General features: G+C 42.4%; 2 protein-coding genes across 5 annotated transcripts in view; both read right to left on the bottom strand.

Moving 5' to 3' along the window:
* Positions 1–19,984: 19,984 nt before the first annotated feature.
* On the bottom strand, positions 19,985–46,875 carry LOC110507675 (T-box transcription factor TBX4-like). Its single transcript, XM_021587817.3, has 9 exons — positions 46,295–46,875; positions 41,688–41,833; positions 41,232–41,326; positions 30,905–31,024; positions 26,683–26,830; positions 23,588–23,740; positions 23,246–23,334; positions 22,227–22,465; positions 19,985–21,976 (listed from the first exon to the last, which is right to left on the bottom strand). The coding sequence occupies exons 2-9, from the start codon at positions 41,829–41,831 to the stop codon at positions 21,297–21,299; spliced, it is 1,668 nt and encodes a 555-aa protein (XP_021443492.1). The 5' UTR covers positions 41,832–41,833; positions 46,295–46,875; the 3' UTR covers positions 19,985–21,296.
* A 20,429-nt stretch (positions 46,876–67,304) lies between these two features.
* LOC110507676 (T-box transcription factor TBX2b) overlaps positions 67,305–72,089 on the bottom strand; it is a 10,331-nt gene continuing 5,546 nt past the window's right edge. For 2 of the 4 annotated variants that reach the window (XM_021587821.3, XM_021587820.3), the window contains exons 4-7: positions 72,030–72,089; positions 71,540–71,709; positions 69,924–70,531; positions 67,305–69,009 (exon numbers count right to left, since the gene is read on the bottom strand). The exon at positions 72,030–72,089 is cut by the window's right edge and continues 17 nt beyond it. In XM_021587821.3, the coding sequence (XP_021443496.3) occupies positions 68,575–69,009; positions 69,924–70,531; positions 71,540–71,709; positions 72,030–72,089 (1,273 nt within the window). In that variant the 3' untranslated portion in view covers positions 67,305–68,574. Of the gene's footprint in view, positions 69,010–69,923; positions 70,532–71,539; positions 71,728–72,029 lie in introns of all 4 variants that reach the window. The other 2 variants (XM_021587819.3, XM_021587818.3) reach the window with 1 other exon arrangement.

The following is a 72,089-nucleotide window of genomic DNA, read 5'->3' on the forward strand; positions in this document are numbered from 1 at the left end:
TGCCGTACCAGGCGGTGATACAGCCCGCCAGGATGCTCTCGATTGTGCATCTGTAGAAGTTTGTGAGTGCTTTTGGTGACAAGCCAAATTTCTTCAGCCTCCTGAGGTTGAAGAGACGCTGCTGCGCCTTCTTCACAACGCTGCCTGTGTGGGTGGACCAATTCAGTTTGTCCGTGATGTGTACGCCGAGGAACTTAAAACTTACTACCCTCTCCACAACTGTCCCGTCGATGTGGATAGGGGGGTGCTCCCTCTGCTGTTTCCTAAAGTCCACAATCATCTCCTTTGTTTTGTTGACGTTGAGTGTGAGGTTATTTTCCTGACACCACACTCTGAGGGCCCTCACCTCCTCCCTGTAGGCCGTCTCGTCGTTGTTGGTAATCAAGCCTACCACTGTAGTGTCGTCTGCAAACTTGATGATTGAGTTTGAGGCGTGCATGCCCACGCAGTCGTGGGTGAACAGGGAGTACAGGAGAGGGCTCAGAACGCACCCTTATGGGGCCCCAGTGTTGAGGATCAGCGGGGTGGAGATGTTGTTACCTACCCTCACCACCTGGGGGCGGCCCTTCAGGAAGTCCAGTACCCAGTTGCACAGGATGGGGTCGAGACCCAGGGTCTCGAGCTTGATGACGAGTTTGGAGGGTACTATGGTGTTAAATGCTGAGCTGTAGTCGATGAACAGCATTCTCACGTAGGTATTCCTCTTGTCCAGATGGGTTAGGGCAGTGTGCAGTGTGGTTGCGATTGCGTTGTCTGTGGACCTATTGGGGCGGTAAGCAAATTGGAGTGGGTCTAGGGTGTCAGGTAGGGTGGAGGTGATATGGTCCTTGACTAGTCTCTCAAAGCACTTCATGATGACGGAAGTGAGTGCTAAGGGGCGGTAGTCGTTTAGCTCAGTTACCTTAGCTTTCTTGGGAACAGGAACAATGGTGGCCCTCTTGAAGCATGTGGGAACCGCAGACTGGGATAAGGATTGATTGAATATGTCCGTAAACACACCAGCCAGCTGGTCTGCGCATGCTACCATGTGCACTGCATCCAGCCCGCCAAAGGAGTCGCTAGTGCGTGATGAGACTAGGACATCCCTGCCCAAACCCTCCCCTAATGACGCTGGGCCAATTGTGCACCACCCCATGGGTCTCCCGGTCGCTGCCGGCTGCGACAGAGACCCAGAATCTCTAGCGGCACAGCTAGCACTACGACGCAGTGCCTTAGACCACTGCTCCACTTGGGAGGCCCATGCCTTTCTTGTGAATGTTTTTGTCTTCAATCCTAGAAGAGTCCTCTTGTTTTTTGGCACCAGGTTAGTTGTTCCTACCTGGAAATGTACATTTGTTGATTCTGCTGAACTTGAATAACAGCAGCTGTAATTCCATGAGTTGTAAACCTAGGTTGCACATGTGACTTGAGCTACCTGGTAACGCTCACAAGTGGACGTGACAGATGAACCGCTTAGCCCATCTGCTCACGTCTTATTTTTATTTGTCTTAATTGACATTACGGCTTTGTCCAACTTAATCATGCAAAATGACAAACAAGGTTGGTGTGTGTTTCTCTCAGGGTTTTTTCTCTAGGCAAGAGTCTTGCTTTTCCTTTAGCTAACCTACCAATCACCGGCAGGCCTGGCGATCCCTGATAAGCCGTATTTGTCAAACTAAACACATGATCTGGAGCGGCGCTTCGGGATGAAGTTGAAGCATTAAGGAGCCAGCCTAGAGGCTTTAGGCAGAGACTTTAAAGACGACAAATGTTTTAGCTGGAGACACTTTTCTGGAGCTAATCCCCAGATCTCCCCCTGCCTCCGGAGATGCTCCGTGAGGCCTGGACCACTTGGCCTGGTCTGGGATTAGTGAAGTGAAGTGGCTCCAGGGGGCAACTGTCTGCCTGCCTCCCAAATGACACCTTGTTCTCTATATAGTGCACACATTTTTACCAAGTGTACTACATATCAGAGGGTGCCATTAGGGTGCCATTTGGAATGCAGACAGAGTTATGCAGACGAACTGTAGCCCACGGGTGCTGAGCTGAGTGAGGGGAATTAGTTAAGATCCTTTCTTGGCAATGTTTTTGTGTTGGTTTGCACTTAACACATTCAATGATTTCCCTGTGATTAATATACACTGAGTATACGAAACATAAAGAACACCTGCTCGATCCATGACATTGACTGACCAGGTCAACACTATGATCCCTTATTGATGTCACTTGTTAAATACTCTTCAACCAGTGTAGATGAAAGGGAGGAGACAGATTAAAGAAGGATTTTTACGCCTTGAGACCATTGAGACATGGATTGTGTATATGTGCCATTCAGAGGGAGAATGGGCAAGACAAAATATTTAAGTGTCTTTGAACAGGCAGCATTGCTGGGTTTTTCACACTCAACAGTTTCCTGTGTGTATCAAGAATGGTCCACCACCCACAGGACATTCAGCCAACTTGACACAACTGTGGGAAGCTTTGTAGTCAACATGGGTCAGCATCCCTGTGGAACACTTTTAACACCTTGTAGAGTCTATTCCACAACGAATTGAAGCTGTTCTGAGGGACAAGGTGGGGGGGGGGGGGGGGGTGCAACTCAATATCAGGAAGGTTTTCCTGATGTTTGTTATACTCAGTGTATATTTCTTACACTATGAGTTTGGAATAATACTGTTGATGATGATGATGATGATGATGATGATGATGATGATGATGATGATGATAATGCCCTTTTAGTGTAAGAGCTGTTTGAAAAGACTGCCTGACATTTTAGCCTGTTTTGGTCAGGTGGAGTTTTGGCCTGCCTGGTGACATCACCAGGCGGTACATTAGTTAATAGACCTATAAGAAAGAGAGTTCCAAACCTCTCTGCCAATAACAGCTAGTTTTCAGTTTCCCCTTCCCCACTCAGACCACTCCTAGCAAAATTATTGCTTGAGAAATTGCTCTTTGCTAAGAAGCTATTTTTGTTTATTTTTGACCATTTCATTTGAAAAAAGTCACAGTAAGGTACTTAATTGTTACCCAGAAATTATTTGATATTGAGAAGGAAAAAATGACTGCATTGGACCTTTAAACAAGTGGACAATCAGATATTTACTGTATCTGATGCCATGTTAACTTGTACCAGCAGTCTGCTTACTTTATGACCAGTTCAAGCTAGTGCATACAGCCTACTTGTGCATCCCCTTTCACCATACTCATCTTGGGGATATTTAAGCCAAGATGACCACGTTAAGACCTTGATGGTGTTTGACAATGAAACACTAAAGGCCAGCTAAGTTTTCACTATCTGTGCATGCGATTGCTGAGCACTCCATTGCCCTCTTCCTTAGCCCTTAGTAAGCACACACACTAATCCTTGATATGTCTGCACAGCAAATCAAAATTGGTTCTGTGAGAATTCCCAGAACATTTGTTTAGATTGTGTCAAATGTTCTCATAACACAAAAAGGTGGTGATGATTATAGAATGTTTGTATATAAAACATTCTCCTGATGTTGCAAGAATGTACAGTCGTGGCCAACAGTTTTGAGAATGACACAAATATGAATTTTCACAAAGTTTGCTGCTTCAGTGTCTTTAGATATTTTTGTCAGATGTTACTATGGGATACTGAAGTATAATTACAAGCATTTCATAAGTGTCAAATGCTTTTATTGACTATTACATGAAGTCAAAATTTGCAGTGTTGACCCTTCTTTTTCAAGACCTCTGCAATCTGCCCTGGCATGCTGTCAATTAAATTCTGGGCCACATCCTGACTGATGGCAGCCCATTCTTGCATAATCAATGCTTGGAGTTTGTCAGAATTTGTGGGGTTTTGTTTGTCCACCCGCCTCTTGAGGATTTCCCACAAGTTCTCAATGGGATTAAGCTCTGGGGAGTTTCCTGGCCATGGACCCAAAATATTGATGTTTTGTTCCCCGAGCCACTTAGTTATCACTTTTGCCTTTTTCTGGAGAGAAGTGTCTTCTTTGCTGCCCTTCTTGACACCAGGCATTCCTCCAAAAGTCTTCGCCTCACTGTGGGTGCAGATGCACTCACACCTGCCTGCTGCCATTCCTGAGTGAGCTCTGTACTGGTGGTGCCCCGATCCTGAAGCTGAATCAACATTAGGAGACGGTCCAGGTGCTTGCTGGACTTTCTTGGGCGCCCTGAAGCCTTCTTCACAACAATTGAACCGCTCTCCTTGATGTTCTTGATGATCCAATAAATGGTTGATTTAGGTGCAATCTTACTGGCATCAATATCCTTGCCTGTGAAGCCCTTTTTGTGCAAAGCAATGATGACGGCACATGTTTCCTTGCAGGTAACCATGGTTGACAGAGGAAGAACAATGATTCCAAGCACCACCCTCCTTTTGAAGCTTCCAGTCTGTTATTCAAACTCAATCAGCATGACAGAGTGATCTCCAGCCTTGTCCTCGTCAACACTCACACCCGTGTTAACGAAAGAATCACTGACATGACACAGCAGGGCTGAAATGCAGTGGAAATGTTTTTTGTGGATTCAGTCCATTTGCATGGCAAAGAGGGACTTTGCAATTCATCTGATCACTCTTCATAACATTCTGGAGTATATGCAAATTGCCATCATACAACCTGAGGCAGCAGACTTTGTGAAAATGTATATTTGTGTCAATCTCAAAACTTTTGGCCACGACTGTACCTCAAACTCATTTAATCTTTAAAGGTTCCCAGTGGTTGTTACAGATGTTGTGCACAACATTTTAGTGAATGTTAGGGCAACATTCCAAGTATATATATATATATTTTTTTTAAATATATACACTATCAGTCGAAAGTTTGGGTTTATCATTCAAGGGTTTATCTTTACTTTTACTATTTTCTACGTTGTAGAATAGTGAAGACATCAAAACTATGAAATAACATATGTGACTCACCACCTGGATTTGGTCTTATGTAGCAAAATTTGAAATTGTGTTTTTTACATTAGATAAAAGTAGAGACTCAGAGATACAAAATGGTATATCATACACTGCATTTGAAGAACAATGGGAAAGTAATTCTGCTTTGAAAGTCGATCAACTTGTAAACTCACTTTTGAGAAAATCGCCTTTGAATTTTTTGCTATCTAGTGAAGAGCTCTTCTTTGTCTACACCCGTTCAGCATCGTTCACACCCTCACCCATCTCGTTTCGCTCTCGAAGCGCACACTTGACGCTCTGGCCGATGATTTGTTGACCTCTGGATAGCATGAAAGCAGCCTAACCAGCTCTGCTGGCAACAGTTTTATTACAACCATATTCAATGTTAGCTAGCTAACATTAGGCTCTAACTAGAACAGCACACGGCTCTGGGAAATGACTAATAACGTCAGCTAGGGAGCCAACCAGCTTACTAGCTATCTAACAGTACACTTTAGCTTAAGACATATAGCTAGCTAGTTAAACAATGTACCTAGCTAGGTAAACAAATTGTATGTTCACACACGTCACATAACGTTAGCTAACGAGCCAGCCAGCTAACTTTAGCTAGTTAAACAACCATGAACAATGCCACAGTGCTGGATCTAACCAACCATGTTCAATGTTAGCTAACTAGAACAGAAAACGGCTCTGGGAAATGAATGATAACATCGGATAGGGAGCCAGCCAGCTAACGTTAGCTAGCTAACAGTACACTTTAGCTTGAAATTAAACCACTTTCGGTCAAAATTAGAAAACGTGTAATATGTGAAAATGTAGCTAGCTATCGCTAGACTATCTTACTGTATACATCATTGTGCATGGACGCATCTCCCTGTCAGGAATGCCATACCACAGTTTCCCTTAGTTTGAAGACGCAATCTGGAGAAAGGGGTTTCCTCCATCTCTTTAGCTATCATATTCTAATTCCACTGATTTCAAAACTTGATCCTCCAGAAAGTGGAGAGCCACACTTATGCAGCTCCACTACACAATCATTTTTTTTAAAGCCGAGTACGACAGGATTACCATCACAGACTGACAAAATTCTATGGCAGACCAATCCGAACTCCTCTCTCAGCATGTCCAGCCCGATCATTATCTCAGGCAATCATGGCTGGTGGGAAGGTTGCTACATTTTTCTGTGGCTTAATCAACAAAGGCTCATAATTTAACAATTGTATTCATATTTACAGATGGCATACAAGTTTGTTATTAAGGCACATGAAAGTTCACATGTTCAAGAAAGCATTTTGTCAAAAAACAGGGCTCAGGTCCTCCGAGAGAGAGAAAGAAAGAGAGAAGGAGAGAATTAGAAAACGCACACTTAGATTCACACAGCACACCGAATAGGACAGGAGAAGTACTCCAGATATAACAAACTGACCCTAGCCCCCCAACACATAAACTACTGCAGCATAACTCAGCCTTGTCTCAGGATGGTAAGTTGGTGGTTGAAGATATCCCTCTAGTGGTGTGGGGGCTGTGCTTTGGCAAAGTGGGTGGGGTTATATCCTTCCTGTTTGGCCCTGTCCGGGGGTGTCCTCGGAGTGGGCCACAGTGTCTCCTGACCCCTCCTGTCTCAGCCTCCAGTATTTATGCTGCAGTAGTTTATGTGTCGGGGGGCTAGGGTCAGTTTGTTATATCTGGAGTACTTCTCCTGTCCTATTCGGTGTCCTGTGTGAATCTAAGTGTGCGTTCTCTAATTCTCTCCTTCTCTCTTTCTCTCTCTCTGAGGACCTGAGCCCTAGGACCATGCCCCAGGACTACCTGACATGATGACTCCTTGCTGTCCCCAGTCCACCTGGCTGTGCTGCTGCTCCAGTTTCAACTGTTCTGCCTTATTATTATTCAACCATGCTGATCATTTATGAACATTTGAACATCTTGGCCATGTTCTGTTATAATCTCCACCCGGCACAGCCAGAAGAGGACTGGCCATCCCACATATGCTCTCTCTAATTCTCTCTTTCTTTCTCTCTCTCGGAGGACCTGAGCCCTAGGACCATGCCCCAGGAATACCTGACATGATGACTCCTTGCTGTCCCCAGTCCACCTGACTGTGCTGCTGCTCCAGTTTCAACTATTCTGCCTTATTATTATTCGACCATGCTGGTCATTTATGAACATTTGAACATCTTGACCATGTTTTGTTATAATCTCCACCCGGCACAGCCAGAAGAGGACTGGCCACCCCACATAGCCTGGTTCCTCTCTAGGTTTCTTCCTAGGTTTTGGCCTTTCTAGGGAGTTTTTCCTAGCCACCGTGCTTCTTCACCTGCATTGCTTGCTGTTTGGGGTTTTAGGCTGGGTTTCTGTACAGCACTTTGAGATATCAGCTGATGTACGAAGGGCTATATAAAATAAATTTGATTGATTGATTGTTGCCTTCTCACCAAGCTGCTTGTCTATTGTCCTGTAGCCCATCCCAGCCCTGTGCAGGTCTACAATTTTATCCCTGATGTCCTTACACAGCTCTCTGGTCTTGGCCATTGTGGAGAGGTTGGAGTCTGTTTGATTGAGTGTGTGGACAGGTGTCTTTTATACAGGTAACGAGTTCAAACAGGTGCAGTTAATATAGGTAATGAGTGGAGAACAGGAGGGATTCTTAAAGAAAAACCAACAGGTCTGTGAGAGCCGGAATTCTTACTGGTTGGTAGGTGATCAAATACTTATGTCATGCAATAAAATGCAAATGAATTACTTAAAAATCATACAATGTCATTTTCTGGATTTTTGTTTTAGATTCCGTCTCTCACAGTTGAAGTGTACCTATGATAAAAAATTACAGACCTCTACATGCTTTGTAAGTAGGAAAACCTGCAAAATCGGCAGGTATTCAAATACTTGTTCTCCCCACTGTATATCCTCAGTTAAACGAGTCCTATATCGACATAGGCCGCTCAGCAAGGATGAAGCCACTGCTCCAAAACCGCCTTAAAAGAGCCAGACTACTGTTTGCAGCTGCACATGGGGACAAAGATCGTACTTTTTGGAGAAATGTCCTCTGGTCTGATGAAACAAAAATAGAACTGTTTGGCCATAATGACCATCATTATGTTTGGAGGAAAGGGGGATGCTTGCAAGCCGAAGAACACCATCCCAACCGTGAAGCACGGGGAGACTGGTGGGACTGGTGCACTTCACAAAATAGATGGCATCATGAAGGAGGACAATTATGTGTATATATTGAAGGAACATCTCAAGACATCAGTCAGGAAGTTAAAGCTTGGTCGCAAATGGGTCTTCCAAATGGACAATGACCCCAAGCATACTTCCAAAGATGTGGCAAAATGGCTTAAGGACAACAAAGTCAAGTTATTGGAGTGGCCATCACAAAGCCCTGACCTCAATCCTAAAGAAATGTGTGTGCAGAACTGAAGTGTGTGCGAGCAAAGAGGCCTTACAAACCTGACTCAGTTCCACCAGCGCTGTCAGGGGGAATGGGCCAAAATTTGCCCAATTTATTGTGGGAAGCTTGTGGAAGGCTACCCGAAACGTTTGACCCAAGTTAAATAATTTCAGGGCAATGCTACCAAATACTTTATTGAGTGTATGTAAACTTCTGACCCACTGGGAATGTGATGAAAGAAATAAAAGCTGAAATAGATTATTCTCTCTACTATTATTCTGACATTTCACATTCTTAAAATAAAGTGGTGATCCTAACTGACCTAAGATATGGATTTTTTACGAGGATTAAATGTCAGGAATGGTGAAAAACTGAGTTTAAATGTATTTGGCTAAGGTGTATGTAAACTTCCGACTTCAACTGTATATGGAATCATGTAAAAACCCCAAAAGTGTTAAACAAATCAAAATACATTTTATATTCTTCAAATTGGCCACCCTTTGCCTTGATGACAGTCTTGCAAATTCTTGGCATTCTCTCAAACAGCTACACCTGGACTGCTTTTCTAACAGTCTTGAAGGAGTTCCCCCATATGCTGAGCACTTGTTGGCTGATTTTTCTTCACTCTGCGGTCCAACTCATCCCAAACCATTTCAAATGGGTTGAGGTCAGGTGATTGTGCAAGCCAGGTCATCTGATGCAGCACTCCATCACTCTCTTTCTTGGTCAAATAGCCCTTGAGGTGTGTTGGGTCATTGTCCTGTTGAAAAACAAAGGATAGTCCCATCAAGTGCAAACCTGATGGGATCGTTCAAGAATGCTGTGGTTGCCATGCTGGTTAAGCGTGCTTTGAATTCAAAATAAATCACAGACAGTGTCACCAGCAAAGCACCATCACACCTCCTCATTCATGCTTCACGTTAAGAACCACACATGCGGAGATCATCCATTCACCTACTCTGCGTCTCACAAAGACACGGCGGTTGGAAACAAAAATCTCAAGTTTGGACTCATCAGACCAAAGGACAGATTTCCACCGGTCTGATGTCCATTGCTTGTGTTTCTTGGCCCAAGCAAGTCTCTTCTTATTATTGGTGTCCTTTAGTAATGGTTTCTTTGCAGCAATTCGACCATGAAAGCCTGATTCATGCAGTCTCCTCTGAACAGTTAAGGTCGATATGTGTCTTTTACTTGAACTCTGTGAAGCATTTATTTGGCCTGCAATTTCTGAGGCTGGTAACTCTAATGAACTTATCCTCTGCAGCAGAGGTAACTCTGGGTCTTCCTTTCCTGTGGCGGTCCTCATGAGAGCCAGTTTCATCATATCACTTGATGGTTATTGCGACTGCACTTGAAGAAACGTTCAAAGTTCTTGACATTTTTCCTGGCAAAAAGTGCTCTTCACTGACTAGTTGCAGTTTTGTCTCCCCAGGGGTGATGGATTTGCGTTTATCATCGAAGGAATGAGCGTTACACAGAGGCCTGTACTCTGAAGTGGGATTGATTTGGAGGTGGAGGGTCCATCATGGTCTGGGGCGGTGTGTCACTGTCACGACTTCCGCCGAAGTCGGTCCCTCTCCTTCTTCGGGCGGCGTTCGGTGGTCGAAGTCGCAGTTCTTCTAGCTATTGCCGATCCACCTTTCATTTTCCATTTGTTTTGTCTTGTCTTCCCACACACCTGGTTTCAATTCCATAATTACATGTTGTGTATTTAACCCTCTGTTTCCCCCATGTCCGTGTCCAGAATAGTTTTTTGTAAGTGTTTGTGCATGTTATGTCTGGTGTGCTATGGGGTTTTGTCCCATTGTATATATTGTTTTTGTTCACAGTGATTTAATTATTAAACTGCGTCGTTGTAACCCAGTCTTTGCTCTCCTGAGCCTGACTTCTCTGCCGCCAGTACGCACTCATTACAGTCACAGCATCATCGGACTGAGCTTGTTGTCATTGCAGGCAATCTCAACGCTGTGCGTTCCCGGGAAGACATCCTCCTCCCTCATGTGGTACCCTTCCTGCATGCTCATCCTGACATAACCCTCCAGCATGACAATGCCACCAGCCACACTGCTCGTTCTGTGCATGATTTCCTGCAAAACAGGAATGTCAGTTTTCTACCATGCAACGAAGAGGCCGAATCTCAATCCCATTGAACATGTCTGGGACCTGTTGGATCGGAGGGTGAGGGCTAGGGCCATTCCCCCCCAGAAATGTCCGGGAACTTGCAGGTGCCTTAGTGGAAGATTGGGGTAACATCTCACAGCAATACCTGTCAAATCTGGTGCAGTCCATGAGGAGGAGATGCACTGCAGTACTTAATGCAGCTGGTGGCCACACCAGATACTGACTGTTACTTTTAACCCCCCCCCCCCCCCCCTTTGTACAGGGACACATTATTCCATTTCAGTTAGTCACATGTCTGTGAAACTGTTAAGGCTGTGTAAGGGAGGTGAAGTCAGGTGCAGGAGAGCAGAATAGAGTAAACAGGCACACTTTTATTCCGTTCAACAATAGGCACAAAAACATGACATAAGTGCCCAAAAACACAGAACATAAACTATAAAAGCATTGCGCGTGAACATACACCGTTAACAATGAACAATTACACACAATGACATGATGGGGAACAGAGGACTAAATACGTGTAGATTGATTGGGGAATGAAAACCAGATGTGTATGGAACAAGACAAAACAAATGGACATATGAAAAATGGAGCGGCGATGGCTAGAAAGCCGGTGACGTCGATCGCCAAACGCCGCCTGAACAAGGAGAGGAGCCTACTTCGGAAGAAGTCGTGACAGGAACTTGTTCAGTTTATGTCTCAGTTGTTGAATCTTATGTTCATACTTATATTTACACATGTTAAGTTTGCTGAAAATAAATGCAGTTGACAGTGAGGGTACGTTTCTTTTTTTGCTGAGTTTATATATGTATATTTAAACATTCATACATATACACATATACTACCGTTCAAAATGTTGGGGTCACTTAGACATGTCCTTGTTTTTTAAAGAAAATAACATTTTTTGTCCATTTAAAATAACATCAAATTGTATATAGCATTAAAAATACAGTGTAGACATTGTTAATGTTGTAAATGACTGTTGTAGCTGGAAACGGCTGATTTTTTAATGGAATATCTACATAGGCGTACATAGGCCCATTATCAGTTCCAATGGCACGTTGTGTTAGCTAATCCAAGTTTATAATTTTAAATGGCTAATTGATCATTAGAAAACCCTTTTGCAATTATGTTAGCACAGCTGTAAACTGTGGTGCCTTCTTTAGACTAGTTGAGTATCTGGAGCATCAGCATTTGTGGGTTCGATTACAGGCTCAAAAACAAGACCTTTCTTCTGAAACTCATTCTTGTCCTGAGAAATTGAGGCCATTCCATGCGAGAAATTGACAAGAAACTGAAGATCTCGTACAATGCTGTTTACACCACCCTTCACAGAACAGCGCAAACTGGCTCTAACCAGAATAGAAAGAGGAGTGGGAGGCCCTGGTGCACAAAAGAGCAAGAGGACAAGTACATTATAGTGTCTAGTTTGAGAAACAGACAAGTCCTCAACTGGCAGCTTCGTTAAATAGTACCCGCAAAACACCAGTCTCAACGTCAACAGTGAAGAGGTGACTCCGGGATGCTGGCCTTCTAGGCAGAGTTGCAAAGAAAAATCCATATCTCAGACTGGCCAATAAAAAGAAAAGATTAAGATGGACAAAATACCACAGACACTGGACAGAGGAAGATTGGAAAAAAGTTTTGGACAGACTAATCTAAGTTTGAGGTGTTCAGATCACAAAGAAGAACATTTGTGAGATGCAGACAAAATGAAAAGATGCTGGAGGAGTGGTTGACACCATCTGTCAAGCATGGTGGAGGCAATGTGGTCTGGGGGTGCTTTGGTCGTGGTAAAGTGAGAGATTTGTACAGGGTAAAAGGTATCTTGAAAAAGGAAGGCTATCATTCCATTTTGCAACGCCATGCCATACCCTGTGGACAGCACTTAATTGGAGCCAATTTCATCCTACAACAGGACAATGACCCAAAGCACAGCTCCAAACTTTGCAATAACTGTTTATGGAAGAAGCAGTCAGCTGGTATTCTGTCTATAATGGAGTGGCCAGCAGAGTTACCGGATCTCAACCCTATTGAGCTGTTGTGGGAGCAGCTTGACCGTATGGTATGTAAGAAGTGCCCATCAAGCCAATCCAATTTATGGGAGGTGCTTCAGGAAGCATGGGGTAAAATCTCTTCAGATTACCTCAACAAATTGACAACCAGAATGCCAAAAGGTCTGCAGGGCTGTTATTGCTGCAATGTAGGATTCTTTGACGAAAGCAAAGTTGGAAGGACACAATTATTATTTAAATAAAAAAATATTGTTTATAACCTTGTTAACATCTAGACTATATTTCCTATTCATTTTGCAACTAATTTCATGTATGTTTTCATGGAAAACAAGGACATTCTAAGAGACCCCAAACTTTTGAACGGTAGTGTATGTATACATACATACATTCATGTCTTAAAATAATGATGGACTGTCGTTTCTCTTTGCTTATTTGAGCTGTTCTTGCCATAATATGGACTTGGTCTTTTACCAAATAGGGCTATCTTCTGTATACCACCCCTACCTTGTCACAACACAATTGATTGGCTAAAATCCATTAAGAAGGGGAAAAAATCCACCAAATGAACTTTTAACAAGGCATTCCTGTTCATTGAAATGCGTTCCAGGTGACTACCTCATGAAGCTGGTTGAGAGAATGCCAAGAGTGTGCAAAGCTGTCCTCAAGCCAAAGGGTGGCTACTATGAAGAATCTCAAATATAAAACACTTTTTTTGGTTACTACATGATTCCATATGTGTTATTTCATAGTTTTGATGTCTATTACTGCCTACACATGGCATGTTTTTCTCAAAGATGTCCTGAACTCCAGTCTCTATCAACAGTTTTAGAGTCATTTTAAAGAGCAAAGCATGTTTCCCACCTTGGAGAATGTCAGAGGATGGAAACTACTGTGATCGTTCAGTTACGCCCCCTGACCAGTAGAGGGGATAGGCACTCTGTGGCTGTCCAGGCTGCTCGGCTCATTGTCTCACTGTGCAAGGTTGTCATGGTTTTCTTCCTCCCCATATCTAACAGCCCATCTGTATGGGATCTGATGTCACACCTCATCACAACACAGCAGCAGGACAGGAGAGGAGTTGGCCATTTTGAACCGAACCAGCCTTCTTCTCCCTCCAGTGTCTCTCTGTCAGCTGGTGCAGTTCATTTGTCTCTGAATTAGATAAACAGAAACCTGGCAGTATTTGAGATGGATCTGTCTCCCTGCTCGCGGGTCAGCATCAACAGAGACCCACAGTGAAACCAGAGAAGTATAATCCCTTTAAAGGGGTGGTGTTGGTGGCTGTATTGTTCCACAGGCTTTGTCCCAAAGGGCACCCTATTCCCTATATAGTGCACTACTTTTGACCAGAGCCCTATCAGCCCTTTCTGCCATTTGGGACTCAGCCGCAGACTACTAGGGAGTCTGTCGGGAGGAATTTCTTCATTGGCTCCCAGTGGCTTACACACATAGCGGAGCACATAATGGAAATCCTGTCACCAAACTACATTGGACCTGAAGAGGGGAAAGGTGGATGCGAAGGAGGGGGAAAGGAGGCGGGAGGATGGTTGGAGCCCTGGTGCTTGCCTTGGCCAGCCAGACATCACATAGGCTCTGGCTAGAGGTGGCAATGGGCCAGCTGGTGGGAGCTGGTCGACAGTAGGAGGTATGGGGGGTGATGCGGGTGGCTAGTTGTAGGTTGTGGATAGTGGAGAGGCAGGGCGGGGTAAGGTGGCTGGCCCTGGCCTTACCAGACCTCTGTCATCAGTGACGAGAGTGGCCTCCGTGTTTATATGCTTGTCTAGCGTGGCTTAGAACACAAATGGGCTTTGTGTGTCACTGTGAAATTAAAGCAAAAGTTATTGGCATACATTGAATATATATCACCTAGTTTGCTTATCAATCATGTTACCAATAATTGCTTCTGATACACCAGATGTATGTCCTACAACCGATTTATTTAAAATCGCACACAGAAGAAATTATAAGGATCATTTAGTTGCTAATGGCAGCCTGCAGTACTCAGGTCGGCCTTCAATTTGAGATACTCAGAGGGGGCAGCCCTGAGCTAGCCTGCAACATCACTTCCTGGAGTAGCACAAACTGCTACTTCTCCATGAGCAGGACCGGATTAGGAAATCATGTTTCGATTGGTTCTACAAACAGATTAGTCTTCTCTTTTCAGCAGTAGGCATATGCTTTCCAAACTGTACGTTTTTCCAAAAGACAAACTGGGCTGCAACCAACCATAGAATATAATCCATAGATGGCAGTTCCCATTAATGCCAGGAATGGCATCCATTGCTAGAGGACCCATGAGTTTAACAGTCAAATTGCCAGGAAAAAGGTTTCAAAACCCTTATGTGAATTATATGTCTATGGCCACAATGCAACAAGCTGTATCCTATATTTGGCATGCTGGCCAAACTGCGGCCTACCTGACTGTAGGCATACCGGTGACTGCCAAAATAAAGGAAACACTTCAGTAAACAAGGGATACAAAGTATATGTTATGGTGTAGGGTGCATTTTCCTGGCATGGTTTAGGTCTATTTGTAGAATCTATGCCAAAGCACATTGAAGCTGTCCCTTTTAAGACACTTTATATTTCATTCATTTTGGCAGATTTTTTTATAAACTTGATTTTTTGTGGCTAAATGATGCTCTCGGGCGTATTTGAACATTGAGAGTGGGCTCCTGTGGTTGGATAAAAAAAGTACAATAATAAAGTTATTATAATACATTTGGGCCCCCTATGGGCTTGGGCCCCTGACTCACACAATTGACCAGTCACATTTATTTATTATGCAGTTAATTTACTAAATATATGAATCAGTTACCCAATCAAGACAGGGCCCCCCCAGTTGCCCACGAGGGCCCCCTACCTCCTCTCCTCCCCCCCATCTGATGTTTAGCAGTGGCAGCACAGGAGGTTAATGGCACCTTAATTATGGAGGACGGGCTCGTGGTAATGGCTGTGCTTGATGCCATTCCGTTTGCTCTGTTCCAACCATTTTTTTAAATAATTTTTTTCTTTACATTTTTTGCTCTCTGTTGGGCCCCCCACAGGCATGGGCCCAGGGGCTTCAGCCCCGGTAACCCCTGCATTAATCCAGCCCTGTCCATGAGACACCATCTGAACTGACAAAATTTGGCTTCAGTGAGCTATTGAGTCTTCACATAGGAGTGGTGTCACGTGATCGATGGCTTTGTCCATTCATATATACAGTCATTGGATTATCAGCATAAAACATTCTATTTTTCATCTCTATTCTAGTCATCATTGTTTTGTTACTTTTAACCTCTTCTGCACCAATTAGGAACAACCTATGTGACAGTCCTGAGGGCCTCAAGTTGGGCCTACTTGTGTATGTTTTGTTATGGGAATTATTATTGTTTTGTGTGGTGATGGGGACAAAAATCGATACAGTTGCATATCACAATATTATTTTGGGACGATATTATATTGATATTTGATATATTGCTATGTAAAATATTTTTTAAATAGTGAGCCAACAGGATATCTGCACTTTTATTTCCTTGACTGTCCAAAACCTCATTCTCATGTTCTCTCTTCTCTCTGCAGCAGACATATAGTGAGCACTATGTTTGGAACATCAAATCGTAATTAATTTGCAGTATCGAATCACAACACATATAGAATCGTGAAAATCGCAATACATATCGTATCGGCACCTAAGTATAGGGATCATTTCATATCGTGAGGTCCCTGGTAATTCCCTCCCCTAGTTGTGTGTGTGTGTGTGTGTGTGTGTGTGTGTATGTGCGTGTGTGTGAGAGACAGAACTATAGACATGGACACTGTCATTGGACATGTTTGTTGTGTTCCTTGTGCCCACTGCTCAGGCTAAGGGACACTGTTTTCTTGGCTGGAGCAAAGATGGAGCAGGGAGAGAGGAGGAGGAGGGAGGAGAGGGTCGGGAGACAATAAGAGAGGTGCTGATTGGCTAAGGAGAATCAGCCTTGGCAGCAATTGGAGGAGAAGAATGCTGGACACGCAAACCTCTGAAAATGAATGTCTCACCCACACAGTGTATACTCGAGCATCATCACACACATATTCCAACACACACACAATACATTCACTTCGATAAACACTGGCTTTAATCAGAGCTATGCAGAGAAAGATGAGGTAATTTTCAGACCATGCATCTGCATCATCAAAGCAGTTTAGAGCCTCCCTCCACCACAACAGTCCATAATGAGATCCTGTTCTGTTCTGTTTGCTCCCTCCAATAACATGTGCATATTTCACTGAGCTGAGGTAACTATGGATTTGGATGGCAACCCGCTTCTGCCACGTTATAAGTGCTATGCATTGATTGGTTTCAGGGCCAATTAGGCTGAGACGTAATGCTAAAGCAGAGGGTTTCGATCTTAAGAGTTCTTCAAAGTTCTAGAGCTTGTTTGTTCTGTGTTCCACTGCCATCACCATCATTCTACTCATGTTGCACAGCGACGACTCCGCGATCTCAACAAGGCTCGTAGAACTCTAACTTAATCTGCTGGATAAAACACTTAATCCATCCCCCCCATTTCCTCCCTAACGGCTTAATCCAGGAAGCTCTCACAATATAATTATTAATTTTTTTACTGATGCTTTTATCCAAAGCCACTTATTAAAGTGGGAGCCCAGTTTTATACAGAGGGCTTTAGTGGAGCCCACCAGATGTCGGCCCTACCTTTGATCAAGGGACACCGCCACAGTTGTGTCCCACCAGAGAGTTGAACCCGCCGCAGCCCCCCCCATAAGCACACACACACATACATTCACTCCTAACACACTTACACATAGCCTTCAGAAGGAAGAATTCAGAGTTCCCAGGGTTCCCAGGGTTCTCTCTGCTCCCTCTGCTGCACTTCCTGTGGCAGCTGGTGGGGAAACATCTCCCAGAAACCTTTTCAGTCCATGCAGCAGCCTGGCATTGCGTATTAGGTTGACCTCAAGATGGGTAGCTAGATTCTCTCCTCCCTCCCTCCCTCCCTCCCCTCCTCCCCCACAGCGGATCTCTCCGCATGTGGATCAAATCAGAATCGTCCACTAATTGACTATTTACAGGGCTCCAGAAAGGCCGTAATGGACTTGATATTAAATCCCCCCTCCACTATTTAAAGCGTGTTTTCAGAGTGCCTCGGCTGGACTGAAGGAGAGAAGGAGTCAAAGAGGGCCTGGGTTTTTTTACAAGGCAGCCCAGTTAAGCCCATCGGAGTGGGTCAGAGTCATCAGAGTGGGTACCGCCCAGCCCGGGTCCGTGTTCCAAATAGCACCCTAGTCCCTATGAGGTACCCTACCCCTGATCAGGGCCCATTGGCTCTGGTCAAAATTAGGGCACTATATAGGGAATTTGTGCCATTTGGGACGCAACCCCAAGCGGCTCTCAGACGGGATTATGGGATGACAGCGGTAAGGGAAAGAAAGGGCAGTGTGGACTGGAGAGAGGCAGGGGAGAGAGGCACCGGCACAGCCAGATCTCATCACCAATGAGTTCCAGATGGAACCCTAGGCCCCCAGTCAGGTTCTCACAGATAAGCTGCATCCCAAATGGCTTTTGACTTTTGAAAGGTAGTGCACTATAAAGGGAATAGGGTTCCATTTTGGACACATATGTTGATACACTGCCATACCTCCGCAGCTCTAGAGTGGGGATACTGTGCTCTGCATGGGGCTTAAACTTGGCTTTTTTATAACAGAGATAGACTGCATTTTATGTGGAAAGTTCGCATAAATTAACGACTACTGCTACATCTGTCTTTTTATGCTCTATTCAAGCTAGCTAAAGTCAGAAAAAGGTCATCATAAATTGAACGATGAGAATTAACTTGAGTTTTTTTCCCAGTAGGTTCTTAATAGTATCTTTTGGGTGTCTCCTGTTTTACAGGCAGATTGTTCAAACCACATGATGCTTTTATTTATCTGTCCTCACCTCTCACGCCATAGCATTGTTTCTGTTAGCCATCCTTGGCCTCTCATCCATCATAGGACAATCAAATCAATAGAGATTATTTTGTAGTCAAATGACTCTTGACTGAATGGTCCAATTTTCCCTCTTTTTCTCTGTTGTGTTTCCTTCCTGCTCTTAGATCTGGTTGGCCCCAGCTGCGGTCCGATTCTGCTCGCTCCTCCAGACACATACAGACACATACACATCCTAACCATACTTCCTCCTGGTGTGCACATGTGAGAACAACACATTTCTGTATATTACAATATACATGGTTTATTACTAATATCCTGTATCTTATTATTGTCATACTTGTGATTTGTATGAAGCTCTATGTAATAAATATGTCTCTTAATGAATGTGACCAGATATTTTATTTTGTATATAACTGTAAAGATGTATTATGGTAAAATGATGATTTGTACCCACAATAGTTAGGTTCTCTTGTATAGACACACTGCAAGGCCCCACATCCAATCATTTCTACATCCATTTCAGAGAGGAAATTATCTCTATTTCTCCTATCTTTGGTGTATGTATTGTGGGGTATTTGTCACACCAGTAAAGGTGTATACATAACCTAAGTTGCTCATACAGTATATGGGAAAATACATGCATTGTACAAATGTTATTCATGTTCAAGATACTAACAGGATCTCTGTTGAAAATATCAGTACCCCTCTTATCAGGCAAAGAAAGTGGTAGACATTTCATCCTGTCTGAGGACCCTAGATCTCTTGCCATTGATTAGTTGGAGTGGGAAGTTCTCCTCCGACATAGAGAGAAAGAGAACGAGGGAGAGAGATAATGAGAGAGAGAGAGAGAGAAGAACAAGGAAGAGAAATAGAAAGCAATATGAGGTACAGAGAGAGAAAGGAGGTGCTGACATGAGCCAGGGCAGAACCATCACTATAACTCAGGACCCTAATGATTGCTGTGTGTGAGAGAAAGCAGAGGGCTACAGGACCCGTATGTATGTATGCCCTGGGAGATCTGACCTCCTTTACCTCTACCATTCACCTGCATTTGTTACTGTACAGCCACGATGCCCTGACACACACACTGACATATGACAGACACAAATGATTTAATTTGATGGATAACTAACCCAGTCAATGTTCATGGTATGATGTCATTTAGGTGGGTGTAGTTGTTGTTTATGTTTAATGTCTTTGATAGCTTGATTGGTTTTAAATAATGATGATTTGGTGGGTGCTTATATTTGTCCTATTTCACACAAGTGTGTATTAATACGCAGGTGTGAATTGGAAATGTGATTTTTGCATATCCAACCTCTTCCTGAGACACCCTCTGAGAGTGGGGTCATGGCCGGGGTCTGCCATTATAATCGGCGACCTTTGAGCCTTGCTCAAGGGAAATAGAAATGTAATTTATATTTCTGTGGTCCCAACGCTCTAACCTGCTAGACTACCTGCCGCCCGTAATGATTGATGTGAGCTTATGTGTCTTAGATCACCAATGACAGGTAAGTGCTAGTGGAGGATAGACATAAATTAATTTCAGACTGAATCCATTACCATTATTATTACCAAAATAATACATCCGCAAAGCTACTCTGTTGACCTTTTCAACTCTATCTGACCTCTTCAACTTTTTGGAGTAAACATAACGCTAAGCAACAATGGGAGGCATACAAATATTTATTTAATCAGGTGTGCAAAAAAAAGAAGTTATATGGAATATGAAAAGAAATGAAGGGATAACGTGAGTGTGCCAGGTAATAGACCACCATATTGTTCTATTATTACCCATCCCTACTTGTCAAGGTCAGACAGGCCAGGCCGAATGTTACACGGTCGTCCCTGCTTCAGTTCAGCTCAGCTTGACTTCACAATGTGGCTCCTCGCCCGCCCCGCTCGGGCTGTTTTACATTTGCAGTCTTGTAAGGATTTTTCCAACTCAGTCATTTGGGGCTGGGATTTGTACGGAGCTCTGTGTTCTGCACTAGCGTTGACTTAACAGCGATTCCTTAAGCTCCCATCTGGTTGGCCAGGGACCTTATCCGAAGTCCCACTTCAACAGGCGGGAACGCTGCTTTGGAACGGACCTCGGGTTTGTAACTAAGGGCCGTTAGCCTAGCGGATGTTTGGCTTCATGCTAAGTAGTGTCACGCTAGCTTAAAACATGGCTAGCAGAGGCTTATGGCTGAAGGTGAGATCTAGACCTACAAACACTTAAGCTCTGCTCAAATGGACTGCATGGGTGGGCTTGTTGTGTAGTTTACCTGCAGCCCATGTTTAAAAGTTCAACAGATTTCTAACTGGCAAAGTTTCTCAACACAAGCAGAGAAGGCAAATTAAATGAAGGCTTTACTCAAGGTCTCAACAAAACATTTGGACTGTTACTTCAATCTCTTTGCACATACACATCCATGTCCCACTCCGTCGTATATGATATGATAAAGTTTTGCATTTAAATGTTTTTCTTAGAAACGTTAATCAATTCATTACTGGTACATACGTGTCCATCTTAATCCTAAACACACTACTTCAAAAACATCAAAGGCATAATGGATACTCTTCACTTTGCTGAACACATCTCCTTTTGACACTGTTTGACATTGATCATTTTTTAAAGCCATTATATGGCACGCTATAGGAGGGGTTCTTCCTCTGGAATACTCATCATCATCATCACAGTCCTGATGCTCCTCCAGTCAGGATAACATGGATCTGAAGGTGCAGAGCTTTTGGGCAGATGGAGGCTTCTATTGGAGTTTGGCCACTCTGATTTGCTTCTCCTCATGCTAAAATACTATAGCTTCCTTGCAACTTGGCAAGGTCATCATGGCTGTATTTCAACGTAATCTCACTTCAGATGCCTCACAGGCAGTTCAAAGTTGGCTGGCTGGCTAGGGGGAGTCTGGTTGATTCTGGACCGACCGGGTGGGTGGACATCGCTGCTGCCGCAGGAGCCACACAGCACCCCATAGCCCTAGCTATCATTCCAGTGGGCCCCTACACTGCTCTGCCCCATCTGGTACTGGTAGGACGGGTCCCGGATGGATGGGGGGGCGCTCTGTGTTGGGAAGGCCGAGAACTCCCTGTGAGGCAGGAGAGGAGACCCAGGCCCAGGCTTCCTGTGGTACAGAGGAGGATAGACCAGCGGCCTACTATCCCTGGAACCAGGAACCGGTGGAGAAGAAGACGAGGCGGAGGATGACGAGGGGATGACGGCCAGGCCTCGCTGTGCCGTGGCCGGACTGTAGACTCCTATGTCGGGCTGGGGGCGTGAGGGACCGGAGGGGGTGTGGTGGGGCACCACGGAGGTGGCGGTGGCAGTACTGGTGAAGTGAGCAGTGAAGGGCTGGTAGGGGACGGCCTCCACTGTCTGCACACTGTACCGGGGGTAAGGCTGCACCGACGCCCATACGTTGCAGTTCAGAGAGGGGGGAACCAGATCGTCAGCACCCACAGCCCCGTGGCCGTTCTCTCCTTCCATCCCTCCATACATACAGGCCTCCCTGGAGCTTATGGCCTCACCGCAGTAGGGGTGGGACAACAGTGGAGGCTCATAGGAGGGAGGAGAACGGAAGTAGTGTTCCTCCGAGACTTGTGGAGGAGCCGTGTCCAGATATGGCCGTTTACAACCCAGTTCCAAGTGCCTGGTGTTATCTGTAAAGAAATGAAGATTGAATCATCATAACTGAATGCAAAAACTCGTATGTATCACCCTGCTGTCCTATGATGCTTCTTCATACTGTTCGGAACTGTGTACCAATCCATCTATATTGTGTGATATTGATGTGTAGCACCAAAAGATGTATTGCAAGACGAGAAAGTTTTCTGAAAGATGAATGAGTTCTGCCCACTTTCTGTGATTGACAGGTGTGGAGATTTTCGGGTAGGTCTGTAGCTAACCCACCTCTGTGTTTAAAGCAGTGGTAGAGCAGGCTGGGCTCTCGGCTGGGAGGGAAGGAATTGGAGATGTGTTCCTGGTGGTCTGAGTTCCCCAGGGGCACCCCACCCTCATACTGGTAGTGGGACAGGACCTGGGGGTGCCCCGACAGGTGTACCCCAGCTCCCAGCTTCCCCGTCAGGTGACCGTGTGAGGATAGGAGCCTCTGGCGAACCATGTTCTTAGAAATCACTGGGTAGTCTTTTCTATGGACAGGAAGGAGAAACAAGAACGGAAGGATTAGCGTTACAGTGTTGGGGAAGCTAGTCTGAAACTATAGTTTACCAAGCTACCAATTACTTCACACTGGAAGAAGTTAAGCTACACAAAAGCTACCCTTAAGAAAAATATAGTTTGCTTAATTAAGTTACTTTGAAAAAGTAGTTCACTACATCCAAACTACCTAATGAAAAATTATCATATATAAATCTGAAATGTCATAGACTACAAATTGCAAGAACAGATCACTCTGGAGTCAGATGTTAACAGAATGTGTAGTTTAAACACAAAAAGTGATTATGCACACAAAAAAAGTGTTTCAAGTGAGAATTGTGCAGGTATGATGTAAAAAAGAAGGTACATTCTTGCCAACACCCATCTGTTATTTTTGCTAGTTAGCTAGTTAGCTACACCACTACATAGCAACTACTGAAAACACTACCAAGATTTGAATTTAGTTCAACTACAACCAAGCTACTGCAAAATGTAATTAAATTACTAAATGTAGTTCACTACTCCCCAACACTTGCGTTAATAGATTCTACTTTGCAGAGAGAGAACGATGTATTAAAGGAAGCAAGCACAGTTAATCCATTCACAGGTGGGGAAAAAATCTGCTACAGGAAGAAATGGAACAAGTTCCAAAAGGAACAAATGGTTCCAATGAATGATGTACTGTGTCAAAAGAAGACTTGTTTCCATTATAAAGTAAATATTCCATATACTTTTATTGAGTGGCACATTCCCATGAACATAACAGAACGTACCCCTGAAGTCTGGAGACACGCAGGTCCCCTTCGTCGCTGCCACGGAAACCCTTGGCAAACGGATTGTTCTCGATCTTTAGCTGAGTTATCTGGGAAGACAGCAACATATCTTGTCACTGCACTGACTCATCATGAAATGTGCAGCTAGGTTCAGTCAAAACTTGACTATGAAAACTTGACTTGATCTATAACTGTCCATTTTGGATTTGGAACCTTTCTCCTGCAGACAGTGTTTTGAAGACATGCTCTCGTATTACTGACATTAGAAACTTGACTATGTGCAGAAGACGTTGAACATCAGACAGCAGGTGGACAACTATATGGGTGGCACACATACTGTACCTTATGGTTCTGGTAGGAGGTGACGGAGATGAAGGCTGTCTCGTGAAACACGTGAGTGCAGTAGGCTGTGTTCTTAGACCCAAAGGCGTTGTTCTCGTCGGCCTTGACGATGTGGAGCCGAGGCTGGTACTTGTGCATCGAGTTCAGGATGATCTATCAGTGGGAAGGAAGCAAATGTAGAAGAAAAGAAAAACCAGTACAAGGTCAGACGAACGAAGTCGATCACAGCACACAGTCCTCTTAGAGGCATCAGTGAATGACCAGCCACCACCACAGTCTTGAGACTCTTTAAGATGTTTGTTTAAGAGGTTTGTTTTTCCCCCTTTAAATGAATGGTTGTCCCTGCCCTAGATGCTAAATGCCAAGTGATGTAATTGTATTGACTTGAATAGACTCATAGTGTGAATGAGGTGCTTACGATGCTCAAGTTTTCCATGGCTAGCCTTTTTTGGAAGTAGGCCTATTTTAATGCTCCTGGAGTCGGCGTTAGTGTGCATACAATGTGGACATTTGTCAATGTACTGTAGTTCAATGTGTTGATACTGAAAAGTGGGCACCCCTTTGTCACACTTGAGTTGCAACTGTATAGTGCATTAATCAGCACGTGTGGAGCGTGCTCAATGTTTGGGTTGGGGGGGGCTAGGTCAGCACATCGGCACCAGTCTGCTCAGAGTAGCCCAGTAGCCTAGGAACATGCTCACTGGAGCGTCAGCAGGACCGGAGCAGGGTCATCTCCAGCGTAGCTCTGTCAGGACCGATGAGCATCAAGCTCTCCCACCTCTCCTACCTTCTAGACTCACAGCCCGCTGGTACCAGAGCCCTGACTTAAGAGGCCAGCCCCTCCAGGAGGCTATCATAGAAAGAGGTTAAGACTCATTTGGGAGGACAGGCTCATAGTAATGGCTGGAACGGAAAAAATTGAATGTTATCGAACACATCAAATGCATGGTTTCCATGTGTTTGATACCATTCCATTCACTCCATTCCAGCCATTATTATGAGCCATCCTCCCCTCAGCAGCCTCCTGTGGTATCAGGGCACAGGCGGCTGGGGTCATAGTTGCACCCTGAACAGCCCAATGCTCACATGCCCCTTCCCCCCTTTTGTTGAGGCAAGGTTCAGACAGAGATAATCAATTGGTTAATTGGCTGACTACAGACTGTAGTGACGGAACTGATAGAAATAAGCTAGTGGTTGGTTGACTGGAGACTATGGTCACGACCTTTGTCTAGTCTGCTAGTCTGGCAGGGGTCTGTCTGGAGGCAGTGTAGAAAGGAGTCTGACTCTCTCTGTGCTGTCTGGTTGCATTGATCAGGACAAGCCCTCCTTGGATCAATCCAGAACCAAATCGTGCATTCTCTCTTTCATCTTTTGGGTAAAAATGTCTGCTAACTGGTTTTTAAACCAAGACACTCAGTGACAGCTGGGAAGTGACAGCATTTCAGGAGTGATTCCTTGGACCATCTCTTGGTCAACAGTAGCAGGGGTCAGTGGGAGCCCAGATCAGTGATAGTGTTTTTACTGCTGATGCTGACAGGTCAGCAGCGAAGGGAGGGGAAGGGCAGAGTTTGTGGGGGATGGTGAGGAAGGGGAAGGGTTGTCATAGATCTGAGATACCCCTGGGTTGAATCAAGCTGATGGCCATCCTGCTCTGGACTGTGGACGAGCAACCATGCTGACCCACATACTTGCACACACAGTCATGCAGACCGCATACTCACATTACATAAACAAACACTCTTGAAAAGACACACTCTCAAATGCACAAACAACAGAGTCTGTCATTGACTGTCATTAGCTCACTTCACAAGCTGTTTTATTTCAACTGTGGGTCAGTTTATAGCAGGGGTGTCAAACTCATTTTGCCTCTCGGTCTTCAATGAGGTCCGGAGGGCCGCATTGAAAATTGCTTATATTTCCTAGGAGTCGAAATATGAAAAAAATAGTCCTCTATCCATCGTTTTTAGAATTTTCTGTGCTCCCTGACTGTCTAGCTTTCATTTCAGTGATTATTAGCAAGCTGGATTTTATTCCCCCCACCCCCATGGGCCGTATGCCATATGTTTGACACCCCTGGTTTAGTGGGTCAGGTGGGTGGTGGATCCAGTGCTATGCAGGCCAGAGGGAGGGAGAGGCTCTCTGGCTCCCCTGCTGGCGTGGGCTGTTCTATCAGCATGGCTTAGTAAGACCTGGCCCCTCTCTCTCTCTTTGTCCTCATTACTCGCCCTTATCACTATCCAGGCGGCGGATTCAACCTGACAGCGAGCCCCGCCACTGATCCCAGGGGTTATGAACCTAATGAGCTCGCCTTCTGACGGGATGGCTTTGGACAAGCCTGCTCAGAGTTCCTCTGGGCAGCACTGCTGCCGCCGTCACACTTCTCACTCCCTCTGTGGCAAGATGCTCACTTTCTCTCGTATGCTTTCTCTCTCTCCCTCTCTTCTCTCACCGCCACTCCCTCCACTTCAGTCCATCTTTCACCCTTTCTCCTGCTCTCTTCCTTTTCCTCTCTGGCCATCCTTCCTCGAGTCCTTCTCCCTCTCTCCTCTCTCCCACTCATTCCACGAAGACAGCTTTATGACTCTGTCTCTTGTTAAAAAACACATATTTTCGGCTCTTGTTTTAACACTAATCTATTTAAGTCTCATCTACTGTGTAGTTTTGAGAAAATGAGTTGTGTCCAATCACCTCTCTTGTTTTACATGACCAGGGGAAGTGATAAGCTCTATTGTGTGAAATGACCCAGTGCCTTCCTGGGATGTGAATTCATCTACATTGTGAGGCATCAGTAAAGGGAAAGAGGGATACCTAGTCAGTTGTATAACTGCATGCATCTTCTGCATTTTACCCAACCCCTCTGAATCAGAGAGGTACAGGGGGCTGCCTTAATCGACATCCACGTCATCGGTGCCCAGGGAACAGTGGGTTAACTGCCATGCTCATGGTCAGAACGACAGATGTTTACCTAGTCAGCTCGGGGTTTAGTTACCTGCCGCCCAGCTAATCATCTCTCTCTCTATCTCTACACCTTTACAGTTAATTGAGCTTAAAGATTATAAACGTTGACATTAGTTTGTAGACTGAGAGTCACTCACATGCCCAAAGGGGTCCAGGTGGTTGTTGGTGAGCTTTAGCTTCTGGAAGGACACCATCTGCCTCATCCAGTGGGCTCCTGTTGCCGGGGAGTCTGGATGGACATAGAGCCTCCCTGGCATGGCTGGCTCCGCCTTGCCTGCCACCATCCTGAGTAGAAAGAAAAGGAGAAGAGAGAGAAGAACGAGAGTGGGAAGGAAAGAGAGGGAGATGAAGAGACAAATTAAGGTGCAACGTCGTGATCATCATAAGGACCGCTTGGCTAGCAGCAACCAACGACCATTTCTCTGCCAAGATGTCTCAGCCATTGTGGCAATCCAGCAACCATATGCAACCCAGCAGCCCAGTGCTCTAGCAAACCCTATTGTCAACCTCTTGTCACGGCATGGCTAAATCTTCCAGCAGCCACACGACTCCATTCGTGCTCACTGATTGTCCTCTGAAGAATCCCTTTTTTATAACAAACACATGTAGCTACAGTCAGTAATGGCAGCGGTTTCAGTCCTCACACTATGGGGCTAGAGGAACCATTCCCCCAGACTGGAGGCTGCTTCAACCGTAACATCACTGCTAATTACGCTCCTCCAAGGTGTCGCTGAAAGAGTCCAGAACCCCACGCTGGCAACCGCTGGGATTCCAGGCCCTCCCAGGCCATCCCACAAAGATCGGGAACAAATGGCTGTAAAACAAGAAATGGCTGGGTTTCTGCTGGAGAAAGCAAAGCACAGTTGTGCATTTTATGGGGGTTTTGTTTGGGTCTCAAATGGTACCCTACATTGTGCACTATTTTTTACTACGGGCCCTGGGATTAGGGTGCCATTTAGGACGCATCCTTTTCTTTTCTTGGCGTGACGTGACGTCGGGTTCTGCTTTCAGTACGCCCTACCCTGGAGAGGGTTGTTTTGTCATTTGCACGGCCAGCAGTGCCAGCGGTTGATGCTGCTCCGGTGGGCAGTGGCAGAAGCAGGCTGTGGTGGCATCACCGGTCATGGCTAGAGGGATACAGTTTATATCAAATTGATGTCAAAAGTTGCTGCATTTTAGCTAAACCTAACCCTTTTCCTAACCTTAACCTAATTATCCTAACCTGCTACGTTAATTGTCCAAACCTGTTTTGAAAAGTAAATTATTTCTGGTCAATTCTAACATAAATTGTTTCCTCTCTAGGCATCACCCAAAGCAAAGGGTCACTGGAAGGCCAGTGGGTACAGCCAAGCTGTTTTTATCCCATAGGTTTTGACAGGCGGCTTGCCAGTGCCCTGCGGTAATGAACTGTGTGCTAATGACAATCCGTAGCTACAGTTAAGTTTGCGCAGCGACTGAGACATGAGGTTCTGGTCTTGGTGTGCTCTGAAAGAACAAAGGAGCATGCATGGCATGGCATACTATTGTACCATGACCTCAATAACAACAAAGTTTCCTGTGGACAGCCTTGTCACTTAAAATATTACAGTACTAGAGATTTTGATGATCATCATACTGTATTTGCGTCCTCTCTCTCGTTCTGAGAAGTGGTGATATTTCTCTGCAGCCAGGATGTTTGAAAATGGTTAGAAGAATGTATTTTTTGACGTAAATTATCCCGTTTTTGTGGGAAGAGGGGATTAGGGCGCTCCTTTTCACAAGAGCAATGACTAAATTGACAGAAACCAGTTGGTTGTCCTCATTATTCAACCACAACAGACTAAATTTAGACATCCATGACTGGAGGCAGCAAGTGCCTAGACTCACGCTCCATCTCTCCATTCCATCAATGAGCGGATAGAGATGAATGAATGAACAGATGAGTGGGAGATGAACATCACACATGTTGGTCTTGAACACAAAGCAAATGTTGTTAACCAATACAAACAACAAATTAGGGTTCCTCAATGGTTATTTGTGAAGGGTGATAGTTCTACGTGGAACCATACTGACCCAAAGAACCCTTTGAGCCCTTCAATAGTTCTTTGCAGTTTGCGGAGTCAAAAAAAGGGTTATTTCCAATTTCAGTGATAATTAAAATAATGAAACTCATTATCATAATTTGGGGGGTGGTTTGTGCACCGCTCTTTTTGTACAGTGAGTGAGTGTTATTCCAGTTTATCTAATATTTTTTGTTATGCCATGTTGAAAATTACTATGGCCAGTGACAGTGTTTTGTGAAAGAGTCACATATGGCCTTGTGTCAATTGAGAACTGTTGTGTAAGTCAGTGGTTCTCAACTCTCTTCTTAAGGACTCTGTTCCAGAGCTAGCACACCTGATTCAACTTGTCAACGAACACTTAAGTCATCATTTTTATAAATTTTTTATTTCACCTTTATTTAACCAGGTAGGCAAGTTGATAACAAGTTCTCATTTACAACTGTGACCTGGCCAAGATAATGAAAAGCAATTCGACACATATAACAACACAGAGTTACACATGGAGTAAAACAAACATACAGTCAATAATACAGTAGAAAAATAAGTCTATATACTGTACAATGTGAGCAAATGAGGTGAGATAAGGGAGGTAAAGGCAATAATTAGGCCATGGTGGCGAAGTAAATACAATATAGCAATTAAAACACTGAATAAGAAAAAGGCCTGAGGGGGTGTGGTATATAGCCAATATACCACGGCTAAGGGCTGTTCTTAGGCACAACTCACCCCGAGGTGCCTTATTGCTATTATAAACTAGTTACCAACGTAATTAGAGCAGTAAAAATAAATGTTTTGTCATACCCATCGTATACGGTCTGATATAGCACAGCTGTCAGCCAATCAGTAGTCAGGGCTCGAACCACACAGTTTATAAAATAATATAACCTATGGAATTTTAACCAGAAAAAAAGAACCCTGTATGGTTCTTCAAAGAAGGTTATTTGTAGAACTTTTGAGATTGAAAAAGGTTTTAAATGGAGCCATTCTCCATAAAGATTCTATTAAGAACCATTACAAAGTGTTGTACTGTATAAAGCACCAAAAAGGGTTGTAACCATAGTGGAACCCTTTTTGGTCCTATAGAGAACCTTTTTTTATAGTTCTTTATAAGAAAGGGTTATTTAACGCACCATAAAGGTTCCATTTAGAACCATATGAGCATAGTTCTTTATAGAACCTTCAAAAAAGGGTTCTATACAGCACCAAAAAGGGATCCGCTATGGGATCCGCTATGGTAACAACGTTACATTATCCAACATGACATTTGTGAAAGGCGAGGAAGAGAGGGAGGTATAAATAAAGAATATAATGCAGAAACATGTTAATTTGTACCCTTCCATTTATTTGGTTTGCATAATGATGTCACAGCATGTAAAGTGTTTGTTTCAGAGCATGCCGGGAACAGTGCCCTCCGCCAGGGATGTGTGTTTGCGTGTGTACTGCTTGTCTGTGTGTATACTGAATGTGGGAGGCAGCATCACCTCAAGCATATAAAACTGTCTGAGAGTGTTAAATGTCTCTCTCATTTGCACCCACCGTTATTGTCTACTCTACAGCATTGGGGGTTGTTTTCCTAAGGTGAGAGGAAGGCCTCTACAGAGCGGTGGGGCTGAAGATGTGGCTGAGAAGATGAGAGCTATTTTCACCTTCCTTAAGCTCACCACCGCTCCCTCCCCACCCTCCCTCACCACCCCATTTCTTGACCCCCCCTTTCTAAAGCCAAGCAGCATCTGAGACAGGGTAGATGGGTAGATGTCTCATAACAACCATTAAAGATGTTACTCATCTAAACCCTGAGCTTAGAGAAGAACTTGAGCAATACTGCAAACTGGAAGAACCACCCTGACAAGGATTTTGGCAGGATTTTATCATTGTCTTTGTCTATTTTGTATACTGTTGTATTGTATGTATTGCTGTATTGTCTGTTCTTAATATGTAGATTTTTGTATTGACTGTATAGGGGCTCCAGAGTGGTGCAGCGGTCTAAGGCACTGCATCTCAGTGCTAGAGGCATCACTACAGACCCTGGTTTGATTCCAGGCTGTATCACAACCGGCCATGATTGGGAGTCCCATAGGGCGATGCACAATTGGTCCAGCGTCGTCCGGGTTAGGGTTTGGCCGAGGTAGGCTGTCATTGTAAATAAGAATTTGTTCTTAACTGACTTGCCTAGTTCAATAAAGGTTCAAATAAATACATAATAAATAGCTGCTGTGTTGGTGCCCAGGTTTTCCATGTAAAGGAGAATCCTTATCAACGGTCTTCCAGGTTAAATAAAGAATCACATTTTTAAAAAGGTGTCTCTGACTTAACTCACCACTTGTTGTCGCAGAACTTGTAGCGATGGTCGTCGGCAGGGACGATGTCTGTGAGGAGGATGTACTTGGTTTTGGGGTTCATACCCGTCACTTTCACCTTGTAGCTGGGGAACATCCTCCTGTGAAGGACACGAGAAGGGTCTTACATTAAATTAGACATTCCCTAATGACGATGATTTCACCCACCATTATACCCACTAGACATAAAGCTCGCTCCCCAACTCACTCAAACACGAATTGGGTCAGCAGGTGTTTCGTTATTGGTGACGAAGTCACCTCATCCTGATCCAATTTGGAAAGACTTGCCATTAGCTTCTAAGCACCTTCAGTATCGTAAGACCCGTAAATACAGAGGTTTATATAATGCCTTTTGTCATCGTGCTGCCCTCACACCTTCGAGCTTTGAGGGATGTTGAACGGGATAAGGCGAGTTGATAAGGCGCTTTAGGCAATGATGTCACCCAAGCTTTTTGAGCACCTAAGTATCTTCCCTCACCTAGCTACCTTACACTGGAAAAGATTTGCCTCTTCAGATGAGCTAATGAAAATCTGCTTTAGCCCCAAGGTGTCTCTCCGTGGGGCTGAGGGCACACGGTAAGCATGCATAAGAGGCTCTTCACCGGCTTTGCAGGAGGGTTTTAGTCAGCCCTGAGTGGAGCATCAGCACGGAAAGTGTTCTATCCGGCAGGTGAGCGAGCAGACGATTAGCGCTCAGAAATCGTATCAAGCCAGGCTTAAAGACTGATTGGGACGAGCTAGAGAGGTCACAGGGTATCTCAGAGTTGTGGGTCATATGTAAAATACAATCCCACTGGTTGAATCAACGTTATTTCCATGTAATTTGTCAATGTATTGTGACGTGGAATCTACGTGGAAAGGACACGTTGGATTCACGTCTTCACCTCAACCAAAAATAAAAGTTAAAGAATCGGACTAAATCAAAACGTACTTTATTTATAGTGCATTTAAGTTTGATTAGACTAGATTCTTTAACTGAGATTTCTGGTAGAGATGGAGAAGTGAATCCAAAATATAAATGATTCATTTGTAGAAAAAATGGATATTGAATTGTCTTTGGTAGTCAATGCAACCAAATATCAACATTTAAAGAAGATGTACACTATATATACAAAAATATGTGGACACACCTTCAAATTAGAGGATTTGGCTATTTCAGCCACACCTGTTGCTGACAGGTGTATGAAATAGGATGCCATCTAGCCAACAAGTCCGTTCGTCAAATTTCTGCCTTGTTAGAGCTGCCCCGGTCAACTTTAAGTGCTATTATTGTGATGTGGAAATGTCTAGGAGCAACAACGGCTCAGCCACGAAGTGGTAGGCCACACAAGCTCACAAAACAGGACCTCTGAGTGCTGAATCGCTTAGTGCGTAAAAATCATCTGTCCTCGGTTGCAACAAGTTCCAAACTGCCGCTGGAAGCAACTTCAGCACGAGAACTGTTCTTCGGAAGCTTCATGAAATTGGTTTCCATGGCCGAGCAGCCACACACACACCTAAGATCACCAAAGCTTGACACCATTGGACTCTGGAGCAGTGGAAAAGTGTTCTCTGGAATGATGAATCACGATTCACCAGCTGGCACTCCAACAGACTAATCTTGGTTTGGTATTTTGGTATTTTATTAGGATCCCCATTAGCTGTTGCAAAAGCAGCAGCTACTCTTCCTGGGGTCCACAGAAACATGACAAAATACAGAACATTAATAGACAAGATCAGCTCAAGGACAGAAGAACATTTAAAAAAAAATGAAAGGCACACGTAGCCTACATATCGATACATACACACAAACTATCTAGGTCAAATAGGGGAGAGGCGTTGTGCAGTGAGGGGTTGCTTTATCTGTTTTTGAAACCAGGTTTGCTGTTAATTTGAGCAATATGAGATGGGATTTAGTTACATGCAATAATGGCTTTATATAATACTGTACACTTTCTTGAATTTGTTCTGGATTTGGGGACTGTGAAAAGACACCTGTTGGCATGTCTAGTGGGGTAAGTGTGTGAGCTGTGTGTAAATTGGTTATGCAAACCATTTGGGATTTTCAACACATTATTGTTTCTTATTAAAAAAATAAGTGATGCAGTCACTCTCTTCTCAACTCTTTGCCAAGAGAGACTAGCATGCACAGTATTTATATCAGCACTCTGATTATAATTAAGAGCAAGTCATAGAGCCTCCCGGGTGGCGCAGTGGTCTAAGGCTGTGCCACCAGAGATTCTGGGTTGGAGCCCAGGCTCTGTTGCAGCTGGCTGTGACCGGGAGGCCCATGGGGCGACGCACAATTGGCCAAGTGTCGTTAGGTGAGACAAGGATATCCCTGCCGGCCATTAGTGACTCCTTTAGCGGGCCAGGTGCAGTGCACGCTGACCAGGTGTATGGTATTTCCTCTGACACATTGGTGCAGCTGCCTTCTGTGTTGTGCAGTGTGGCTAGGTTGGGTTGTGTTTTGGAGGATGACCTTTGCCTCTCCTGAGTCTGTACGGGAGTTGCAGCGATGAGACAAGACTGTAACTGATACCATGAAATTGGGGGGTCTAAAAATTTAAAAGAGGGCCAGCTGCAACTTTACTTGTAGCACTGGACCACACTGGACCACACTGGACAATAATCAAGATTAGACTAAACTAGAGCCTTTTGGAGTGTGGTGTCTAAAAAGCAGACCGACAGACAGACCTCTCCCCATCTTTACAACCATTGAATCTATATGTTTTGACCATGACAGTTTACAATCTAAGGTAACGCCCAGTAATTTAGTCTCCTCAACTTGTTCAACAGCCACACCATTCATAACCAGATTCAGCTGAGGTCTAGAACTTAGGAAATGATTTGTACCAAATACAATGCTCTTAAATTTAGAGATGTTCAGGACCAGTTTATTACTCGCCACCCCTTCCAAAACAGACTGCAACTCTTTGTTAAGGGTTTCAGTGACTTCATTAGCTGTGGTTGCTGATGCATATATTGTTGAATCATCAGCATACATGGACACACATGTTTTTTTTATGTCAGTGGTAGGTCATTGGTAAAAATAGAAAAGAGTAGAGGGCCTAGAGAGCTGCCCTGTGGTACACCACACATGACATGTTGGACATGAGAGAAGCTTCCATTAAAGAAAACCCTTTGAGTTCTATTAGATAGATAGCTATGAATCCACGATATGGCAGAGGTTGAAAAGCCATTACATACGTTTTTTCAACAAAAGGTCAATAATATTAAAGGCTGCACTGAAATCTAATAGTACAGCTCCCACAATCTTTGTATTATCAATTTCTTTCAACCAATCATCAGTCATTTGTGTCAGTGCTGTACATGTTGAGTGCCCTTCTCTATAAGGATGATGAAAGTCTGTTGTTCATTTGTTTACAGAGAAATAGCATTGTATTTTGTCAAACACTATTTTTTCCAACAGTTTGCTAAGAGCTGGCAGCAAGCTTTTTGGTCTGCTGTTAGAACCAGTAAAGGCTGTTTTACCACTCTTGGGTATGGGAATTACTTTGGCTTCCCTCCAGGCCTGAGGACAAAGACTTTCCTCTAGGCTCGGTATAAAGATATGACAGACAGGAGTGGCTATAGAGTCAACTACTATCTTCAGTAGCTTTCCATCTAAGTTGTCAACGCCAGGAGGTTTGTCCACCTCTCCCACATTAACTTTACAAAATTCTAACTTGCAATGCTTTTCTTTCATTATGTTATTTTTTTATGCATGAAGATGATGGTGCACGGTTCATTGTTGGAATTTCCTGCTTAAGTTTTCCCACGTTGCCAATGAAGTAATCATAAAAGAATTGGTAACATCAAATGGTTTTGTGATGAATAAGCCATCTGATCCGATGAAAGATGAAGTTGAATTTGTCTTTCTGCCCATAACTTCATTTAAAGTACTCCAAAGTTTTTTTTTCCATCATTCTTTATATCATTGATCTTGGCTTCATAATACAGTTTCTTCTTCTTTTATTGAGTTTAGTCACATCATTTCTCAATTTGCAGTAAGTCAGCCAGTCAGATGTGCAGCCAGACGTATTAGCCACTCCTTTTGCCCCCATCTCTTTCAACAATGCAGTTTTTCAATTCCTCATCAATCCATGGAGCCTTAACAGTTCTAACAGTCAGTTTCTTAACAGGTGCATGTTTATCAATAATTGGAAGACGCAATTTTATAAATTCATCAAGTGCAGCATCTGGATGCTCCTTATTACAACTAATCGACCAACATCAGTGCTCGACCTCACCTATGCTCTTGTGGCTGAGTGGAATCAAGTTCCCGCAGCAATGTTCCAAAATCTAGTGGAAAGCCTTCCCAGAATAGTGGAGGCTTTTTTAGCAGCAAAGGGGGCCAATTACATATTAATGCCCATGATTTTGTAATGAAATGTTCGACGAGCAGGTGTCCACATACTTCTGCTTGGATAGTTCCATCTGTGCCACTGACTTAGTCTGGCTTTAATTCCAGTTTGTCTACAAATGAATCATTGATATGTTGGATTCATGTCTCCATCTCAACCAAAAATCTAAATTAAAGACTAGGACTAAATCAGACTTAAATGCACTTTACATCAAGTTTGATATGATTTAGTCCTAATCTTTAATTTTGATTCTTGGTTGAGATGGAGACCTGAATTCTAAATCAATTATTAATTTGTAGACAAACTGGAATTAAAGTCAGTGGCACAAAAGATACATCTCCTTCAAATGTTGATATTTGGTTGCGTTGACAACCAAACACAATTCAATATGGAGTTGATTCCAACTACGAGTATACTGACCTTGAGCTTAAGCATGAGAATAGCACGCTTTTCACCTGCTATTCCTTTTGGGTGGAGATCGAGTAAATTAAGGTGTGGCTGAGGTGTGTCTACAGATATGCTGTATTCTGACCTTTACTTAATTCTCTCATAAATCCACCACCTTTACGCGCAAGAAACCATGAAAAAAGTCTGGTGAACATCCTGTTTCCAAGAGAAAAAAAGCATCAACATAATTTCTCCTGATATTATAAATAACCCCATTCTCCATAGACTGTAATTTACAACTTGACAAGAACTATGGATAAGAGCTAGGTAAATTATTAATCTGTTTGGATAAGGGAATTGAAAAATATAAAATACACTTGTTTTAGATATATTTCACCTAGTCTCTGGAGAAAAATGTGAAATCAGCCTTATGGCAGCAAACTGAAGCATATCAACATAACGTTCCCACAGTAAAGTTCATGAAACGCTGTGCCATTATGCAGAATTTTAAGTGTATGGCCTTTTAACTTGCAGGGATAGCCACTTTTGAATGTCTTAATTATAGACTACCTCAACTTTCTCTGACAATCATGTTAAATATTAGTCACTATTAGTATTGACCATCAGTAGGCCTAATAACAACAAATATTTAACTGCCAACTTACTGTTAGTTCCCTTCAGTTGGTATAGCCTACATTATCATTCCATTTAATTCCATTTTTTCATTTACGTTCCTTTGCTTTTTCTGTAAATGTCGTCACCACCATGTGGTTGTTGCTGAGGATCATTAGTAACAGTTGATCATATTTTTTATTAAATGGTTATGGAGCGGAGTGCAGACCAAGCCGTAACAGTTTGAACCATATGCATAGAGCAATACTTGGCTGTCTCATCCCACAGTTCCACGGTTAGTGCAGGCAATAGACGAGGGTATAGCCTACTATTGTACACTCTTCTCCCTATTATAATTCTATGTACACTAATCTTCCAACATTACCATGGGTTAAAGTACTGAATGAGGCAATTTTCAGAATGAATCAAACCACAGTTTTATATCTTTCATGCATAAAGGCTCTCCTAACCTGTTTTTTTATGATTTCTACATACTTTCCTAACCCAAAATAATCTACGAGATCAGAGTATTTTTAAATCTACCAATTGGTGCTGACACAGAAAAATATGCATTTATTTAGATGGCTTTTCTTTCTTTCCTAATATTCTTAACCCATTATTTATTCAACCTTAAAATGACTAACACATCTACGGCCACATGTGGAGGTTGTCTTCTTTTGCCATCATAGATGCGTGCATGTTCAAGACAGCACGCAAAGGTCGCAGGTCGGTGGAGAGCTTCACAATTGCTATAATAATCTGTGCAGAATCTCAAACAGCATTGATCCCCTACACTATGTACTTTTGATGTAATCTCAACCACAATCCATGTAATTTGGTTGTGCAATTAGATGAAGCACAGTGATAACACATTAAGTTGGTTTATGAATACAAAATATCCGATATTGTATTCCCATTTGAACTTTACTGTGCTTTTAGATGGTTGAAAGCATAGTGATAACACATCAGTTATTCAACAGACTTCTGGCTGTCTTTTTGAGTGGGGGGATAAAGGTTGAAATCTCATTGATCAACATTTCAATCAAATTTCCGGGTTAAAATGACATGGTGTTCCCAGTGGGATGTTCTTAGAACTCACATGATGCTTTTTGAGAGTGCAGCGGCAGCAGCGCCATAAAAAGACAAGTGTAGGAACGCTGTGAGTGTAGCTCTCTGCTCTCAGCCGTCTCAGAGAGAGAGGGAGACTCAGGAATGATAGACAGAATATGCTAATATAGCAGACAAGGCCATAAAACACATGAATAGCGCTACCTTCCGTGACCTCTTCCCTGAGAAACGGCTCTCTTTTTCATCACATCTGCGTCAAAGCAAAAAGTTGCAAAGGGATCTGCAGCACCCCTTATAAACCCCTAAGTGCTTTTTAATGGCGGTCCGGATAAGACAGCAGTTTTTACATCTGACTTGTCATCGTACCGCATCACCCCCTGAGAGAGTGGTCGGTCAAAGGGTCTGTACTCCAGTACAGTTGATCTGCTGCTTCCCATATCCCCTGGCAACAGGTTTAAATAGAAGAGTGTGAGACACTTGTGAAAGGCTGACGGTGACATGCTCTCTGAACAGATAAGTGTAAGAGTGAGCAGATAGCTGGGGCCACCTAAGCAGACCAAGCACAAGGCTCTGGGTGCATCAAAAGTAGTGCACTATCTAAGGAACAGGGTGACATTTGGGACCCAGCCTCTATCTGCTGCAAACGCACAATGCTTCAAAGGACCCATCCCAGATCTTTCTGGCCTGACAGGAGCCCTTACTAATGCCTTGTTCATGGATCACAAATACTCGACCCATCCTGTACGGTAGAGGGCATTCAAGGCAGGTAATCTCCCTCTGTCTCTCTCTCAGGCTCCAAATTCAATCAGTGTGGAGATCAGTCCTGGTCCTCATGCTCACAGAAAGACATTTTAATCTGAGGGGAACTTCAAAAACAGACCTGCAGCTCATCCCAGCCCCACTCACACCCTCCAACCAGGCCCATATTGAGGCCTGTGTCAACAGATTAGGAGGTCTCTAGGAGGATATAAGGCTATTTCTATGTAACCCAGCCTGACATTATTGCTGATGGCTTTTCAGCACATCCATAAGAATGATTCCATTTTCTGACAAAGACATGACTCATGAGTTGAAATAGTGGTGTATAGTTACGGTGGAAACTGTGTTCGATTGGGCCCCAGAATTACCCTCTCCCTATCTGAGTCCATTACCAAAATACTCATCTCCACGACGGAGTCCACAGCATAGCTCAGCAAGGGGGCCCACACTGAATCACTTAGCATTGCTAATGGCTAATCGAGGACCTCGATGGCTCAGCCACCTCAGCCCTGCCTGATGACAGATGCTGTGGTTTCCAAGGTAAAGCTGCCAAACAGCCATGAAGAAATATCTAAGCTTTACTGCCCATCCCCTTGAGGTCCAGGACTTTACTCTAAAGCACGCTTTTGTGTCATCAAAAACGGAATATGACAATGATGAACAATGGAAAGGGATGCGTTTATTAGAGCGAGTGCCTGTCAAAACAAGGTCAAACAAGTCAGGACAAGCTGATTGCCACATTTTCCCAAGGCATGTGTTTTCTGTGAACATGCGTGCCTGAGAGAGTGTTTGTGTGTGTAGAGGACTGGAGAGAATGAGAAATGGAGATGGAGAATGTGTATGATATCAGTGTCAGTGTGTGGGTGTGTGTTTGTGTGGTGTGTGCCAGCTGTTTCTTTCCTAGCAGCCCAGCACTATGAGCCTCCCTGCCTCCTAGGCCCTCCAGTCAAGGGATCTATCCAGGCTGTTCCCAAATAGAACCCTATTCCATTTATAATGTGCTACTTTTGACCAAGGCCCATAGAGCTCTGGTCAAATCTAGTGCACTATACAGGGAATAGGGTGCCATTTGGGACTCCCATCCAGTCTCTGGGAACATCCAACACTGAGGGAGATCAAAAGGAGAGGCAGGGGGATGATGGAGTGCTCCAGGCCACCGCTAGACGCCGCTGAAAGCGGGCCCCGTGGTCCTCTTATCACCCCTCTGCCACCTCTCCCACTGACTGGCTGTGTACAGACAAAGAGAAAGGAGAGAATGAGCACTGTGCCTATGGAAAGAGAGAGAGGAGAGAGTTGGAGCACTGCCTAGGTACGTTGAAGAGCAAGAATTAAGACTGGGATTGCTGCACTCACAATAACAAACTACATCTACGTTCCTCAGTAAGGAGTTCACTGACTGCACTGTAAGAGACTGAATGGCAAAGCTGCACTGTAAGTGGCTAAATGGCCAAGCTGCACTTTAAGAGGCTGAATGGCCAAGCTGCACTGTAAGAGGCTGAATGGCCAAGCTGCACTGTAAGAGGCTGAATGGCCAAGCTGCACTGTAAGAGGCTGAAGGGCCAAGCTGCACTGTAAGAGGCTGAAGGGCCAAGCTGCACTGTAAGAGGCTGAAGGGCCAAGCTGCACTGTAAGAGGCTGAAGGGCCAAGCTGCACTGTAAGAGGCTGAAGGGTCAAGCTGCACTGTAAGAGGCTGAAGGGCCAAGCTGCACTGTGCCCCTTCCAAGGAGTGCTGACCGGACACTGCACAACCTCTATAACATGTTGACCTCTCACTGTCATCCCTTACAAGAGAAAATGTTCCTGAGAACCTTCATTCATTCATTTATTAATTTACTCATTCACTCTTCAAGTACTGAGAGGGATTAAAACCTGCTAGCTCGTCAGACCCTTTAGCATCTAGCAGCTCCGAGCACTACTGCTTGATGCTCCTTCCAGATACTTCTCTGAAAAAAGTTGGTGTTGGAAGAGATTGGCATTGAATTGTTTTGGCAGTCTCAGTTGCCAATTGAACAACAATATTTATGTTAGAGCATGCAGTGCAAAATGTCTAGCTCGAGCTGGTGTAGCAGTGAAGCGGCCTTGCTATGTTTACTTTTACATAGAAATATACCTGTAAAAATTTCAGATTACAATTTTGGCCCCTACAGTTTTTTGTTATCCTACCTACAACATTCCACAATGTTGTGGCCTACAACTGGTTTAATTTACAATCCATTTTTATGTTCAATAACATTTTATCTTCACATCAGTTCAGACAGAGTTCATTCTTAGAATTGTTGAATTACACACTGTAGCTGCTCCTGCTCCATTACCGAGCAACATAAACCTGGTGTGCGTCCCATATAGCAGCCTATTCATGCTCACCATCGGCTCGGGTCAAAAGTAGTGCACTATAAAGGTAACAGGGTGCCTTTTTGGACGCCGCCCTGCTCTTCTCTGGCTTCTCAGGCTGACTGACTGTATAAGCCTATTCAGTCAGTCAGGTTTTTCAGCTGAGCGCAGCTGGTGGAGATGCGTAGCTAAGCATCACTCTGAGGCCGGGCCCTTCAAAGGTTTTAAAGGATTCTCAGCACACTTTATCAGCTGGACAAGGTAAAGCCCATCTTTCACAGTTGATGCGGCATTAAAGAAAAATTGTGGTGACCTTTTACATTGTGGACTTGGAAAAAAGCCCCTGTGAGGAATGAGGGGTGGGCGGAGGTTGGTTAGAGAGAATCTAGTCATCTTCTGGTTAAAGTCCAGGTTAAGGGCCAGACTGTCTAATCCACAGGGCAGCATTAAATCTAACACACAGAGCAGAGCTGTGGGTTTGTGTTTTCAATTAGATGTTCACTGGGGCAGAAATGATGTCTCTTCATTTTCTCTACCTGAGACCAGCGTGACATAACTGTAGCATGGTGTAATTGGTTGCCTTAGCTCCAACAGATGGCCATAGCTACTCAAAATGGAGGTGCCATAATGACTACATTTTAACACTAATGAAAGCAGCTACTCAATTTGCAGAAGTAACACATATTTGTGGGGAATCTGAGATGAGCCTGGTACAGTTTAGTATAGTATAGAATGTGTAGTGCTAGTCGACTAATATGGTATATCCCATGTATTTGCTGTGATATATGAACTGTAGGTACTCACCTGCCTGCTTTCGTTATGATCATTTCTGTTCCCGCCTCATGGAACTTCTTCCACAGCTCCCTCTCATGAAGAAGAACCTTGATGTTCTCAATATTCTAATAGAGAAAGATAGAGACAGCCATGAGGGTTGGCAACCTGTTGTGGGTTTATAGACAACTCACATTATGCCATCTGCCTTTTTAAGTTAAACCAGTTCATTCTCAATAAAATCATTCACAATTGATAGGGTGTCCACCTACTCTTCCCCGACAAGAAATAAAAACACCCACGACTTAATATGGCCAATTATTTTGTTAACAAGTCAACGACTTCCTTAATAATAGCTAAAATCATTGAAATTGAGAGCAAGGAAACATACCCATTTCGTCATTTCCAAGAATAGGAAACTTCTGAACATATAATACCTTTGCAGTTGTGTTTCTGGCTGTGTTGAGAGCCTACAATACCCATGATTACCTGGTCTGGCTCATTGCCCTGGGGGATGCTGGGAGTTGTAGGCAGGCCCAGGTGAGCGGGGTCAGGGCTGAGGTCTGGAGGTCCTCCAGGCTGGACCCCAGTCACACTGTCATCCGTCACAGCTGAGGCCTTCTCCTGGAGCATCTCTATGAGACGAACAACGGCTTCAGTTCAATACACAGACTTACAATACATAGACCATAGAATTACATATAGAACTTATATAGAACTTATATAGTAATGTAATAGGATATCTGTGACATAGAATTACTATAATACTAAAATAAAACAGAGCATCTCTACAGATAATAACAGACTTACAATACACAGACTGACTCCAAACCAATACTAAACTGTCTCGTAAAATACTTAAATAACACATTCCCATGAAATGGACTGGACAAAATACAAAATACACCATGCCCAAACACAGTGTAACACACCTTCAAGATACAAAGATGAACCCCGCCCCTAAAAACATAGCCTAATATTTAATTGAGCTATTATTTATTTTTTCAACTACTAATTGACATGAAGTGCATTTAAATAATGTACTTGTACAGTAATTTCTGTTCATTTTGTATTTCTACAATAACTATGTCTATTAATACTGTATGGAAATTAAACACATCCTACTGGAAGGCTGCTAATTAATTCAATATTTTCTAATGAACATCTGCAGAATGACCAATGGGAGAAAAAAACGGAACTAAAGGGGACTCCGTAAAAAAATGTTTTATCAGATCATTAATTGTTGTCATCCCACACCTTGAATTATGTTCTTCAATGGAATTCCTGTCTGTTTTAGAAAGAAAATCTGGTCTGGGTAAAAGACACGTCTACTTCAATTTGTGTCTGTTATTTACACAAGAAAAGTATATATTTTTTATGAATTACTATTTATATTGAACGATGAATCAAAAGTAAATTGTTTAAATGTTTTAACATTTCTGGTAGATACAATTATTTCAAATCAAACCTTACAAGGAAATTTCAAGGATGCAGAAGTCAATGCCTCATTCTTGCACTGCAATAATACACACTTGAAGGTGTGATTTCAACAACAAATATTTGCAATGAGAGAATTTTTTTTTTTTTTAAACTCAACTGCATATTAATTCATTCAAGGCATGCTCTCTCATTGAGGGACATTTCTTGGAATAGATTTTTTAGTTCTTGGAAACCAGGTCACTGTTTCGTCCCCAAGCTACTAACCATTTTTAATATAAATATTTGTTGAATTGTGTAGGCAAAGTCATTTCAAGGTGGATCACTGCATCAAGGGCCATGTGCCATTGGGGAATTTGGTTACAATGACCCAAATACTTTATGATGATGGGCCTTCATTCATGCAAAATAGATCTGATCTATGTTTGCAGAGAGGTCCTTTGTGAGTTTCAAGGAGGAATCGTCTACTGTATACTGCACCCTCTGCTCTGCTCTCCCCTCATATGAAAAGATTGAATAGTAGCTAGCAAACTTGATTGTTCCTCACATAGAATTTGAATTACCGGACCCATTCAAGTGACGTTATTCTCACATATGTCTACACTGTTGTGCTTATTAGGTCATCGTAAATACACAAGTACTAAGTAATCATAAATATTCAAGCAACATTCTGGCCATAGAATTACAATTACTAAAGTCTGCGCTCTGTGATGGGTGTACCAGCGGCCATATTGAATATTTCTATTTCTGTTATAGCATCTCCATTTTGATTCTCTGACGTTTAGTTTGATGAATGAAATTACAATATTCCTGATATATATTTGCATATTAACACCGTAAATCATAGGAAACTCTAGACATAAGCTAATTACTCAGCCTGCATGCTTGGAGACCACGATATTAAGCACATGGGGTCAAGATTAATTTGTTCTTCAGAAGAGTTGGATTAAATATTTACTTTTCTAGCATACGGGGGATAGTTTTATGTAACGGCTCCTAAACACTGTTCATTCCATTAGTCCAGATCACCAGCTAAGCTTCGTGCTCTCACAGCTCTAAACCCAGCTCAAAGACAAACATCTTTTCATGAGAGACACAGACACACAGACAGCCTGGTATAGCCTCGTCTGCTCCATACAGTTCAGTTTCACAAGACCCTCTCCTCTCCCATAGCAACCATTCCCCCAGCCATTTTACCATACAGACTCAAACTGTAGGTCTACGTCCAAAATAGCACCCAATTCCCTATATAGTGCACTACTTTTGAACAGAGTCCTATGGGCCCTTGTCAAAAGTACTACACTATATGAGGAATAGGGTGCCATTTGCGACGCAGATATAAAGGTATACAGTGTACATTTCGGATAGTTTTTACACTCACCCCGGCCCTCCCTTAATCTCAGGCATGTAAACAATGTGAGTGCTCTCTCTCGGGATGAAAGAGAAGGGGCTCCAACTGTAAACCAACGCAGACATTTGCTAAAGCGAATAAAGATAAGGCGCGCTGCAAATCAGCCGTGGTACTTTTTTACCCTCCTGAACAGGGCCCTTTCACTTACCCTGTTTAACTAAACACACTGAGCTAGCCCTCTGTTTATATCTGTGTCACTCCCAGACATATAATCCACTAAACTATTCATGGCAGATTGTCCTGTGTGTGTGTGTGTGTGTGTGTGTGTGTGTGTGTGTGTGTGTGTGTGTGTGTGTGTGTGTGTGTGTGTGTGTGTGTGTGTGTGTGTGTGTGTGTGTGTGTGTGTGTGCGTGCGTGTGTGTGTGTGTGTGTGTCTTATGCCTGTATCTGTCAGTGTATCTGTGTCTGTGTTTTCGCCTCCCAGTCTGAAATGCATAGCCATGATGCATGATGCATGTTATTGAGACAGCTACCATAAATTCAAACCTGACCTACCATTTTGTGCAGCAGCCAGCCTCATGCATCTGGTGATGTGTTGCAGAGAGAGAGAGAGAGAGACAGAGAGAGAGCACCTTTATTGTTGTTGTATGTACGTCTCTGGCAGCTACTACTCAGCGATGTCAGTAGAATCACATCACGTAGCCTTGAGCTTGTTAGCATGCCATTTGTGCAAAATTATTTTGGATGTGAAACTGACCTATCACAACAAAAATGTAATGGTACCAAAGTAATAAGTGAGTATGGTGCTGTAAAATCTCTAACCTGGAAAGCAGTTCTCTAATGTTCGATTCCCTCCACAAAAGTGAATACGGCCTATGTTTTAATCAGTTGTTTAGTTGATTGATTGGCTTCAAATGTCAGTATACTACTTAACAGAACATCTCAGGATGTAATGTTAAGAGTCAAATGAAAAATAAAATATTATTTTATTTATTGTAAATTTGTGTAATTGTTTATAGTCCACATTTTAGAGACATCCAACATAATTGTTTGAGTTATGTATTTAGGTATTTATTGAATGAAAAGGACATTATTTAGACTCCCATTTGTAGATTAAATTATTTGGTTGTAATTTGTGATCATATAATTCTAAAAGCATGTCCTAAAATCATCATCTGGCAGTCAGTCTGTATAAACTAATTAAATATATTATTATGAATATTAATGATAGTTTTATCATTATCATTATTCATCGTTAACTATTATAATAATGATACTAATAATAATATTTGTAACATTATTTAAGGATAAGAACTATTTTTCATCTTAAACAGAACAGATAGTATTGTTGTTTGTTTAACTTTTTATATTACCTTAAAGCTTGAATTGAAAGTTGCTACACCAATTTTGGACTTATAAATGAATACACCCATTGATTCTTGAAGAATATGACTTATAAAGCTTCATGAGCTTAGTTCAACTGTCATACCCCCATCAGAACCCAAAATAAAAGCTTGTTTTAGTCCAATGTTTGTAAACAACATAATGTAAACAAACACTGTATAGCATCAAAACATGGTTAAAAGTATCATTTTACTATAATGGATGGTCAGTCCTTGCATCCATAGTTCTCATAGCTTTAATGTCAATAAGCTTTGAATACCATCACAGGGCCCTGAAACATGTATCAGACTGGTATTTTGGTGTTTTATATGACATTTAATGTCATTTCTACACAGCATCTAGGCTATGATCCATAAAGAAACGTACAATCTCAGACAAGGGCTCTTGAAATTTTTGAGAAATTGAGTAAATGATGTAACAACTGTTTTCATCAAATTTATAGTAACCTCAAAATTATATTGTGAAAATAAGAAGCATATAACCTATAACTTCTTTGAGCATATGTGAAATGTAAAGAAGTTGTGACTTTCCAATTGTACTATAGGCTACATGTTCATATCAGTTACAATTAAGTTTTTTATAGACCGTGTGACCATAGACTGTTATACATCTCCATGACATCACCGCATCATACAACAACGGTTAAGGACACTGCTGTAGCTGTTATTGTTGAAATAGGCTACAGATAGCGTTGTCGCGTTCACCATCACTATCAAGGCAGTCAAATAACACTGGAAAAAAATAAAGTAGAGAGTATATCCTAACACTAATCGCATTAAAGAAGCTGAGCCTATCCAACTATGGCGTTTTCAGATTGACTCCATGCCTGAGCTTGTTTACAAAGCACAAAGCACCTAAGATAGGCAGGTTACAATGAACATAGGAAATCATATTATTATATTACCTCATGAAATATTATGAGCTCGAATCCATTTATTTTCCAAATGGTACTTTTCTGTCTTCACCAAGGAAATAGCAGGAAATTACGTTCCATTGGGACGTAGTTAGGGAAAGTCGTCCAGCATCTCATCTTAATAGGCTTGCTTATCTTTCTCCGGCATAACGGTTCTCGAGTAAACTCCCGGACACGCGTGAGCGCCGGTGTTAACACTGACTTGGTGTGATTCAACTCTCGTGAACTGACTGTTGCCTACTCTGCGCGTGTGCAGTGCGATTTGAGCTAGAGAGAACGAACTTGGTGTGTGATGTTTTCTTGGAAACACAAAAAAGAATTTGCTCAATCCCTTGAATTGTTAAAAAACCGGGATGAGTGAATTATTTGACTCGTTCCCCCCTCTCCCTTCCCTCTCTTCCACGCAGACCTGACGTCGATCCTCTAACGACGAGAATACCTTACAGCGCGATGCACTGCTCCTCTGGAGCCAGAATCTCTCCACCAACGACTATTGGACTAATAAATGTTGTGTATGACATGAATACAACCTCATCTCCTCCCCCATCCCACAGGCTATTGGTTACATCATTAAAAATACTAATCCAATGATATAGGCTATATAGCCTATAACTAAATGTAGCTGCAGAGTTTGATAGGGCCTATGGCATATTATTATACATAATATAGTATAGGTTTCATTAATAAACAATTCAGAGAATAATTAATAGTTTGCCCGATAGGCCTTTTCTACTAGATAAAAAAAATTCAACAAACTCAGAAGAGCACAAATTGATAATTGAAGCATCTGCTCTGGGTCTTTGCCAATCAGGTGTCACTATGCAAACAGACATCTGAGGAACTGAGTTACCGGTGAGGTGAACCATGTCCAAATCAGGATTGTTGGGGTAACAGAGTCTCTCTCCTCTGTTCTAGTGTGAGGTCAAATGACCTCTGAGGGCCACAATGGAGAGGAGTGGATTAGCCTACAACCAACCCATCCTCTGGTTCTGTTAGGCTCTAGATTTGATTTCTTTACCGTTATTTCGCACGCCACGTATTCCTTTCAAAACAGCAAATGACCTCTGAGGGCAACCGTGATGACGAGTGGACTAGCCTATAGCCTACCCATGATCTGGTTGAGTTATAGATGGTATTTCTGGACAGTTATTTCGCACGCTATGTTTTCCTTTCAAAACAGGGTTAGGCGTCGAAGAATGACGCTAAAACGATCATACATTTTCAGGTGAAATATGGTTGTGGTTTTGGAATAAATGGGTCGAAGCACAAGGCCGAAAGATCAATAAATCAACAATAGAAGTTGGCGGGTCGGGTTGGTCGGGGAGAGTTTGACTTATATCTATCTACTGGTGACATGACCAAATGAACGAGAACAGCCTAAATGTCCTTCCAGCGACAGTTTGTCATTTTCAGCCCTTTCAATATTTCTCTGCCAAAATATGACTGGTGAGGAGGCATCGAATGATCAGACAGTGGTCATTTCTTGAGTCTGTTGAATGTTTGGACATGGGTGATGTATTGTATCGGTTAATGTCAGGTTTTAGAGACCTGTTGATCATTTTTTGGTTCAAAATATATATTTCCATATACATTATAATTAACAAATGGCTTGATTTTGGTATCATTTTGAGAGCAATAAATTGCATCTAGGCTGACTGTATTTGTCAGTTTATTGAAATCATGTTTTTTAAAGTGAAAATCGGCTGCAATGTAACACACTAGTTGCCTTTAATTTCTTTACTTTGTAGATGGGGTGATTTTCGTTTTATGTTCGTCCATTTAATTTCTGAATTATTATTGTTTTACTAATAATAGTTGTAATGTTTCTTTATTGTAAACATAGAATACTACTAATAGCCTAATAATAGGGTACTAATCATAGGCTAATCTAATTGAATGCGCGCGTGCATTTTTTCGATAGGCCTGTCATCTTTATTATATGATATAATAAATATTGACATTTCTTGTCAGGGAACAATCAAGCAGAATAGTCCGTTTTCTATGGTTTTCCATCTCATATTGCTAAATCAACCCCTTCGCTAAATGGGACTCTAATCTGTTTTTAGTAATCTGTCTTTAGTCATGTGGCGCCAAAAGGCCAAAGCCTCTTGAGTCCGGGTGAAGGCCTTTAGTTCCATATCGAAGATGCAGTCCATCCAATATCTAACGCAGTCCTCCAAACTTCAGTCATTTGCGCGGGAAGAACATATTTAGCGATACATGTAAATATTGACCCTAAATTCATTGCATCATATAAATACAATGCCAGGCTGTGTTTACACAAATACCTCGTAAATGTTGAACAGAAATGAGTATTTAGAGGATGTTTCTGTCATATTGCTAATGTGCGCCACTAATAAAGGATATAGTGAAGGCTTGAGGAAATGCAGATGTGCCATTCTATCTCTTAAATCATATATATTAGCCTACCTCATGAAAGACAAAAAAAATTGTATAACCATTGACCGACAATAAATATACCGAATTTAAAACGCCCAAAGGCTAATACTAAATGATGTGTAACTGGCCCTCACAAACATAACACGTGATGTAAAAGTAGCCGTTCTTACCTCCACGTTATTGCTCAGCCCTTAACACGAATTTGACCTCTGCACTGTACTCCCCTTTAGCTGTGCTTTTCTTCCGAGAATCTTAGTCCCACAACGACAAAACCTTAGCCGCCGTGGTATAGAAGATGCTTCTGCTATAAAATGGTCGATTTTTTTTATAGGAGCTGAATTGAGATGGGTTTCTGAAAGGGAATTTAAACTTGACTCACTCCCACAGTCACGTGGTGCAGAAATTAGGAACAGGAGTTCAGTAGGGTTGTGGTGGGCTAGTGGACTTGGAGCAAAACGGGGTGTTGCTGAGGACAATGTTCAAGCATCGTTCAAGCATCGTTAAAAACTCCAATATTATATATACCGATTCCTTGGCGTTTTGGTCTCTGGTCCGAAACTAATAGTGTTTGTTGGTTTAGTAGTTAGGCTATTTTTATGTTTTTGAGAAATACTAGGCAGAAAAATAGAAAAGTCCGTCCTTTTATTCATGTGTCAATATGTTACCTGTGGCTCTGATGGGACCATTAATAAACCTTGCTAATATGATGATCATTTTGTTTTTATTAATGAAAATATCTGTTGCAAAAACATTAATTCCAATACAAACATCAGCTTCTTTTCACAAGTGAGAAAAACAAATGTGTGCCAATTGTCTTATTTGTATAGTCTATTTTGAACCATTTTAATTCGTTATTTCGGTATCAAATTAAACCAGAAACTGTTTTTTCCAAACTTAAAAAGACATGAATGGTGAATGAACATGTCATTGACCTTTGGCCCTGAGTAGATAAGCACGAGGTGCAGTACAGTCGCAAACAATTCAGGATGTAAGTATTACATTTCTCTGAACGGTCCGTAGAATATATTAGTTTGTTTCATGGCGGTATAGCACTATTTTACCTACAAATTAATATTTATTAAAAACATTCTAGCAGAAAAAACTAGGCATCATGCAAATATCAGTTTAATTTTAAACAGGTTACTAGACCTTTTGACTTCTAAATCCTACGCTTACGTTTTTGATATGTATGTATGTATATGTATGTATGTATATGTTTTTTTTTTCTTAAAATTTAGCAATTAGAAAAGCAGATGTTTTAGTCATTATCGTGATTGGAATGATATTCACCAACTCTATGTATTATTGTTGGTATATGCCTATACCAATTACGCATCTCTAACGAATTTGACATTTCAAATACTATACGTAACAATGAGATATTTTCATTTGGGAAGTATTCAGACCCCTTGACTTTTTACAGCCTTATTCTAAAATTGATTAAATTGTTGTTTTTTCAATCTACACACATTATCCCATAATGAAAAAGCAAAAACAGGTTTTTAGAAATAGTTGCAAATGTATTTATTTTTTAAATAAAAAACTGAAATATCACATTTACATAAGTATTCAGACCCTTTAATCAGTATGTTGTTGGCAACAATTACAGCCTTGAGTCTTCTTGGGTATTAAGCTACAAGCTTGGCACATCTGTATTTGGGGAGTTTCTCCCATTCCGCTCTGCAGATCCTCTCAAGCTCTGTCAGGTTGGATGGGGAGCGTCGCTGCAGAGCTATTTTCAGGTCTCTCCAGAGATGTTCGATCGGGTTCAAGTCCGGGCTCTGGCTGGGCCACTCAAGGGCATTCAGAGACTTGTCCCGAAGCAACTCCTGTCTTGGCTGTGTGCTTAGAGTCGTTGTCCTGTTAGAAGGTGAACCTTTGTCCCAGTCTGAGGTCCTGAGCGCTCTAGAGCAGGTTTTTATCAAGGATCTCTCTGTACTTTGCTCTGTTCATCTTTGCCTCGATCCTGACTAGTCTCACAGTCCCTGCTGCTGAAAAACATCCCCACAGCATGATGCTGCCACCACCATGCTTCACCGTAGGGATGGTGCCAGGTTTGGTCCAGACGTGACGCTTGGCATTCAAGCCAAAACGTTCAATTTTAGTTTCATCAGAGCAGAGAATCATGTTTCTAATGGTATGAGAGTCTTTAGGTGCCTTTTGGCAAACTCCAAGCGGACTGTCATGTGTCTTTTACTGAGGAGTGGCTTCCGTCTGGTCACTACCATGAAGGGCTGATTGATGGAGTGCTGCAGAGATGGTTGTCCTTCTGGAAGGTTCTCCCATCTCCACAGAGGAACTCTAGAGCTCTGTCAGAGTAACCATTGGGTTCTTGGTCACCTCCCTGACCAAGGCCCTTCTCCCCCGATTGCTCAATTTGGCCGTGCGGCCAGCTCTAGGAAGAGTCTTGGTGGTTCTAAACTTCTTCCATTTAAGAATGATGGAGGCCACTGTGTTCTTGGGGACCTTCAATGCTGCAGACATTTTTTGGGACCCTTCCCCAGATCTGTGCCTCGACACAATCCTGTCTCGAAGGGCTACTGACAATTCCTTCGACCTCATGGCTTGGTTTTTGTTCTGACATGCACTGTCAACTGTGGGACCTTATAGACAAGTGTGTGCCTTTCCAAATCATGTCCAATCAATTGAATTCACTACATGTGGACTCCAATCAAGTTGTAGAAGGAGGATCAATTGAAACAGGATGCACCTGAGCTAAATTTTGAGTCATAGCCAAGGGTCTGAATACTTATGTAAATAAGGTATTTCTGTTTTTTACTTTTTATCAATTTGCACAAATGTATAATGGGGGTATTGTGTGTAGATTGCGGAGGACATTTTTTTAAAATGTTGTCAATTTTAGAATAAGGCTGTAACGTAACAAAATGTGGTAAAAGTCAAGGGGTCTGAGTAGTTTCTGAAGGCACTGTATGTGCCAATTTTACCCCAAACCCTTTGATGTTATTCATATTTATATAATGTTGTATATAAAGTGTACATGTTCCCTCAATCTATTCCATCTGACTGTATGGAAGCAGACTTAGCTCTGTAATCAGTTGTTTACAATAATATACTTGACATTTCCCCTCTCTGATATATTGCCATACGTACCATTGTATTATATAGAAGTTTGACACCACTCAGCCTTTCATGGTTTCAGATTTGCTTTTATGCTTTGTGACAAGGACTTAAATTCTGGTGTGGGGTGAAAATAGGGATGTTCTATTCTGTTCGATAAAGGACAATGCTTATTTAGCTGGAGTTGTGTCTACGTGATATTGTCTAACTAGGGTGAGCGTTGGTGTCACAGCATACAGAGTAGTCCATTGGCTGATTTATGTCGGAGGGAGTGAGGGTTTTTCTTTCCTTGGGAAAACATTTGCCTGTGTAATTGGCAGTGGGTGAGAGAGAGGGGTCTCGGATAATAAAAAACAAAAGATGGGAACGACGTGGTTCCCCCTCTCGCTCTCTCTCTCCCATCGCTGTCTTTCTTCTCTTTAAAGTCACACTCCGTAAGGTGTGCGTATGTCATATTTTTCCAAATCAAGGAGTACATAATTCATTAGTTGAAATAATCTTACAGACTGTTTAATCTTGCAGACTGTGGCTTGAAGAAGCCGGTGCCTCTCCTTGCTGATTTGAGTGCAGTCAAAATGGAGGAGATAGAGAGAGTGGTGAATTTGGGCTTATTACACCTACAGTGCTCAGATGCCTATTCGCTTAGCAGTGAGCATAGTGCTAGCCAGTGCACAGAGGCTATTTCTCCCACTTACACCTCCCAGACCAAGGCCCTTCTCCCCTGATTGCTCAGTTTAGCCGGGGGCGGCCAGCTCTAGGAAGAGTCTTGGTGGTTCCAAACTTCTTCCATTTAAGAATGATGGAGGCCACTGTGTTCTTGGGGACTTTCAATGCTGATATTTGGTTCAGAGATTTTTTGGTACCTTTCCCCAGATCTGTGCCTTGATACAATCCTGTCTTGGAGCTCTACGGACAATTGCTTCGATCTCATGGCTTGGTTTTTGCTCTAACATGCACTGTCAACTGTGGGACCAATCAATTGAATTTACCACAGGTGGACTCCAATCAAGTTGTAGAAACATCTCAAACAGGATGCACCTGAGCTCAATTTCGAGTCTCATAGCAAAGGGACTGAATGCTTATGTAAATAATGTGTTTCTGTTTTTTTTATACATTTGCAAACATTTCTACAAACCTGTTTTCACTTTGTCATTATGAGGTATTGTGTATAGATTGATGAGGATTTTTTTATTTTATTTAATTCATTTTAGAATAATGCTGTAATGAAACAAAATGTGGAAAAAGTGAAGGGGTCTGAATACTTTTCGAATGGTGGGTTGCAGACACACTGTATGAGTCCAATCAGACTCTTCCTATCCCCTCCACTAGCCAGTCTGGGGGATAAAGAGCCGGTCGGACCACCAGCTGGATCTATAGAAAGAGAATAGTCACGTACACTTCCTGTGTGAGCAGCCAATCAGAACCATGGGTTTGCCTAAATTAACTACCCATGGTTCTGATTGGCTGCTCACACAGGAAGTGTAAATTACTATTCTCTCTCTATAGATCCAAATGGTGGTCCGACCGGCTATCTTTTCCCCAGGCTCTACTCTATGGCCATGGTGCATAATGGGAAACAGGAAGTGTCCCAGGACACTGACCAAACATGGGGGCAGATTAACTGTACACGGGGCTAATGTTACGACCCTGTTACATCACGTTAACTTGAAATGTTAATTGTTAAATGTTAAGGATGTTACAGAGACACACACCATGTCCCAATTGTCACAGCTCAAGTGTCCGTTGACTGTTCAGTTTGGTAGACCTTCAGTAATGAATTGTGTGTGCAGTTCTATTAGGTAATGCACTAACTAGTATGAAATGGTATTATTCATATAATCAATATTAGGAGAATCTTCTGATTTAAGATTTTTTATTTTTCTTCATTTTTATTTATAAAGCAGGCACAATTTATATATTTTTCAAAGTTATCCACCCGATCTGAATGTATCTATAGAGCAATGACCTTGATAGCAATGACCTTGATAACAATGACCTTGATAACTTAGCTCGTGATTTTAGTTCTGAATATTCATAGGGCAAGCCTACAGTAGAACTTGTGTTAAATGGCTTCTTGGCAGGATGGGATTTCAGATCCTTCTTGGAGCTCTTGGGGTGGTTCAATCCGAGGAGGCTGGTGGGAAGAGCTATAGGAGGACAGGCTCGTCGTAATGGCTCGAATTGAATAAATGGAACGGAGTCAAACATGTGGCTTCCATATGGTAGATACAAGTCCATTTATTCCATTACTGTCTTTACAATGAGCCCGTCCTCCTATATCCTCCCACCAGCCTCCTCTGGTTTCAGTTCAACCACAAGTGGGCTGGTCTACTCTGAAACAACAGCCTCAAAAGAAGCTTTAACCCAATTATGTTTTTCAAACAAGACTTTGTTTATTTCCATTTTAAGTGACGCACACTATAACGTTGTTTTGAATGATGTCAAAAAGGAAGTATCCTTAATTTGGGAGGTAAAGTTGAGTCCAAATAGCTGTGGTTGGATTAGATCGAGCATAAATCCCCAAAGGCCAATTAATGTAGAAGTTGTGGTTTGTTGAAAAACTTTTTGAACGCAGTCAAAGGTTATCACAGATAATGAGGTTGACAAGTATAAGAAGTTTGCTTTCTCTTTTCACCCAATTTCTGACAGTTCTATACACCTAGATTACATTTATAGATATTGGGTCAAGTGACAAATGCCATCCGTCAGTGTTCTCTCCGGTGAAGCCCGGTGCAGATGATTATACTGCATAACAGGGTTCCCCAACTGGTGGGAGGGGGAATTTCAAATACTTTGAAAACACATAGGAATCAGCTCCAACTGATTTTAATTTTGGATATCTGTTCCCAAGTATTCACTCGCATAATAGAGAGACACGTTTGCACAGGCGCTGAATAGCCCTGCTTACATACAAATCTATAAACCAAAACAGAGCCATTGATGACCAGTTGACCCCTAAGGTATGGGAAAACATTGGATGGGAGCAGAAACTGGGGCTCACCCATACCGAGGCTCACCCCACATGGGGAAAAGTAACTCAAGCGCAGTTGACATCTTCTGGCTTTCTGTCAAGGCAAATGGACAGTTTATACACATGGTTCAGAGCTGTCCGAAGCAGATGAAACACTGAGCCCTGGCTGTCAGCTAGCCGAGGGTGTCATGCTACAAATCTCAGTTGAGACCCACTAGGTTGTTTAGGTTCAGACTCAGGCAGAGGCAGTGGAGAGGCAAGGTTCACATTCCTATCTGAGTGTGGAGGTCCTGGACTGGTAAAAATGACCATGTTACGTCTTTACCAGAGCCATGTATTTAATTCAATATATATTTAAGGCACGGGGGTGTGGTATATGGCCAATATACTACGGCTAAGGACTGTTCTCACCCACGACGCACGCGGAGTGCCTGGACATAGCCGACAGCCATGGTATATAGGCCATATATCACAAGCCCCAGAGGTGCCTTATTGCTATTGTAAACTGGTTACCTACATAATTAGAACAGTAAAAATGCATGTTTGGTCGTACTCATACCCATGGTAAACAGTATGATAAACCACAGCTTTCAGCCAATCATCATTCAGGGCTCGAACCACCCGGTTTATAATAATAAATATATGGCTCTGATCATGGCCAATCTGTGTAGGGAGACAGAATATTGGATATATTTTTAGCCTGTTACTTGCAATCCCTTGCTTGTTCTAGTTGTAGATGCTCATTGTTGAACATGAACCCAATGAGCAGACTGACATGTAACTATTGAAGCTGATTTTAGTTACACTGTGAAGTGTAAAGAGGCCTACGTCTAAGCTGCGAGATAAAAAGTAAGAGGTCAGGGGTCTCAATTTAACCACAGAACCACTCATATAATTGTATTTTCTTTATCCACAATACAAACAAGCACTACTGCACATGTCTCTGTTCTCTGTAAAACCATTCTCATGTTTATTTGGTGGTATTGCCATCAGTACTCCATCACATCACCATAACCATCGTAAGATCCTTAGCTAGCGTAAATTAGAAAAGTGATGCACTCTGTTCTTCTGAGGTAAGCCCTTCAAGCTTAGAAGTGAAATGAGGTTTGGACTGTTAGCGTTCAGTTCATAGCAGTGCTACGAGACTACACCACCCGATGTCACAGGAAGGCCATAAAGATCATCAAGGACAACAACCACCCGAGCCACTGCCTGTTCACCCCGCTATCATCCAGAAGGCGAGGTCAGTACAAGTGCATCAAAGCTGGGACCGAGAGACTGAAAAACAGCTTCTATCTCAAGGCCATCAGACTGTTAAACAGCCACCACTAACATTGAGTGGCTGCTGCCAACACACTGACTCAACTCCAGCCACTTTAATAATGGGAATTGATGGGAAATGATGTAAAATACGAAATATATCACTAGCCACTTTAAACAATGCTACCCAATATAATGGTGGTACCCTACATTATTCATCTCATATGTATACGTATATACTGTACTCTATATCATCTACTGCATCTTTATGTAATACATGTATCACTAGCCACTTTAACTATGCCACCTTGTTTACATACTCATCTCATATGTATATACTGTACTCAATGCCATCAATACCATACTGTATCTTGCCTATGCCGCTCTGTACCATCACTCATTCATATATCTTTATGTACATATTCTTTATCCCCTTACACTTGTGTCTATAAGGTAGCAGTTTTGGAATTGTTAGCTAGATTACTTGTTGGTTATTACTGCATTGTCGGAACTAGAAACACAAGCATTTCGCTACACTCGCATTAACATCTGCTAACCATGTGTATGTGACAAATAACATTTGATTTGATTTGATTTGATTTAGTGTCAGGGTTAATTGGTGTGTTTAGTCCAGTTTAGTAGCTCTCTCCTCTCTCTCTTGGTATGTAGGCATCATGTGCTGTGTGGTTCAGGATACGGTCAAGCAAGGCCCATAGTCTCACTAACACAACACACACACAAACACAATCACACACAGTCACCTCTTCCTGTCCACCGCTCTTTGATCCCCAAGGAGGAGACGTGGGACCTAGTTTGGCCGTTCGACATTACAGAAGCCGTGGGGCTAGTCCTGCTCCACACGCTGTGTTTGTGTAGCGCTGCTTGGACCTCCCAGGGAGACTCCAGCATCCCAGAATCCCCCTTTAACTTGATGGCCTCTTCCTGTGTCTCTTGTTAAAACACACATCTTCCTTGTCATCTTGTCATTTTGTCATCTTCCTGGCCAGCGTTGGGCCACCACGAGCCAGAACAGATTCAATGCCCCTTGAATCCGAGTACTAGACTTCCCTAGTACTCGGCCTTTGTTCTCGAGGAAAGAGAAGCATTGAGAGTAGTAGAAACACAGAAACACCAGGACTATAGGAGACAGAAACTAGACAATTAGGAAGCAACATTGGACGTAAGCCTACTGATGACATCAATTCCCCATCAGTGTGCATGGATGATGTGTTGTGAGGGTACATGTAAGTGCATGACTGAACGCAAGCTTTTGAATAGGAATGTGTGCATATGTGTATGAACAGTGGGGCAAAAAAGTATTTAGTCAGCCACCAATTGTGCAAGTTCTCCCACTTAAAAAGATGAGAGAGGCCTGTAATTTTCATCATAGGTACACTTCAACTATGACAGACAAAATTAGAAAAAAAAATCCAGAGAATCACATTGTAGGATTTTTTATGAATTGATTTGCAAATGATGGTGGAAAATAAGTATTTGGTCACCTACAAACAAGCAAGATTTCTGGCTCTCACTGACCTGTAACTTCTTCTTTAAGAGGCTCCTCTGTCCTCCACTCGTTACCTGTATTAATGGCACCTGTTTGAACTTGTTATCAGTATAAAAGACACCTGTCCACAACCTCAAACAGTCACACTCCAAACTCCACTATGGCCAAGACCAAAGAGCTGTCAAAGGACACCAGAAACAAAATTGTAGACCTGCACCAGGCTGGGAGGACTGAATCTGCAATAGGTAAGCAGCTTGGTTTGAAGAAATCAACTGTGGGAGCAATTATTAGGAAATGGAAGACATACAAGACCACTGATAAGCTCCCTTGATCTGGGGCTCCACGCAAGATCTCACACTGTGGGGTCAAAATGATCACAAGAACGGTGAGCAAAAATCCCAGAACCACACGGGGGGACATAGTGAATGACCTCCAGAGAGCTGGGACCAAAGTAACAAAGCCTACCATCAGTAACACACTACGCCGCCAGGGACTCAAATCCTGCAGTGCCAGATGTGTCCCCCTGCTTAAGCCAGTACATGTCCAGGCCCGTCTGAAGTTTGCTAGAGAGCATTTGGATGATCCAGAAGAAGATTGGGAGAATGTCATATGGTCAGATGAAACCAAAATATAACTTTTTGGTAAAAACTCAACTCGTCGTGTTTGGAGGACAACGAATGCTGAGTTGCATCCAAAGAACACCATACCTACTGTGAAGCATGGGGGTGGAAACATCATGCTTTGGGGCTGTTTTTCTGCAAAGGGACCAGGACGACTGATCTGTGTAAAGGAAAGAATGAATGGGGCCATGTATCGTGAGATTTTGAGTGAAAACCTCCTTCCATCAGCAAGGGAAGATGAAACATGGCTGGGTCTTTCAGCATGACAATGATCCCAAACACACCGCCCGGGCAACGAAGGAGTGGCTTCGTAAGAAGCATTTCAAGCTCCTGGAGTGGCCTAGCCAGTCTCCAGATCTCAACTCCATAGAAAATCTTTGGAGGGAGTTGAAAGTCCATGTTGCCCAGCAACAGCCCCAAAACATCACTGCTCCAGAGGACATCTGCATGGAGGAATGGGCCAAAATACCAGCAACAGTGTGTGAAAACCTTGTGAAGACTAACAGAAAACGTTTGACCTCTGTCATTGCCAACAAAGGGTATATAACAAAGTATTGAGATAAACTTTTGTTATTGACCAAATACTTATTTTCCACCATAATTTGCAAATAAATTCATAAAAAATCCTACAATGTGATTTTCTGGATTTTTTTTCTCATTTTGTCTGTCATAGTTGAAGTGTACCTATGATGAAAATTACATGCCACTCTCATATTTTTAAGTGGGAGAACTTGCACAATTGGTGGCTGACTAAATACTTTTTTGCCCCACTGTATGACCCAGTGAATAAATATGTTTTAAACATCTGTCTGTCTATCTATGGCCTAGATTCAATCAGATCAAGCGTTAACCGGCGATAGCTGACATCCGCAGAGCTGATGTTTTGGCGTTGTCGGAGGTGTAACTGCGTTGGAGCTGTCACATCGATGAGCTGCTGCTCTTGTGATTGCCACGAAGCCACACCCGTCCCAGTAGCGTTAGAAGTTCAGAATGAGAAAGTGTGGGCCTAGGCAATATAGAAATAATGGTGCTGAAATTGAAAATCATGAAACAAAATATTGAGGATTTCTATCAGCCTAATCAAGGTGTAGGCCTAGATTATATCACACATTCCAGTGTTGGAACTTGTAAACACAGCTGCAGGGGATTCCAACACTTTTGGAAAAAATGCAGTGGTGTAAAGTACTTTTGTTGCTCTGTCTTACTGAGCATTTCAATACCTAAAACACAAGGATCCTCTTCATTAGGTGTGACTTGTCATTGTCAAGATGAAGAATAAAACCTTTTTTGAGTTGATCTGTACTTCACCATTTCTTTATACTTTACTACATTTCTAAAGAAAATTATGTACTTTTTACTCCCTGACACGCGAAAGTACTCAATACATTTTGAATGCTTAGCAGGAAAGGAAAATGGTCCAATTCACACACTTATCAAGAGAACATCCTGGGTCATCCCAACTGCCTCTGATCTGGAGGACTCACTAAACACAAAAGCTTGGTTTGTAAATGATGACTGAGTGTTGGAGTGTGCCCCTGACTATCTGTAAATGATGTCTGAGTGTTGGAGTGTGCCCCTGGCTATCTGTAAATGATGACTGAGTGTTGGAGTGTGCCCCTGGCTATCTGTAAATGATGACTGAGTGTTGGAGTGTGCCCCTGACTATCTGTAAATGATGACTGAGTGTTGGAGTGTGCCCCTGGCTATCTGTAAATGATGACTGAGTGTTGGAGTGTGCCCCTGACTATCTGTAAATGATGACTGAGTGTTGGAGTGTGCCCCTGGCTATCTGTAAATGATGACTGAGTGTTGGAGTGTGCCCCTGGCTATCTGTAAATGATGACTGAGTGTTGGAGTGTGCCCCTGACTATCTGTAAATGATGACTGAGTGTTGGAGTGTGCCCCTGACTATCTGTAAATGATGTCTGAGTGTTGGAGTTTGCCCCTGACTATCTGTAAATGATGACTGAGTGTTGGAGTGTGCCCCTGACTATCTGTAAATGATGTCTGAGTGTTGGAGTGTGCCCCTGGCTATCTGTAAATGATGACTGAGTGTTGGAGTGTGCCCCTGACTATCTGTAAATGATGTCTGAGTGTTGGAGTGTGCCCCTGACTATCTGTAAATGATGTCTGAGTGTTGGAGTGTGCCCCTGGCTATCTGTAAATGATGACTGAGTGTTGGAGTGTGCCCCTGGCTATCTGTAAATGATGACTGAGTGTTGGAGTGTGCCCCTGACTATCTGTAAATGATGTCTGAGTGTTGGAGTGTGCCCCTGACTATCTGTAAATGATGACTGAGTGTTGGAGTGTGCCCCTGGCTATCTGTAAATGATGACTGAGTGTTGGAGTGTGCCCCTGGCTATCTGTAAATGATGACTGAGTGTTGGAGTGTGCCCCTGACTATCTGTAAATGATGTCTGAGTGTTGGAGTGTGCCCCTGACTATCTGTAAATGATGTCTGAGTGTTGGAGTGTGCCCCTGACTATCTGTAAATGATGTCTGAGTGTTGGAGTGTGCCCCTGGCTATCTGTAAATGATGACTGAGTGTTGGAGTGTGCCCCTGACTATCTGTAAATGATGACTGAGTGTTGGAGTGTCCCCTGGCTATCTGTAAATGATGACTGCGTGTTGGAGTGTGCCCCTGACTATCTGTAAATGATGACTGAGTGTTGGAGTGTGCCCCTGGCTATCTGTAAATGATGACTGAGTGTTGGAGTGTGCCCCTGACTATCTGTAAATGATGACTGAGTGTTGGAGTGTGCCCCTGACTATCTGTAAATGATGTCTGAGTGTTGGAGTGTGCCCCTGACTATCTGTAAATGATGTCTGAGTGTTGGAGTGTGCCCCTGGCTATCTGTAAATGATGACTGAGTGTTGGAGTGTGCCCCTGACTATCTGTAAATGATGTCTGAGTGTTGGAGTGTGCCCCTGACTATCTGTAAATGATGTCTCAGTGTTGGAGTGTGCCCCTGGCTATCTGTAAATGATGACTGAGTGTTGGAGTGTGCCCCTGACTGTCTGTAAATGATGTCTGAGTTTTGGAGTGTGCCCCTGACTATCTGTAAAGGATGTCTGAGTGTTGGAGTGTGCCCCTGGCTATCTGTAAATGATGACTGAGTGTTGCAGTGTGCCCCTGACTATCTGTAAATTTGCTTAATATAAGGAATTAGAAATGATTTATACTTTTACTTTTGATACTTAAGTATATTTTAACAATTACATTTATTTTTTTACTTAAGTATATTTAAAACCAAATACTTTTAGACTTTTACTCCAGCAGTATTTTCCTGGTTGATTTTCACTTCTACTTAAGTCATTTTCTATTAAAGTATATTTACTTGTAGTTAAGTATGACAATTGGGTACTTTTCCATCACTGAAAAAAAGGCTTTCAAAAGAGTTCTTCGGCTGTCCCCATAGGATAACTATTTTTGGTTCCAGGTATAACTTGTTTGGGTACCATGTAGAATCCTCTGGGGAAAGGATTCTACATGGAACCCAAAAGGGTTTTACCTGGAACGAAAAAGGGTTCTTCAAAGGGTTCTCAAATGGGGACAGCCGAAGAATCATTTTAGGTACTAGATAGCACCTTTTTTTCCAAGAGTCTATTAATGTGACCGTGCAGCCAATGTCCGCGATAGCTATGCCGGGAGCCACTTGTGGATTTGACAGTTCGAACGCGGTTCCACCTCTAACACATCAAAACACCAGCTATGCAGGTGTCGGCTAGCGTGAATATGATTGAATCAAGCCCTATGTCTGTATGTGCACTATCTCCCTGTCAGCCGTTGTGACTGTTTCTCTCTGTGCTTAACCCAGGGTTGTGTGAGAGGATTGTATGTTTTTAGAAGAGCTGGCTGGTTTAGTCTCAGGCCCTGGCTAGGCCCTGCACTCCGTTCATCATGACAAACTCTGTTAGTCTAAATTAATCTGCTATGTTAATCTCTGTGTCAGGACCAGGGGTGCTGCGTGCTAGGAGCAAATGATTTCTCCCGGGTCAGATCTGAAAATCCCTCACCGCTCTTCTGCAGTGTTTTATGTCTTCTTAAACATGTCCTCAAGGACCCCGGAGATCAAAAGACACTTTGGACGTCTACTCTGTATACTCTACAGGTCCTACAGGATGCATGGAGCATGTGTCTGCGAGTTGCCTCCAAATGGCACCCTATTTTCTATATAGTGCACTTCTTTTGACCATGGCCCATAATCACAATGTAGGGAATAGGGTGCCATTTGGGACACAATCTTGGGTTCAAGAGCTCATTTATAATATTGTTTGGTTTATCATTGATTTACTGGTTTTCGTATTGTAATATTTTAGTTTATACACATCCTTTTCCAGTAGTACTTTAAAGTACTACTTAAGTAGTTTTTGGGGTATCTGTACTTTAGTTTACAATTTATATTTTTTTACAACTTTTACAACTTTTACATTTACTCCACTCCATTCCTAAAGAAAATATGTACTTTTTACTCCCATACATTTTCCCTGACACCAAAAAGTACTTGTTACATTTTCAATGCTGAGGCAGGACAAAATTATGGTCCAATTCACGCACCAATCAATATAATGCGTTTATCATCCTTACTGCTTCTGATTTGTGTACTGCGTTTGTAAATTATGTCTGATTGTTGGAGTGTGCCCGTCTGTCTGTAAATACATTTAAATCATGAGGTCTGGTTTGCTTAATATAAGGAATTTTATGTATAGCATTTAGTTTTACTTTGTACTTTTACTCAAGTTAAAATATGTAGTACTTTTTCCACCACTGTACTTAAGTACATTTAAAACCATAATTTTACACTTTTACTCAAGTATTATTTTCCTGGGTGACTTTTACTTTTACTTGAGTATGATAATTTAGTACTTTTTCCACCACTGTCTTTTTCGAGGATAGTTGTAAATTAACAATGCAGCCTACATGTTAGTCTTTTCTCAGGGCCTCGTTAAGGCATCCTTCTCAATAAGTATGGCCATAGATAGTGTTGGGTGCATACATACACACACGCACACGCACGCACACGCGCACACACACATTATTAGGTCGACGTACTCTTCTTTTATTTCAAGGCTTTAACTCAGTACTGGAGAAGTTGAATACATTTGAACCATCACTAATGTGTTAGAATTCATAAATGTTGCTTCATATTTAGAACATGTTGCTAACTTATTTTTGCTTTCTTTTGTTGCCTTTTTTCCAGCTTTTGTGACATTTCACGAAATAATTGATCTCATACTGATATTTCCCCCAAAATCTTGTTGTTTTTCAAAAATAAGTAGTTGTGACATCTAGTGGTGAATGCTGGTACTTCAAAACTGTTTAGAGCAAGTCCACTAAGATTGGCAAGAACAAGCAAAAAGTCAAAGCCAGAGGCAGTTCCAGCCCACATTATGTGTACGCGCCCCATGCCTGAAATCCAAGTCGTGGCAAGTGTCTTTTCGGAACGCAGAGCAGGTGAGAGCTTCCAAGGAAATGTTTATTTAGAAGGTTACAGCAGCCTGTGCGCGCGCCACCCTCCTTGCCGGTCTATTCTGGGCTGATATATGCTTCCTTGCTGGTTATCTCCGCCAAGAGATCTGTCTCCACTCCTCCAGTGGTGTGTTGTCGGTGTTCTCACCCAGCTCACGTTCTGAGATAGCGAAGGCAAGGGGCGCGATATAGAATGCAGAATAGACTCCTCCTGCCCCCAAGATAATTGCCAGGAATCTCGATAATTTTGTTAAAATAAAGTTTTTAAATGTCCTTCTTCAAGTTAATCAATACATTTTCTGTTGTCTGTGTAACAGACCACTAATGTTGTATTATTGGACCTTTATTTAACTAGGTAGGTCAGTAAAGAACAAATTCATATTTACAATGATGCATACCCAGCCAAACCCTAACCTGGACGTGTATACTGCCCTATGCGACTCTCAATCACAGCCGGTTGTGATTCAGCCAGGAATCGAACCAGGGTCTGTAGTGACACCTCTAGCACTGGGATGCAGTGCCTTAGATCGCTGCGCCACTCTATGGCCTGCTGGTCATGCATGCATCTGCCCTCTTATTAGCTACTGTTGCCTTCGATCTTTGAGAGAATATATTTCCATTGTTATAGTGTTCACTTGACTGTCTTGTCAATATAATAGACCATCTTTGCTTCTAATCACCAGAGAATCACCAATGGCTATAAGTGAATAGGCTACTTGTCTTATTATAATTCAGATTCTAGATAGCTGAGTTGGGAGTGATCAGGCAATGAAGAAGAAGAAAATATACTACTTTAAAATGGAGATTGCCTCAGTGGCGTTGTCAATAATGGGACTGATACAACATGAGTCCTCTATCTATCTCTCTGGCCTGTTGTTCACGCATGCCTGCCCTCTTATTAGCTACTGTTGCCTTCCATCTTTGAGGACATGTATTTCCACTGTTATAGCGTTCACTTGACTGTCTTGTTAAATATAATAGACAATATTTTGCTTCTGCCATGTCCTAGGGAGAAACTTAGTTACAGTGTTTAATGGCATATGTGTATGTTGTTTGTATAAACATATTATTAATCTAACTCAAATAATAGTTTCATAAATAAGCAAAAGACTGAAAGTGTTACTTTGTGTTCGGTCTCCCCTAATTATCTGCTATTCAGTGGAACAGACAACAGATAATGGACGCTTTCCTTTGCCCAGCCGTTGCTGACATGCCAGATCAACAACGCCTGGATAGGTATTTTAAGTATCAGCTAACCACATCGTTTTGTTATAGCAATCTCACGCAACTTTTGGTTGATGCATGCAATGTCTGAGCAGGGGAACTCGACCAATGCATTTCCTCTTTGCTGTATTGATAAAGCTATTTTATAGGCTATCTAATTTGAGCTCAAATATCGGCTTTTTACGGGAAAATGTGCCCTTGCGATTGGCCAACAGTCAGGCAACAGTGCAACAGTGATCCAATCAGCGAAACACCTGCCTCCACGATCACTTTGCTGAGAGATGTTTGGAGATTCAGGTAAGTGTAAACATCCGAAAATCTACATAAGCACACAGAACACAAGTCAACTGTAATGGACAAATAGATTAGCATCATCATGTCATTGTCTGGCCCTGATTTTAGTGAAAGGAGTCGAGTCTGTAGCCTACTTAGTCATCATGAGTCATGCTGGGTTGGTTGGTTGGTTGAGATCAGGAAGAATTACATTTTCTCATGCCCATGGGAATGCATGTGAAAATGTGGTCAAAACGGAATATTCAATTGCTGTAGCTGAATAATCATATAAATAATTATAGTCTAATTATATAAGTTAAAGATGAGCAAGATAATTTGAGTTATCTCGGTTCAGGCTTGTCTCGTGCTCTTTTGAGTCATGCACACACTTTTAATTAACTCGTGCGCACATTTTATTTAATTTCGTTCCACCAGGCCAGGTAGAGATTCTATTAATGTCTGTTGTAGAAACAATAGAAAAATAGCGGCCTACACTGATCACTGAACAAAGTTGTGAATAGTCTTGGCCTTTTTACCCCGAACCGTCACCAATCAATCATTAGTCGCATCCATGAGTCCACTAAACGAGCCTATTGATCAGTCATTGACTGATTGCTTTAGACAAATAGTTTGTTATCCGAGAGTGCGAGGTCGAGTAGCTCACTCTGTTAATTGAAGATAACAGAGTGGGCAACAATGGCCCCATAATAGAATGAGAGTTTTGTGATTATGGCTGCAGAAAGAAAAGAAAAGAAACAAGAAGGGGTGCTCTAATTAGAAGAACCGTGGCTGGTGGGATCTCCCCCAACTCCCCTTGCCTTTATGCGCGGGTGTGGGGAGGCTGTTTGGCCGGCAGGCAGGCGACAGGCGCCGGTTGCTGGACAAAGGGCTGTCTGCTGCCAAAGTGGCTTGGCGTCCAAGCGCCAATCCTCCCAAACTTCCCAGCCTGTGCTGTGGCGCTTAAAACCCTTTCACGGTGATATGGGACAAGTTCACCCCGACCAAGGCATCTCTCTCACGATTAAAATAATAAAGTTTTCATCTGTACTAGCCCGTGTGAAGACAATATTTGTGTACTTTTTGGAAAGTTATGCCTTCGGTTTCTGTACTGCGACAACAAAATGCTTATAAGGCCTATGGCATGTTGAGCACTGCTGTTGAATTTAATTTGGGTCTAATTTCTTAAGGGAAAGTATATTTAATTTAACCCTCCTTATATGTCAATTATTTTTGATTTCAATAGACCTATAGACAACCGTAGGCTACTGTGTTTGTGTGTATCATACAAATAGTGATCCGTTTTTTTAATTCACTCAAACGGTTAACTGCGTCTATAGGCCAAGTGCCATTGAACGTGTAGAGGATATGTGCGGTTGAATTGGAGAGGAGGATACGGAACTTCCGTGTCTCGCCCTCCTATAAATACTCCTATATTACTATTCTATTCTATTAATAGTAAAATACAGACAATACTACAGGAAACACTGATAGAAACACTAACAGTAGCTCAGTTTAAAAATAAGTCCCTTGCATGTGTCATCACTCACGTGCCTCTATTCAACTGCAACGCAATGAAAATATGACAATTATGGACCTATAGTCTTAATTGTTATAAGAATAAATTGACTAATGACAGTTATACATGCTACATTGCTCTTATGAACAGAAACCTACAATACATTGATTTGCCTTTTTAAAAATTGTATAATATAACATAATATTTCGTGTGAATTTGTTAAACAATCATCACTGATAAAGAACTATAGAAATACTTGGCTGAAAAAATTACATTTTATCCTTAAATATACTGCCGACAGAGGGCGCCATACACTCAGTGAACTACTTAGGTCATGTTTCACAAAAGTGTGTGTGTGTGTGTGTGTGTGTGTGTGTGTGTGTGTGTGTGTGTGTGTGTGTGTGTGTGTGTGTGTGTGTGTGTGTGTGTGTGTGTGTGTGTGTGTGTGTGTGTGTGTTTTCAGGTCTTTGACCATTTTAAGTTCTATTTTGTAAGGCGGTATTATCATTCATTTAGAGGCATCATTCATCTGATGTTGGTAGATAATAATTCGGCTATAATACTAGTAATAGGTAGCCTATATACATTATGAATCATTAATTTAAATTATTATTATTAGTATTCAGAATTTCAAAAGTACTTTAACTGTATCCAGTAGATACAATATATGAGTGAACAAAACTTTTTAACACATTGTTTTTTTTATTGAAATTTTGAGATAATTCAACAAAAAAATGAACTTACCCGGACAACCAGCATAAACGAGATACGCTTTCAAATTAAATATATTTATATATAGATATGCATTGTGCCCCATTTAAAGATACATGCTATCATCCTCTCCTGTGTTGGAGTGAAATGACCTGAGGTTTTTCTACATCTCTGCCTCTCCTGCAGACAATAGTCAGGTAATGTGACAAATAGGCAGCTTCCTCTCTATCTATCTCTCCCTCTCTCTTTCTATCTCTCTCTCTCTTTTCTGATATTAGTTTTTGCAGACAGAGATTGCAGATAAACATGGCACATATGTTTGTTTCCTTCACGTGTCACAGGCAGATAATCAGCTATGCCTATGCATTACATTTAAAGACGTTCTGGTTCAAACCAACAAGCGCTAAATAGCTTTCATTTACAGAAGGCCTATACGTTGATGTAAAATAAAAAATAATAAAAAGCAATGAGTTAAACTCTAAATATTATATACACGCCAATGTACAGTTTTGAATAAATTAATACCAATTGCATATTCTTGGATTCCTTTATAGCTTATTTACATAATTAATTTTAATTACATAAATAGTTCAAACATTTTTTCTGGCAAAAATGATAGGCCTAAGCTTTCTTCTATCAATTATATTTAACGGAATGTTTATTTTATCCATCCCTTTTGAAATAGCCTATGTTTTGAAAACCTTTTGGATGTAGCTTGCTTTCCTGTCATTCCACAGGTTGCACGCCCATATTCATTCAGTACTTATGCTGTTGCAGTGCTCTCATCGTAAATCAAAAGCACGTCTATTGATTATAGTTCGATAAAGTTCTTTCTTTCTTCAGTCCCTAAAAACAATGCCACGACGTTTCCACTGTCCTTTTAACATCAATATGTTCTACATGACGAATGTTCTTAGTAGGTTTTCCTCCTTGTGGTATGGTATCCTCTTTGTGTACTCAAGTTTTAGCCAGCAGCCTAAAAATTCAGTGCCCACTTTTGGTTTTCATATTATTTCGATGCTTCAATTTCCTACAATATTGGAAGCGTACCCCACACAGTAACAGTAAGTGATGACGCTGGTTCTCTCTCCTTCATTCCCTGCTTCCTTGCTCAGTCCAGGTGCGAGATAAGGTAGGCCGGTATTGCCATTTCCTCGCGTAATGTGCTGTACAAAATGTTTAATAAAGTCCTCTGATTTTCAAGCCAAGTGGTGGTGGAATATATTATTCCATTAGTGAGATCACTTAGGGGAGTCTCTGGGGGGATACGTCTCTCTCTGGCTCTCCAGGCCGCTCACGAGTCTCTGGATGTTTTGGAGCTCATTGATAGAGTCCTTCATCGATTTGGGAGAGCTGGTCCTATGACTCGACCCCGCTTTGTTGTTGTGGATATCAGGCACTGGACTCGTCTCCCTGCTGCCCGATTTGGAAGATTCGGAGCCGGGGTTTAGTCCGCCTGGCAGGCCGGTGGTGAGTAGACTTGTGCTCTGGGCCATTGACACCGGGATCTGGTAAGGATTAAACCGGAGCCGAGGGCGGGAGCTGGTGAGGAAGGGATTCCTCGAGAGCGAGCTGGCTGTAGTGCTGGCGGGCATGGCGGAGGCCGCGGCTGCAGCAGCAGCCATGTAGTTGTATGGGTATGGGAACAGGCCTCCAAAGGTCGGCATGGGAATGCCCTGAAATCAGACAGGAGAAAATGGCAGTTAGCACTAGGACCGTGTTGGTGATAGTGATATATTCAGACCATGATGTAGCCTACTCAAATGTGTAGGCCTATTGGGGGAACCCGCTCAACGACCAAATTATGCACGGCCTGAATAGCTAGTTCACTTCAATAATTAAACCTACAAGGAAGTCATCTTCTCCGATGTTAATGAACCCCTTAGAATAATGAAGGCTATACGCATTGGATGCTAAAAAGGAGAACGCTTATTCCCAATCCAAAGGGGGGTAAATAAAAGCAAGGCCTTGCGTTTTTACACACATACATTTCCTGAGTGGTTGTTCATTTGAAACAAATATCAGACTGCTTTGAAACACAATTAACAAAACTGTTGTTCAAAATAATGGTAATAATAATATAGGCCTATACTTTTTTGTCGCTATTCTGCCAGCATGCGTCCTCACTATGGTAAGCGTGCAAGAGACCCAAGCTTCCCTAGGCCTAGTGGCAGTGACCTAATAACCCAAAAACATACTGCGACATTGAGTTCTGCCCAGAACAGGGCCTGCTGAATCTGGCCAGTTAAATGGTACAAAGCATCGCGTCTACAGTGGACTTTTGGCACTAAGTTTGAACATACTTGTAAGACTCGTGCCTTTACTTAGATTTGTGTGTATTAGGTAGTTGTTGTGGAATTGTTAGATTACTTGTTAGATATTGATGCACAGTCGGAACTAGGAGCACAATCATTTCGCTACACTCGCAATAACATCTGCTAACCATGTGTATGTGACCAATACGATTTGATTTGATTTGATTCGTCAAAGCCTATTCTAGGCCTAAAGTCAAACGAGCATAATGGCCTATAAGTGATCTCCGAGGTCAAACAAACAATTTGTTGCTGTGTAGAATTAAAGTCTCCCTTACCTGGGAGGCGAGCATGTGCTGCGACAGATGGAAGGGGAAAGGGTTCGGGGTGCCCCCCGTGCCCTGGGCGGAGAGGCTGCCGTTCTCCATACCACTTGCTCCAGATACCGACGCCAACAGATGTCCCATGCTCATGGCAGAAAACGCTCCTGGGCCCATAGCGAACTGTCCAGGGTGAAATAGCATTTGTCCGGCGTTCATGGGATTAAAAAACTGCTGGCTGTGCAAGCCAGACAGGGCCAGACTCTGCAGGTGGCTCGCGCTGAAGTGTGAGGGGCTGTCTGTTTGAACCATGAGCGGGGAGAAACTCTCCTTGCTTGCGCTTATCCCGCCACTGTCTGCGGTGTTCTTTTTTGACGAATCTGTAGTGTCTTTCCTGTGCCTGTTCTCCGTTTTGTCTCCTTTCTCAGGGTTCCTGAATATGGAGTCGCTCGGCTTCCTGGAGCCAGGATAGTCGTCTTTCTTGTCCAGGCTCGGTTTATCTTTCACCCGGTCCTCGCACCTCGGGCTGAAGGGAGAGGGCGGCTCCGGTCCAGGGCTGTTTGATGCGGTACAACGCTCATCCTGATGATCAAGTTCTTGCTCACTGTCAGTACAGGTTTTATCATCTGTTATAAAAAAAAATGTGTAGTCAGAATTAGCTGTATGTTGGTGGGCCTAAATGTAAAATAACACAAAATTCCATGCCATGCTCAGACTTAAATAAATACAAATATATAATTAATAATGGAATGTAAAATAGCAGTTGAAACGGCAGTGGTTACAACATTCACAAGCACACACACACGCACTGTGTAAGTGATTATTTGAAGTGTACAGTCATGATTTAGTGTTAACATGCCTTGTCTAACCGTTTCCTTCCTACATGTCAGCCCAAGAGGCTTACTCCGAGCATTAACATGTGGCTTTTGTGTTGTATTTTAACCCAAGAGTAAATAGACTTCAGTTATGACTCGAAAGTTGAGCAGTCAAAAGTTAGTTTTTCGATGGTCAAATAGCCTGATTAAGTCTATGCATTACAACAGGAAACAGTTATTTAATATTTCAATAATAAGTGAGTTGAACAAATAGCCTGTCACGAAAGAACATTGAAAATCTAAAGAACATGAGCTGTTGAAAACGATCAAAGTACATTTTGTCATTAGAAAATGTACTATTACTCTGTGTTTTCTTGGTAAATTGCATTTTGTGTTGCATATTTTTTTAAACTAGGCAAGTCAGTTAAGAACAATTTCTTATTTTCAATGACGGCCTAGGAACAGTGGGTTAACTGCCTTGTTCAGGGGCAGAATGACAGATTTTTTTTACCTTGTCAGCTCGGGGATTCGATCTAGCAACCTTTCGCCCTCTATGGGGCTACCTGCCGCCCTCTATGAATTTTAGTATGTAAATCTAATACTTTGACATAATAAATTAAATGAAGTTATCACAAACCGTACACTATTGGGTATAGGCCTAAAGCCTATTCTCTCAAATATGCTAAATTACTAGAGGATTTGGCCTATAGCCTACATAGTTCAGCCACCATAAGTCTAAATGCCATTGGCCACAATTGCATTATTATGTTTAAGCCTATCAAACGAACTGAGATTTAGGTTGAATATAATTTATTTTACCTCGGCTGATTCGACTGAACCTAAGGGGGCTGGATCCAGGTCCGATTGGGGAGTGCGCACTTTCTCGGCCAGTTGTTGGTTCGCTAGAGGAGGCATCAGAGTCGCCCCCGTCTCGGTCTGCTTTGCATTGGTCTTCATACATCCGCAGGGAGGGAAGGGTCAACTGTTTCCTAGAGTTGAACGGTTCCCTTTTAATAATAGTGGGTACATGTATTCAAGTAAGGCATCCATACACCATTAACATGACATGATGCCAGCATTAGGCCGACCTACATTCAATGATACGCCTGCATCAGAGTTGAGAATAGCATGCATTTTGTCATTTTTATTTTGTTAACTAATAAACAGATTAAGGAATAACGCTGGGGCATTGTTAAAACATGCATAACATAGGACCTATGCATATGATCGTATTATGATAATATAATTTCTATAGAACTAGGCTAGACTACACAGTGTGATGGGTGAATGGACATAACCTATGCTTTACCTTTTCTCTCTCCTTCCATTTCCAGTGTCTCTGAATCCTTTGGCAAAAGGGTTATTATCA

This window comes from Oncorhynchus mykiss, chromosome 27 (genome assembly GCF_057628025.1).
Source record: "Oncorhynchus mykiss isolate SJ-2025 chromosome 27, ASM5762802v1, whole genome shotgun sequence".
NCBI lineage: Eukaryota > Metazoa > Chordata > Actinopteri > Salmoniformes > Salmonidae > Oncorhynchus > Oncorhynchus mykiss.

Bases quoted from the DNA above. Each gene is read 5' to 3' on its own strand.
- LOC110507675 (XM_021587817.3), bottom strand. From the start codon at position 41,831: ATGCTCCAGGAGAAGGCCTCAGCTGTGACGGATGACAGTGTGACTGGG. The intron at 31,025-41,231 runs GTGAGTACCTAC...TGTCCTTCACAG, and splicing joins ATCATAACGAAAGCAGGCAG to GAGGATGTTCCCCAGCTACA. The intron at 26,831-30,904 runs GTGAGTTAAGTC...CTTTCTACTCAG, and splicing joins AAGTTCTGCGACAACAAGTG to GATGGTGGCAGGCAAGGCGG.